We start from the raw sequence: 72,089 nt of genomic DNA, 5'->3' as shown, positions 1-72,089 counted from the left end.
TGATACTCATGATACTTTTGATACTCTTGATACTCATGATACTTTTGATATTCTTGATACCCTTGATACTCATAATACTCTTGATACTCATGATACTCATGATACTCATGATACTCATGATACTAATGATACTCTTGATACTCTTGATACTTATGATACTCATGATTCTCTTGATACTCGTGAAACTCATGATACTCATGATACTCTTGATACTCATAATACTAATTATACTCATGATACTCTTGATACTTTTGATACTCATGATACTCTTGATACTCATGATCCTCATGATACTCTTGATACTCGTGATACTCATGATACATATGATACAAATGATACTCTTGATACTCTTGATACTCATGATACTCATGATACACTTGATACTCTTGATACTTTTGAAACTCATGATACTCATGATAATCTTGATACTCTTGATACTCTTGATAATCATGATACTCATGATACTCATGATACTAATGATACTCTTGATACTCATGATACTCTTGATGCTCATGATACTTTTGATACTCTTGATACTCTTGATACTCCTGATACTCATGATACTCATGATACTTTTAATACTCCTGATACTCATGATACTCTTGATACTCTAATACTCTTGATACTCATGATACTCTTGATACTCTTGATACTCTTGATACTCATGATACTCTTGATACTCATGATACTCTTAATACTTATGATACTCTTGATACTCTTGATACTCCTGATACTCTTGATACTCATGATACTCTTGATGCTCATGATACTCCCGATACTCTTGATACTCTCGATACTCTTGATACTCTCGATACTCATGATACTCTGGATACTCATAATACTCTCGATACTCTTGATACTCATGATACTCATGATACTAATGATACTCTTGATACTCTTGATACTCATGATACTCTTGATACTCATGATACTTATGATACTCATGATACTCTTGATACTCTTGATACTCATGATACACATGATACTCATGATACACTTGATACTCTTGATACTCATGATACTAATGATACTCTTGATACTCACGATACTCATGATACTCATGATACTCTTGATACTTATAATACTAATGATACTTATGATACTCTTGATATTTATGATACTCATGATACTCTTGATACTCTTGATACTCTTGATACTAATGATACTTTCGATACTCTTGATACTCTTGATACTCCTGATACTCATGATACTTTTGATACTCTTGATACTCATGATACTCATGATACTCATGATACTAATGATACTCTTGATACTCTTGATACTCATGATACTCTTGATACTCTAATACTCTTGATACTCATGATACTCTTGATACTCTTGATACTCATGATACTCTTGATACTCATGATACTCTTAATACTCATGATACTCTTGATACTTTCGATACTCATGATACTCTCGATACTCTTGATACTTATAATACTAATGATACTTATGATACTCTTGATATTTATGATACTCATGATACTCTTGATACTCTTGATACTCTTGATACTCATGATACTTTCGATACTCCTGATACTCTTGATACTCATGATACTCTTGATGCTCATGATACTTTCGATACTCTTGATACTCTTGATACTCCTGATACTCATGATACTTTTAATACTCTTGATACTCATGATACTCTTGATACTCTAATACTCTTGATACTCATGATACTCTTGATACTCTTGATACTCATGATACTCTTGATACTCATGATACTCTTAATACTCATGATACTCTTGATACTTTCGATACTCATGATACTCTCGATACTCTTGATACTCATGATACTCTTGATACTAATGATACTCTTGATACTCATGATACTTTCGATACTCTTGATACTCTTGATACTCCTGATACTCATGATACTCATGATACTCTCGATACTCTTGATACTCGTGATACTCATGATACTTATGATACAAATGATACTCTTGATACTCTTGATACTCATGATACTCTTGATACTCGTGATACTCTTGATACTCTTGATACTAATGATACTCCTGATACTCATGATACTCATGATACTTTTGATACTCTTGATACTCATGATACTTTTGATATTCTTGATACCCTTGATACTCATAATACTCTTGATACTCATGATACTCATGATACTCATGATACTCATGATACTAATGATACTCTTGATACTCTTGATACTTATGATACAAATGATACTCTTGATACTCTTGATACTCATGATACTCTTGATACTCGTGATACTCTTGATACTCTTGATACTAATGATACTCCTGATACTCATGATACTCATGATACTTTTGATACTCTTGATACTCATGATACTTTTGATATTCTTGATACCCTTGATACTCATAATACTCTTGATACTCATGATACTCCTGATACTCATGATACTCATGATACTTTTGATACTCTTGATACTCATGATACTCTTGATACTCTAATACTCTTGATACTCATGATACTCTTGATACTCATGATACTCTTGATACTCTTGATACTCATGATACACTTGATATTCTTGATACTCTTGATACTCTTGATACTCTAATACTCTTGATACTCATGATACTCTTGATACTCATGATACTCATGATACTCATGATACTCATGATACTCATGATAATCATGATACTCATGATACTCATGATACTCTTGATGCTCATGATACTCATGATACCCATGATACTCTTGATACTCTTGATACTCTTGATACTCGTGATACTCTTGATACTCTTGATACTAATGATACTCCTGATACTCATGATACTCATGATACTTTTGATACTCTTGATACTCATGATACTTTTGATATTCTTGATACCCTTGATACTCATAATACTCTTGATACTCATGATACTCATGATACTCATGATACTCATGATACTAATGATACTCTTGATACTCTTGATACTTATGATACTCATGATTCTCTTGATACTCGTGAAACTCATGATACTCATGATACTCTTGATACTCATAATACTAATTATACTCATGATACTCTTGATACTTTTGATACTCATGATACTCTTGATACTCATGATCCTCATGATACTCTTGATACTCGTGATACTCATGATACATATGATACAAATGATACTCTTGATACTCTTGATACTCATGATACTCATGATACACTTGATACTCTTGATACTTTTGAAACTCATGATACTCATGATAATCTTGATACTCTTGATACTCTTGATAATCATGATACTCATGATACTCATGATACTAATGATACTCTTGATACTCATGATACTCTTGATGCTCATGATACTTTTGATACTCTTGATACTCTTGATACTCCTGATACTCATGATACTCATGATACTTTTAATACTCCTGATACTCATGATACTCTTGATACTCTAATACTCTTGATACTCATGATACTCTTGATACTCTTGATACTCTTGATACTCATGATACTCTTGATACTCATGATACTCTTAATACTTATGATACTCTTGATACTCTTGATACTCCTGATACTCTTGATACTCATGATACTCTTGATGCTCATGATACTCCCGATACTCTTGATACTCTCGATACTCTTGATACTCTCGATACTCATGATACTCTGGATACTCATAATACTCTCGATACTCTTGATACTCATGATACTCATGATACTAATGATACTCTTGATACTCTTGATACTCATGATACTCTTGATACTCATGATACTTATGATACTCATGATACTCTTGATACTCTTGATACTCATGATACACATGATACTCATGATACACTTGATACTCTTGATACTCATGATACTAATGATACTCTTGATACTCACGATACTCATGATACTCATGATACTCTTGATACTTATAATACTAATGATACTTATGATACTCTTGATATTTATGATACTCATGATACTCTTGATACTCTTGATACTCTTGATACTAATGATACTTTCGATACTCTTGATACTCTTGATACTCCTGATACTCATGATACTTTTGATACTCTTGATACTCATGATACTCATGATACTCATGATACTAATGATACTCTTGATACTCTTGATACTCATGATACTCTTGATACTCTAATACTCTTGATACTCATGATACTCTTGATACTCTTGATACTCATGATACTCTTGATACTCATGATACTCTTAATACTCATGATACTCTTGATACTTTCGATACTCATGATACTCTCGATACTCTTGATACTTATAATACTAATGATACTTATGATACTCTTGATATTTATGATACTCATGATACTCTTGATACTCTTGATACTCTTGATACTCATGATACTTTCGATACTCCTGATACTCTTGATACTCATGATACTCTTGATGCTCATGATACTTTCGATACTCTTGATACTCTTGATACTCCTGATACTCATGATACTTTTAATACTCTTGATACTCATGATACTCTTGATACTCTAATACTCTTGATACTCATGATACTCTTGATACTCTTGATACTCATGATACTCTTGATACTCATGATACTCTTAATACTCATGATACTCTTGATACTTTCGATACTCATGATACTCTCGATACTCTTGATACTCATGATACTCTTGATACTAATGATACTCTTGATACTCATGATACTTTCGATACTCTTGATACTCTTGATACTCCTGATACTCATGATACTCATGATACTCTCGATACTCTTGATACTCGTGATACTCATGATACTTATGATACAAATGATACTCTTGATACTCTTGATACTCATGATACTCATGATACTCATGGTACACTTGATACTCTTGATACTTTTGATACTCATGATACTCATGATACTCTTGATACTCTTGATACTCTTGATACTCATGATACTCATGATACTCATGATACTAATGATACTCTTGATACTCTTGATATTCCTGATACTCTTGATACTCTTGATACTCATGATACTCTTGATGCTCATGATACTTTCGATACTCTTGATACTCTTGATACTCCTGATACTCATGATACTCATGATACTCATGATACTTTTAATACTCATAATACTCATGACACTCTTGATACTCTAATACTCTTGATACTCATGATACTCTTGATACTCTTGATACTCATGATACTCTTGATACTCATGATACTCTTAATACTCATGATACTCTTGATACTTTCGATACTCATGATACTCTCGATACTCTTGATACTCATGATACTCTTGATACTAATGATACTCCTGATACTCATGATACCATGATACTTTTGATACTCTTGATACTCATGATACTTTTGATACTCTTGATACTCTTGATACTCTTGATACTCTTGATACTCTTGATACTCATGATACTTTCGATACTCTTGATACTCTTGATACTCCTGATACTCATGATACTCATGATACTTTTGATACTCTTGATACTCATGATACTCTTGATACTCTAATACTCTTGATACTCATGATACTCTTGATACTCATGATACTCTTGATACTCTTGATACTCATGATACACTTGATATTCTTGATACTCTTGATACTCTTGATACTCTAATACTCTTGATACTCATGATACTCTTGATACTCATGATACTCATGATACTCATGATACTCATGATACTCATGATAATCATGATACTCATGATACTCATGATACTCTTGATGCTCATGATACTCATGATACCCATGATACTCTTGATACTCTTGATACTCTTGATACTCGTGATACTCTTGATACTCTTGATACTAATGATACTCCTGATACTCATGATACTCATGATACTTTTGATACTCTTGATACTCATGATACTTTTGATACTCTTGATACCCTTGATACTCATAATACTCTTGATACTCTCGATACTCTTGATACTCATGATACTCTTGATACTCATGATACTCATGATACTCATGATACTAATGATACTCTTGATACTCTTGATACTTATGATACTCATGATTCTCTTGATACTCGTGAAACTCATGATACTTATGATACTCTTGATACTCATAATACTAATTATACTCATGATACTCTTGATACTTTTGATACTCATGATACTCTTGATACTCATGATCCTCATGATACTCTTGATACTCGTGATACTCATGATACATATGATACAAATGATACTCTTGATACTCTTGATACTCATGATACTCATGATACTCATGATACACTTGATACTCTTGATACTTTTGAAACTCATGATACTCATGATAATCTTGATACTCTTGATACTCTTGATAATCATGATACTCATGATACTCATGATACTAATGATACTCTTGATACTCTTGATACTCCTGATACTCTTGATACTCATGATACTCTTGATGCTCATGATACTTTTGATACTCTTGATACTCTTGATACTCCTGATACTCATGATACTCATGATACTTTTAATACTCTTGATACTCATGATACTCTTGATACTCTAATACTCTTGATACTCATGATACTCTTGATACTCTTGATACTCTTGATACTCATGATACTCTTGATACTCATGATACTCTTAATACTTATGATACTCTTGATACTCTTGATACTCCTGATACTCTTGATACTCATGATACTCTTGATGCTCATGATACTCCCGATACTCTTGATACTCTCGATACTCTTGATACTCTCGATACTCATGATACTCTCGATACTCATAATACTCTCGATACTCTTGATACTCATGATACTCATGATACTAATGATACTCTTGATACTCTTGATACTCATGATACTCTTGATACTCATGATACTTATGATACTCATGATACTCTTGATACTCTTGATACTCATGATACACATGATACTCATGATACACTTGATACTCTTGATACTCATGATACTAATGATACTCTTGATACTCACGATACTCATGATACTCATGATACTCTTGATACTTATAATACTAATGATACTTATGATACTCTTGATATTTATGATACTCATGATACTCTTGATACTCTTGATACTCTTGATACTCATGATACTTTCGATACTCTTGATACTCTTGATACTCCTGATACTCATGATACTTTTGATACTCTTGATACTCATGATACTCATGATACTCATGATACTAATGATACTCTTGATACTCTTGATACTCATGATACTCTTGATACTCTAATACTCTTGATACTCATGATACTCTTGATACTCTTGATACTCATGATACTCTTGATACTCATGATACTCTTAATACTCATGATACTCTTGATACTTTCGATACTCATGATACTCTCGATACTCTTGATACTTATAATACTAATGATACTTATGATACTCTTGATATTTATGATACTCATGATACTCTTGATACTCTTGATACTCTTGATACTCATGATACTTTCGATACTCCTGATACTCTTGATACTCATGATACTCTTAATGCTCATGATACTTTCGATACTCTTGATACTCTTGATACTCCTGATACTCATGATACTTTTAATACTCTTGATACTCATGATACTCTTGATACTCTAATACTCTTGATACTCATGGTACTCTTGATACTCTTGATACTCATGATACTCTTGATACTCATGATACTCTTAATACTCATGATACTCTTGATACTTTCGATACTCATGATACTCTCGATACTCTTGATACTCATGATACTCTTGATACTAATGATACTCTTGATACTCATGATACTTTCGATACTCTTGATACTCTTGATACTCCTGATACTCATGATACTCATGATACTTTTGATACTCTTAATACTCATGATACTCTTCATACTCTAATACTCTTGATACTCATGATACTCTTGATACTCTTGATACTCATGATACTCATGATACTCATGATACTCTTGATACTCTTGATACTCTAATACTCTTGATACTCATGATACTCTTGATACTCTTGATACTCATGATACTCATGATACTCATGATACACTTGATACTCTTGATACTCTTGATACTCTTGATACTCTTGATACTCTAATACTCTTGATACTCATGATACTCTTGATACTCATGATACTCATGATACTCATGATACTCATGATACTCATGATACTCTTGATGCTCATGATACTCATGATACTCATGATACTCTTGATACTCTTGATACTCTTGATACTCTTGATACTCGTGATACTCTTGATACTCTTGATACTAATGATACTCCTGATACTCATGATACTCATGATACTTTTGATACTCTTGATACTCATTATACTTTTGATACTCTTGATACCCTTGATACTCATAATACTCTTGATACTCTCGATACTCTTGAGTATCATGGGTATCATGAGTATCAAGAGTATCATGAGTATCAAACGTATCAAGAGTATCATGAGTATCATTAGTATCATGAGTATCAAGAGTATCATGAGTATCATGAGTATCAAGAGTATCATGAGTATCATTAGTATTATGAGTATCAAGAGTATCATGAGTATCATGAGTATCAAGAGTATCATGAGTATCAAGAGTATCGAGAGTATCATGAGTATCGAGAGTATCAAGAGTATCGAGAGTATCGAGAGTATCATGAGTATCAAGAGTATCAAGAGTATCATGAGTATCATGAGTATCAAGAGTATCATGATTATCAAGAGATTTAAGAGTATCAAGAGTATCATGAGTATCAAGAGTATCATTAGTATATTGAGTATCAAAAGTATCGAGAGTATCATGTGTATCGAGAGTATCAAGAGTATCATGAGTATCAAGAGTATCAGGAGTATCAAGAGTATCAAGAGTATCATTAGTATCATGAGTATCATGAGTATCAAGAGTATCGAGAGTATCATGAGTATCGAGAGTATCATGAGTATCGAGAGTATCAAGAGTATCATGAGTATCAAGAGTATCAAGAGTATCATGAGTATAATTAGTATTATGAGTATAAAGAGTATCATTAGTATCATGAGTATCAAAGGTATCGAGAGTATCATGAGTATCAAGAGTATCAAGAGTATCGAAAGTATCATGAGTATCATGAGTATCAAGAGTATCATGAGTATCATGAGTATCAAGAGTATCAAGAGTATCATGAGTATCAAGAGTATCAAGAGTATCATGAGTATCAAGAGTATCAGGAGTATCGAGAGTATCAAGAGTGTCGAGAGTATCATGAGTATCAAGAGTATCGAGAGTATCAAGAGTATCATGAGTATCATGAGTATCAAGAGTATCAAAAGTATCATGAGTATCAAGAGTATCAAGAGTATTCAGAGTATCAAGAGTATCATGAGTATCATGAGTATCATGAGTATCATGAGTATCATGAGTATCAAGAGTATCATGAGTATCAAGAGTATTAGAGTATCAAGAGTATCAAGAGTATCAAGAGTATCATGAGTATCATGAGTATCAAGAGTATCAAAAGTATCATGAGTATCAAGAGTATCAAAAGTATCATGAGTATCATGAGTATCAGGAGTATCATTAGTATCAAGAGTATCATGAGTATCAAGAGTATCAGGAGTATCATTAGTATCAAGAGTATCAAAAGTATCATGAGTATCATGAGTATCACGAGTATCAAGAGTATCGAGAGTATCATGAGTATCGAAAGTATCAAGAGTATCATGAGTATTAAGAGTATCATGAGTATCAAGAGTATCATGAGTATCATGAGTATTATGAGTATCAAGAGTATCATGAGTATCATGAGTATCAAGAGTATCATGAGTATCAAGAGTATCATGAGTATCATGAGTATCAAGAGTATCAAAAGTATCATGAGTATCAAGAGTATCAAAAGTATCATGAGTATCATGAGTATCAGGAGTATCATTAGTATCAAGAGTATCATTAGTATCAAGAGTATCATGAGTATCAAGAGTATCAAGAGTATCAAGTGTATCATGAGTATCATGAGTATCATGAGTATCAAGAGTATCAAGAGTATCATTTGTATCATAAGTATCATGAGTATCACGAGTATCAAGAGTATCGAGAGTATCATGAGTATCAAAAGTATCATGATTATCATGAGTATCAGGAGTATCAAGAGTATCAAGAGTATCGAAAGTATCATGAGTATCAAGAGTATCAAGAGTATCAAGAGTATCATGAGTACCATGAGTATCAAGAGTATCATGAGTATCATGAGTATCAAGAGTATCAAAATTATCATGAGTATCAAGAGTATCAAAAGTATCATGAGTATCGTGAGTATCAGGAGTATCATTAGTAGCAAGAGTATCATGAGTATCAAGATTATCATGAGTATCAAGAGTATCATGAGTATCATGAGTATCAAGAGTATCATTAATATCAAGACTATCAAGAGGATTAAGAGTATCATGGGTATCATGAGTATCAAGAGTATCATGAGTATCAAACGTATCAAGAGTATCATGAGTATGATTAGTATCATGAGTATCAAGAGTATCATTAGTATCATGAGTATTAAGAGTATCATGAGTATCATTAGTATCATGAGTATCAAGAGTATCATGAGTATCAAGAGTATCATGAGTATCAAGAGTATCAGGAGTATCAAGAGTATCAAGAGTATCATAAGTATCATGAGTATCATGAGTATCATTAGTATTATAAGTATCAAGAGTATCATGAGTATCATGAGTATCAAGAGTATCATTAGTATCATGAGTATCAAGAGTATCAAGTGTATCATGAGTATCATGTGTATCATGAGTATCAAGAGTATCAAGAGTATCATGAGTATCATTAGTATCATGAGTATTAAGAGTATCATGAGTATCAAGAGAATCGAGAGTATCATGAGTATCGAGAGTATCAAGAGTATCGAGAGTATCATGAGTATCATGAGTATCAAGAGTATCATGAGTATCATGAGTATCATGAGTATCATGAGTATCAAGAGTATCAAGAGTATCATTTGAATCATAAGTATCATGAGTATCACGAGTATCAAGAGTATCGAGAGTATCATGAGTATCAAAAGTATCATGAGTATCATGAGTATCAGGAGTATCAAGAGTATCAAGAGTATCGAAAGTATCATGAGTATCAAGAGTATCAAGAGTATCAAGAGTATCATGAGTATCAAGGGTATCAAGAGTATCATGAGTATCATGAGTATCAAGAGTATCAAGAGTATCATGAGTATCAAGAGTATCAAGAGTATCATGAGTATCAAGAGTATCGAGAGTATCAAGAGTATCATGAGTATCATGAGTATAAAGAGTATCAAGAGTATCAAAAGTATCATGAGTATCATGAGTATCAGGAGTATCATGAGTATCAGGAGTATCATTGGTATCAAGAGTATCAAGAGTATCATGAGTATCAAGAGTATCAAGAGTATCAAGAGTATCAAGAGTATCATGAGTATCATGAGTACCATGAGTATCAAGAGTATCATGAGTATCATGAGTATCAAGAGTATCAAAAGTATCATGAGTATCAAGAGTATCAAAAGTATCATGAGTATCATGAGTATCAGGAGTATCATTAGTATCAAGAGTATCATGAGTATCAAGAGTATCATGAGTATCAAGAGTATCATGAGTATCATGAGTATCAAGAGTATCATGAGTATCAAGAGTATCAAGAGGATCAAGAGTATCATGAGTATCATGAGTATCAAGAGTATCATGAGTATCATGAGTATCATTAGTATTATAAGTATCAAGAGTATCATGAGTATCATGAGTATCAAGAGTATCATTAGTATCATGAGTATCAAGAGTATCAAGTGTATCATGAGTATCATGTGTATCATGAGTATCAAGAGTATCGAGAGTATCATGAGTATCGAGAGTATCAAGAGTATCATGAGTATCAAGAGTATCAGGAGTCTCAAGAGTATCAAGAGTATCATAAGTATCATGAGTATCATGAGTATCATTATAATTATAAGTATCAAGAGTATCATGAGTATCATGAGTATCAAGAGTATCATTAGTATCATGAGTATCAAGATTATCAAGAGTATCATGAGTATCATTAGTATCATGAGTATCAAGAGTATCATGAGTATCAAGAGTATCAAGAGTATCATTAGTATCAAGAGTATCAAGAGTATCGAGAGTATCATGAGTATCAAGATTATCGAGAGTATCAAGAGTATCATGAGTATCATGAGTATCAAGAGTATCAAGAGTATCAAAAGTATCATGAGTATCATGAGTATCAGGAGTATCATTAGTATCAAGAGTATCGAGAGTATCATGAGTATCGAGAGTATCAAGAGTATCAAGTATCAAGAGTATCATGAGTATCATGAGTATCAAGAGTATCATTAGTATCATGAGTATCAAAAGTATCAAGTGTATCATGAGTATCATGTGTATCATGAGTATCAAGATTATCAAGAGTATCATGAGTATCATTAGTATCATGAGTATCAAGAGTATCATGAGTATCAAGAGTATCAAGAGTATCATTAGTATCAAGAGTATCAAGAGTATCGAGAGTATCATGAGTATCAAGATTATCGAGAGTATCAAGAGTATCATGAGTATCATGAGTATCAAGAGTATCAAGAGTATCAAAAGTATCATGAGTATCATGAGTATCAGGAGTATCATTAGTATCAAGAGTATCAAGAGTATCAAGAGTATCGAGAGTATCATGAGTATCGAGAGTATCAAGAGTATCGAGAGTATCATGAGTATCATGAGTATCAAAAGTATCATGAGTATCATGAGTATCAAGAGTATCAAGAGTATCATGAGTATCAAGAGTATCAAGAGTATCATGAGTATCAAGAGTATCAGGAGTATCAAGAGTATCAAGAGTATCGAGAGTATCATGAGTATCGAAAGTATCAAGAGTATCATGAGTATTAAGAGTATCAAGAGTATCAAGAGTATCATGAGTATCAAGAGTATTAAGAGTATCATGAGTATCATGAGTATCAAGAGTATTAGAGTATCAAGAGTATCATGAGTATCAAGAGTATCAAAAGTATCATGAGTATCATGAGTATCAGGAGTATCAAGAGTATCAAGAGTATCGAAAGTATCATGAGTATCAAGAGTATCAAGAGTATCAAGAGTATCAAGAGTATCAAGAGTATCAAGAGTATCAAGAGTATCAAGAGTATCAAGAGTATCAAGAGTATCATGAGTATCATGAGTATCAAGAGTATCATGAGTATCATGAGTATCAAGAGTATCATGAGTATCATGAGTATCAAGAGTATCATGAGTATCAAGAGTATCATGAGTATCAAGAGTATCAAAAGTATCATGAGTATCATGAGTATCAGGAGTATCATTAGTATCAAGAGTATCATTAGTATCAAGAGTATCATGATTATCAAGAGTATCAAGAGTATCAAGTGTATCATGAGTATCATGAGTATCATGAGTATCAAGAGTATCAAGAGTATCATTTGTATCATAAGTATCATGAGTATCACGAGTATCAAGAGTATCGAGAGTATCATGAGTATAAAAAGTATCATGAGTATCATGAGTATCAGGAGTATCAAGAGTATCAAGAGTATCGAAAGTATCATGAGTATCAAGAGTATCAAGAGTATCAAGAGTATCAACTGTATCATGAGTACCATGAGTATCAAGAGTATCATGAGTATTATGAGTATCAAGAGTATCAAAAGTATCATGAGTATCAAGAGTATCAAAAGTATCATGAGTATCGTGAGTATCAGGAGTATCATTAGTAGCAAGAGTATCATGAGTATCAAGAGTATCATGAGTATCAAGAGTATTATGAGTATCATGAGTATCAAGAGTATCATGAGTATCAAGTCTATCAAGAGGATTAAGAGTATCATGGGTATCATGAGTATCAAGAGTATCATGAGTATCAAACGTATCAAGAGTATCATGAGTATCATTAGTATCATGAGTATCAAGAGTATCATGAGTATCATGAGTATCAAGAGTATCATGAGTATCATTAGTATTATGAGTATCAAGAGTATCATGAGTATAATGAGTATCATGAGTATCATTAGTATTATGAGTATCAAGAGTATCATGAGTATAATGAGTATCAAGAGTATCATTAGTATCATGAGTATCAAGAGTATCAAGTGTATCATGAGTATCATGTGTATCATGAGTATCAAGAGTATCGAGAGTATCATGAGTATCGAGAGTATCAAGAGTATCATGAGTATCATTAGTATCATGAGTATCATGAGTATCATTAGTATTATGAGTATCAAGAGTATCATGAGTATAATGAGTATCAAGAGTATCATTAGTATCATGAGTATCAAGAGTATCAAGTGTATCATGAGTATCATGCGTATCATGAGTATCAAGAGTATCGAGAGTATCATGAGTATCGAGAGTATCAAGAGTATCAAGAGTATCAAGAGTATCAAGAGTATCAAGAGTATCAAGAGTATCAAGAGTATCATGAGTATCATGAGTATCAAGAGTATCATGAGTATCATGAGTATCAAGAGTATCATGAGTATCATGAGTATCAAGAGTATCATGAGTATCAAGAGTATCATGAGTATCAAGAGTATCAAAAGTATCATGAGTATCATGAGTATCAGGAGTATCATTAGTATCAAGAGTATCATTAGTATCAAGAGTATCATGAGTATCAAGAGTATCAAGAGTATCAAGTGTATCATGAGTATCATGAGTATCATGAGTATCAAGAGTATCAAGAGTATCATTTGTATCATAAGTATCATGAGTATCACGAGTATCAAGAGTATCGAGAGTATCATGAGTATAAAAAGTATCATGAGTATCATGAGTATCAGGAGTATCAAGAGTATCAAGAGTATCGAAAGTATCATGAGTATCAAGAGTATCAAGAGTATCAAGAGTATCAACTGTATCATGAGTACCATGAGTATCAAGAGTATCATGAGTATCATGAGTATCAAGAGTATCAAAAGTATCATGAGTATCAAGAGTATCAAAAGTATCATGAGTATCGTGAGTATCAGGAGTATCATTAGTAGCAAGAGTATCATGAGTATCAAGAGTATCATGAGTATCAAGAGTATTATGAGTATCATGAGTATCAAGAGTATCATGAGTATCAAGTCTATCAAGAGGATTAAGAGTATCATGGGTATCATGAGTATCAAGAGTATCATGAGTATCAAACGTATCAAGAGTATCATGAGTATCATTAGTATCATGAGTATCAAGAGTATCATGAGTATCATGAGTATCAAGAGTATCATGAGTATCATTAGTATTATGAGTATCAAGAGTATCATGAGTATAATGAGTATCATGAGTATCATTAGTATTATGAGTATCAAGAGTATCATGAGTATAATGAGTATCAAGAGTATCATTAGTATCATGAGTATCAAGAGTATCAAGTGTATCATGAGTATCATGTGTATCATGAGTATCAAGAGTATCGAGAGTATCATGAGTATCGAGAGTATCAAGAGTATCATGAGTATCATTAGTATCATGAGTATCATGAGTATCATTAGTATTATGAGTATCAAGAGTATCATGAGTATAATGAGTATCAAGAGTATCATTAGTATCATGAGTATCAAGAGTATCAAGTGTATCATGAGTATCATGCGTATCATGAGTATCAAGAGTATCGAGAGTATCATGAGTATCGAGAGTATCAAGAGTATCATGAGTATCAAGAGTATCATGAGTATCAAGAGTATCATGAGTATCATGAGTATCATGAGTATCATGAGTATCAAGAGTATCAAGAGTATCATTTGTATCATAAGTATCATGATTATCACGAGTATCAAGAGTATCGAGAGTATCATGAGTATCAAAAGTATCATGAGTATCATGAGTATCAGGAGTATCAAGAGTATCAAGAGTATCGAAAGTATCATGAGTATCAAGAGTATCAAGAGTATCAAGAGTATCATGAGTATCAAGAGTATCAAGAGTATCATGAGTATCATGAGTATCAAGAGTATCAAGAGTATCATGAGTATCAAGAGTATCAAGAGTATCATGAGTATCAAGATTATCAGGAGTATCAAGAGTATCAAGAGTATCGAGAGTATCGAGAGTATCATGAGTATCAAGAGTATCGAGAGTATCAAGAGTATCATGAGTATCATGAGTATCAAGAGTATCGAGAGTATCATGAGTATCATGAGTATCAAGAGTATCATGAGTATCATGAGTATCAAGAGTATCAAGAGTATCATGAGTATCAAGAGTATCAAGAGTATCATGAGTATCAAGAGTATCAGGAGTATCAAGAGTATCATGAGTATCATGAGTATCATTAGTATTATAAGTATCAAGAGTATCAAGAGTATCATGAGTATCAAGAGTATCAAGAGTATCATGAGTATCAAGAGTATCAGGAGTATCAAGAGTATCAAGAGTATCGAGAGTATCGAGAGTATCATGAGTATCAAGAGTATCGAGAGTATCAAGAGTATCATGAGTATCATGAGTATCAAGAGTATCGAGAGTATCATGAGTATCATGAGTATCATGAGTATCATGAGTATCAAGAGTATCATGAGTATCATGAGTATCAAGAGTATCAAGAGTATCAGGAGTATCAAGAGTATCAAGAGTATCATAAGTATCATGAGTATCATGAGTATCATTATAATTATAAGTATCAAGAGTATCATGAGTATCATGAGTATCAAGAGTATCATTAGTATCATGAGTATCAAGAGTATCAAGTGTATCATGAGTATCATGTGTATCATGAGTATCAAGATTATCAAGAGTATCATGAGTATCATTAGTATCATGAGTATCAAGAGTATCATGAGTATCAAGAGTATCAAGAGTATCATTAGTATCAAGAGTATCAAGAGTATCGAGAGTATCATGAGTATCAAGATTATCGAGAGTATCAAGAGTATCATGAGTATCATGAGTATCAAGAGTATCAAGAGTATCAAAAGTATCATGAGTATCATGAGTATCAGGAGTATCATTAGTATCAAGAGTATCGAGAGTATCATGAGTATCGAGAGTATCAAGAGTATCAAGAGTATCGAGAGTATCATGAGTATCAAAAGTATCATGAGTATCATGAGTATCAAGAGTATCAAGAGTATCATGAGTATCAAGAGTATCAAGAGTATCATGAGTATCAAGAGTATCAGGAGTATCAAGAGTATCGAGAGTATCATGAGTATCGAAAGTATCAAGAGTATCATGAGTATTAAGAGTATCATGAGTATCAAGAGTATCATGAGTATCAAGAGTATTAAGAGTATCATGAGTATCATGAGTATCAAGAGTATCAAAAGTATCATGAGTAACATGAGTATCAGGAGTATCAAGAGTATCAAGAGTATCGAAAGTATCATGAGTATCAAGAGTATCAAGAGTATCAAGAGTATCAAGAGTATCAAGAGTATCAAGAGTATCAAGAGTATCAAGAGTATCATGAGTATCATGAGTATCAAGAGTATCATGAGTATCATGAGTATCAAGAGTATCATGAGTATCAAGAGTATCGAGAGTATCATGAGTATCGAGAGTATCTAGAGTATCGAGAGTATCGAGAGTATCATGAGTATCAAGAGTATCAAGAGTATCATGAGTATCATGAGTATCAAGAGTATCATGATTATCAAGAGATTTAAGAGTATCAAGAGTATCATGAGTATCAAGAGTATCATTAGTATATTGAGTATCAAAAGTATCAAGAGTATCAAGAGTATCATGAGTATCAAGAGTATCAAGAGTATCATGAGTATCAAGAGTATCAGGAGTATCAAGAGTATCAAGAGTATCGAGAGTATCATGAGTATCAAGAGTATCGAGAGTATCAAGAGTATCATGAGTATCATGAGTATCAAGAGTATCAAAAGTATCATGAGTATCATGAGTATCAGGAGTATCATTAGTATCAAGAGTATCAAGAGTATCATGAGTATCAAGAGTATCAAGAGTATCAAGAGTATCATGAGTATCATGAGTATCATGAGTATCATGAGTATCATGAGTATCAAGAGTATCATGAGTATCGAGAGTATCAAGAGTATCGAGAGTATCAAGAGTATCGAGAGTATCAAGAGTATCAAGAGTATCATGAGTATCAAACGTATCAAGAGTATCATGAGTATCATTAGTATCATGAGTATCAAGAGTATCATGAGTATCATGAGTATCAAGAGTATCATGAGTATCATTAGTATTATGAGTATCAAGAGTATCATGAGTATAATGAGTATCATGAGTATCATTAGTATTATGAGTATCAAGAGTATCATGAGTATAATGAGTATCAAGAGTATCATTAGTATCATGAGTATCAAGAGTATCAAGTGTATCATGAGTATCATGTGTATCATGAGTATCAAGAGTATCGAGAGTATCATGAGTATCGAGAGTATCAAGAGTATCATGAGTATCATTAGTATCATGAGTATCATGAGTATCATTAGTATTATGAGTATCAAGAGTATCATGAGTATAATGAGTATCAAGAGTATCATTAGTATCATGAGTATCAAGAGTATCAAGTGTATCATGAGTATCATGCGTATCATGAGTATCAAGAGTATCGAGAGTATCATGAGTATCGAGAGTATCAAGAGTATCAAGAGTATCAAGAGTATCAAGAGTATCAAGAGTATCAAGAGTATCATGAGTATCATGAGTATCAAGAGTATCATGAGTATCATGAGTATCAAGAGTATCATGAGTATCATGAGTATCAAGAGTATCATGAGTATCAAGAGTATCATGAGTATCAAGAGTATCAAAAGTATCATGAGTATCATGAGTATCAGGAGTATCATTAGTATCAAGAGTATCATTAGTATCAAGAGTATCATGAGTATCAAGAGTATCAAGAGTATCAAGTGTATCATGAGTATCATGAGTATCATGAGTATCAAGAGTATCAAGAGTATCATTTGTATCATAAGTATCATGAGTATCACGAGTATCAAGAGTATCGAGAGTATCATGAGTATAAAAAGTATCATGAGTATCATGAGTATCAGGAGTATCAAGAGTATCAAGAGTATCGAATGTATCATGAGTATCAAGAGTATCAAGAGTATCAAGAGTATCAACTGTATCATGAGTACCATGAGTATCAAGAGTATCATGAGTATCATGAGTATCAAGAGTATCAAAAGTATCATGAGTATCAAGAGTATCAAAAGTATCATGAGTATCGTGAGTATCAGGAGTATCATTAGTAGCAAGAGTATCATGAGTATCAAGAGTATCATGAGTATCAAGAGTATTATGAGTATCATGAGTATCAAGAGTATCATGAGTATCAAGTCTATCAAGAGGATTAAGAGTATCATGGGTATCATGAGTATCAAGAGTATCATGAGTATCAAACGTATCAAGAGTATCATGAGTATCATTAGTATCATGAGTATCAAGAGTATCATGAGTATCATGAGTATCAAGAGTATCATGAGTATCATTAGTATTATGAGTATCAAGAGTATCATGAGTATAATGAGTATCATGAGTATCATTAGTATTATGAGTATCAAGAGTATCATGAGTATAATGAGTATCAAGAGTATCATTAGTATCATGAGTATCAAGAGTATCAAGTGTATCATGAGTATCATGTGTATCATGAGTATCAAGAGTATCGAGAGTATCATGAGTATCGAGAGTATCAAGAGTATCATGAGTATCATTAGTATCATGAGTATCATGAGTATCATTAGTATTATGAGTATCAAGAGTATCATGAGTATAATGAGTATCAAGAGTATCATTAGTATCATGAGTATCAAGAGTATCAAGTGTATCATGAGTATCATGCGTATCATGAGTATCAAGAGTATCGAGAGTATCATGAGTATCGAGAGTATCAAGAGTATCATGAGTATCAAGAGTATCATGAGTATCAAGAGTATCATGAGTATCATGAGTATCATGAGTATCATGAGTATCAAGAGTATCAAGAGTATCATTTGTATCATAAGTATCATGATTATCACGAGTATCAAGAGTATCGAGAGTATCATGAGTATCAAAAGTATCATGAGTATCATGAGTATCAGGAGTATCAAGAGTATCAAGAGTATCGAAAGTATCATGAGTATCAAGAGTATCAAGAGTATCAAGAGTATCATGAGTATCAAGAGTATCAAGAGTATCATGAGTATCATGAGTATCAAGAGTATCAAGAGTATCATGAGTATCAAGAGTATCAAGAGTATCATGAGTATCAAGAGTATCAGGAGTATCAAGAGTATCAAGAGTATCGAGAGTATCGAGAGTATCATGAGTATCAAGAGTATCGAGAGTATCAAGAGTATCATGAGTATCATGAGTATCAAGAGTATCGAGAGTATCATGAGTATCATGAGTATCAAGAGTATCATGAGTATCATGAGTATCAAGAGTATCAAGAGTATCATGAGTATCAAGAGTATCAAGAGTATCATGAGTATCAAGAGTATCAGGAGTATCAAGAGTATCATGAGTATCATGAGTATCATTAGTATTATAAGTATCAAGAGTATCATGAGTATCAAGAGTATCAAGAGTATCATGAGTATCAAGAGTATCAAGAGTATCATGAGTATCAAGAGTATCAGGAGTATCAAGAGTATCAAGAGTATCGAGAGTATCGAGAGTATCATGAGTATCAAGAGTATCGAGAGTATCAAGAGTATCATGAGTATCATGAGTATCAAGAGTATCGAGAGTATCATGAGTATCATGAGTATCAAGAGTATCATGAGTATCATGAGTATCAAGAGTATCAAGAGTATCAGGAGTATCAAGAGTATCAAGAGTATCATAAGTATCATGAGTATCATGAGTATCATTATAATTATAAGTATCAAGAGTATCATGAGTATCATGAGTATCAAGAGTATCATTAGTATCATGAGTATCAAGAGTATCAAGTGTATCATGAGTATCATGTGTATCATGAGTATCAAGATTATCAAGAGTATCATGAGTATCATTAGTATCATGAGTATCAAGAGTATCATGAGTATCAAGAGTATCAAGAGTATCATTAGTATCAAGAGTATCAAGAGTATCGAGAGTATCATGAGTATCAAGATTATCGAGAGTATCGAGAGTATCATGAGTATCAAGATTATCGAGAGTATCAAGAGTATCATGAGTATCATGAGTATCAAGAGTATCAAGAGTATCAAAAGTATCATGAGTATCATGAGTATCAGGAGTATCATTAGTATCAAGAGTATCGAGAGTATCATGAGTATCGAGAGTATCAAGAGTATCAAGAGTATCGAGAGTATCATGAGTATCAAAAGTATCATGAGTATCATGAGTATCAAGAGTATCAAGAGTATCATGAGTATCAAGAGTATCAAGAGTATCATGAGTATCAAGAGTATCAGGAGTATCAAGAGTATCGAGAGTATCATGAGTATCGAAAGTATCAAGAATATCATGAGTATTAAGAGTATCATGAGTATCAAGAGTATCATGAGTATCAAGAGTATTAAGAGTATCATGAGTATCATGAGTATCAAGAGTATCAAAAGTATCATGAGTAACATGAGTATCAGGAGTATCAAGAGTATCAAGAGTATCGAAAGTATCATGAGTATCAAGAGTATCAAGAGTATCAAGAGTATCAAGAGTATCAAGAGTATCAAGAGTATCAAGAGTATCAAGAGTATCATGAGTATCATGAGTATCAAGAGTATCATGAGTATCATGAGTATCAAGAGTATCATGAGTATCAAGAGTATCGAGAGTATCATGAGTATCGAGAGTATCTAGAGTATCGAGAGTATCGAGAGTATCATGAGTATTAAGAGTATCAAGAGTATCATGAGTATCATGAGTATCAAGAGTATCATGATTATCAAGAGATTTAAGAGTATCAAGAGTATCATGAGTATCAAGAGTATCATTAGTATATTGAGTATCAAAAGTATCAAGAGTATCAAGAGTATCATGAGTATCAAGAGTATCAAGAGTATCATGAGTATCAAGAGTATCAGGAGTATCAAGAGTATCAAGAGTATCGAGAGTATCATGAGTATCAAGAGTATCGAGAGTATCAAGAGTATCATGAGTATCATGAGTATCAAGAGTATCAAAAGTATCATGAGTATCATGAGTATCAGGAGTATCATTAGTATCAAGAGTATCAAGAGTATCATGAGTATCAAGAGTATCAAGAGTATCAAGAGTATCATGAGTATCATGAGTATCATGAGTATCATGAGTATCATGAGTATCAAGAGTATCATGAGTATCGAGAGTATCAAGAGTATCGAGAGTATCAAGAGTATCGAGAGTATCAAGAGTATCGAGAGTATCATGAGTATCATGAGTATTAAGAGTATCATGAGTATCATGAGTATCAAGAGTATCGAGAGTATCAAGAGTATCATGAGTATCATGAGTATCAAGAGTATCAAGAGTATCAAAAGTATCATGAGTATCATGAGTATCAGGAGTATCATTAGTATCAAGAGTATCAAGAGTATCATGAGTATCAAGAGTATCAAGAGTATCAAGAGTATCATGAGTATCATAAGTATCATGAGTATCATGAGTATCATGAGTATCAAGAGTATCATGAGTATCGAGAGTATCAAGAGTATCATGAGTATCAAGAGTATCAGGAGTATCAAGAGTATCAAGAGTATCGAGAGTATCATGAGTATCGAAAGTATCAAGAGTATCATGAGTATCAAGAGTATCATGAGTATCAAAAGTATCAAGAGTATCATGAGTATCATGAGTGTCAAGAGTATCATGAGTATCATGAGTATCAAAAGTATCATGAGTATCAAGAGATTTAAGAGTATCAAGAGTATCATGAGTATCAAGAGTATCATTAGTATATTGAGTATCAAGAGTATCAGGAGTATCAAGAGTATCAAGAGTATCGAGAGTATCATGAGTATCGAAAGTATCATGAGTATCATGAGTATCAAGAGTATCATGAGTATCAAGAGTATCATGAGTATCATGAGTATCAAGAGTATCAAAAGTATCATGAGTATCAAGAGTATCAAAAGTATCATGAGTATCATGAGTATCAGGAGTATCATTAGTATCAAGAGTATCAAGTGTATCATGAGTATCATGAGTATCATGAGTATCAAGAGTATCAAGAGTATCATTTGTATCATAAGTATCATGAGTATCACGAGTATCAAGAGTATCGAGAGTATCATGAGTATCAAAAGTATCATGAGTATCATGAGTATCAAGAGTATCATGAGTATCAAGAGTATCATGAGTATCATGAGTATCAAGAGTATCAAAAGTATCATGAGTATCAAGAGTATCATTAGTATCATGAGTATCAAGAGTATCAAGTGTATCATGAGTATCATGTGTATCATGAGTATCAAGAGTATCGAGAGTATCATGAGTATCGAGAGTATCAAGAGTATCATGAGTATCAAGAGTATCAGGAGTCTCAAGAGTATCAAGAGTATCATAAGTATCATGAGTATCATGAGTATCATTATAATTATAAGTATCAAGAGTATCATGAGTATCATGAGTATCAAGAGTATCATTAGTATCATGAGTATCAAGAGTATCAAGTGTATCATGAGTATCATGTGTATCATGAGTATCAAGATTATCAAGAGTATCATGAGTATCATTAGTATCATGAGTATCAAGAGTATCATGAGTATCAAGAGTATCAAGAGTATCATTAGTATCAAGAGTATCAAGAGTATCGAGAGTATCATGAGTATCAAGATTATCGAGAGTATCAAGAGTATCATGAGTATCATGAGTATCAAGAGTATCAAGAGTATCAAAAGTATCATGAGTATCATGAGTATCAGGAGTATCATTAGTATCAAGAGTATCATTAGTATCAAGAGTATCGAGAGTATCATGAGTATCGAGAGTATCAAGAGTATCGAGAGTATCATGAGTATCATGAGTATCAAAAGTATCATGAGTATCATGAGTATCAAGAGTATCAAGAGTATCATGAGTATCAAGAGTATCAAGAGTATCATGAGTACCAAGAGTATCAGGAGTATCAAGAGTATCAAGAGTATCGAGAGTATCATGAGTATCGAAAGTATCAAGAGTATCATGAGTATTAAGAGTATCATGAGTATCAAGAGTATCATGAGTATCAAGAGTATTAAGAGTATCATGAGTATCATGAGTATCAAGAGTATTAGAGTATCAAGAGTATCATGAGTATCAAGAGTATCAAAAGTACCATGAGTATCATGAGTATCAGGAGTATCAAGAGTATCAAGAGTATCGAAAGTATCATGAGTATCAAGAGTATCAAGAGTATCAAGAGTATCAAGAGTATCAAGAGTATCAAGAGTATCAAGAGTATCATGAGTATCATGAGTATCAAGAGTATCATGAGTATCATGAGTATCAAGAGTATCATGAGTATCAAGAGTATCGAGAGTATCATGAGTATCGAGAGTATCAAGAGTATCGAGAGTATCGAGAGTATCATGAGTATCAAGAGTATCAAGAGTATCATGAGTATCATGAGTATCAAGAGTATCATGATTATCAAGAGATTTAAGAGTATCAAGAGTATCATGAGTATCAAGAGTATCATTAGTATATTGAGTATCAAAAGTATCAAGAGTATCAAGAGTATCATGAGTATCAAGAGTATCAAGAGTATCATGAGTATCAAGAGTATCAGGAGTATCAAGAGTATCAAGAGTATCGAGAGTATCATGAGTTTTAAGAGTATCGAGAGTATCAAGAGTATCATGAGTATCATGAGTATCAAGAGTATCAAGAGTATCAAAAGTATCATGAGTATCATGAGTATCAGGAGTATCATTAGTATCAAGAGTATCAAGAGTATCATGAGTATCAAGAGTATCAAGAGTATCAAGAGTATCATGAGTATCATGAGTATCATGAGTATCAAGAGTATCATGAGTATCGAGAGTATCAAGAGTATCGAGAGTATCAAGAGTATCGAGAGTATCAAGAGTATCGAGAGTATCAAGAGTATCGAGAGTATCATGAGTATCATGAGTATCAAGAGTATCATGAGTATCATGAGTATCAAGAGTATCGAGAGTATCAAGAGTATCATGAGTATCATGAGTATCAAGTGTATCAAGAGTATCAAAAGTATCATGAGTATCATGAGTATCAGGAGTATCATTAGTATCAAGAGTATCAAGAGTATCATGAGTATCAAGAGTATCAAGAGTATCAAGAGTATCATGAGTATCATAAGTATCATAAGTATCATGAGTATCATGAGTATCAAGAGTATCATGAGTATCGAGAGTATCAAGAGTATCATGAGTATCAAGAGTATCAGGAGTATCAAGAGTATCAAGAGTATCGAGAGTATCATGAGTATCGAAAGTATCAAGAGTATCATGAGTATCAAGAGTATCATGAGTATCAAAAGTATCATGAGTATCATGAGTGTCAAGAGTATCATGAGTATCATTAGTATCAAGAGTATCATGAGTATCAAGAGATTAAAGAGTATCAAGAGTATCATTAGTATATATTGTATCAAGAGTATCAGGAGTATCAAGAGTATCAAGAGTATCGAGAGTATCATGAGTATCGAAAGTATCATGAGTATCATGAGTATCAAGAGTATCATGAGTATCAAGAGTATCATGAGTATCATGAGTATCAAGAGTATCAAAAGTATCATGAGTATCAAGAGTATCAAAAGTATCATGAGTATCATGAGTATCAGGAGTATCATTAGTATCAAGAGTATCATTAGTATCAAGAGTATCATAAGTATCAAGAGTATCAAGAGTATCAAGTGTATCATGAGTATCATGAGTATCATGAGTATCAAGAGTATCAAGAGTATCATTTGTACCATAAGTATCATGAGTATCACGAGTATCAAGAGTATCGAGAGTATCATGAGTATCAAAAGTATCATGAGTATCATGAGTATCAGGAGTATCAAGAGTATCAAGAGTATCGAAAGTATCATGAGTATCAAGAGTATCAAGAGTATCAAGAGTATCAAGAGTATCATGAGTACCATGAGTATCAAGAGTATCATGAGTATCATGAGTATCAAGAGTATCAAAAGTATCATGAGTATCAAGAGTATCAAAAGTATCATGAGTATCGTGAGTATCAGGAGTATCATTAGTAGCAAGAGTATCATGAGTATCAAGAGTATCATGAGTATCAAGAGTATTATGAGTATCATGAGTATCAAGAGTATCATGAGTATCAAGTCTATCAAGAGGATTAAAAGTATCATGGGTATCATGAGTATCAAGAGTATCATGAGTATCAAACGTATCAAGAGTATCATGAGTATCATTAGTATCATGAGTATCAAGAGTATCATGAGTATCATGAGTATCAAGAGTATCATGAGTATCATTAGTATTATGAGTATCAAGAGTATCATGAGTATAATGAGTATCAAGAGTATCATTAGTATCATGAGTATCAAGAGTATCAAGTGTATCATGAGTATCATGTGTATCATGAGTATCAAGAGTATCGAGAGTATCATGAGTATCGAGAGTATCAAGAGTATCATGAGTATCATTAGTATCATGAGTATCATGAGTATCATTAGTATTACGAGTATCAAGAGTATCATGAGTATAAAGAGTATCAAGAGTATCATTAGTATCATGATTATCAAGAGTATCAAGTGTATCATGAGTATCATGTGTATCATGAGTATCGAGAGTATCAAGAGTATCATGAGTATCATGAGTATCAAGAGTATCGAGAGTATCATGAGTATCATGAGTATCAAGAGTATCATGAGTATCATGAGTATCAAGAGTATCATGAGTATCAAGAGTATCATGAGTATCAAGAGTATCAAAAGTATCATGAGTATCATGAGTATCAGGAGTATCATTAGTATCAAGAGTATCATTAGTATCAAGAGTATCATGAGTATCAAGAGTATCAAGAGTATCAAGTGTATCATGAGTATCATGAGTATCATGAGTATCAAGAGTATCAAGAGTATCATTTTTATCATAAGTATCATGAGTATCACGAGTATCAAGAGTATCGAGAGTATCATGAGTATCAAAATTATCATGAGTATCATGAGTATCAGGAGTTTTAAGAGTATCAAGAGTATCGAAAGTATCATGAGTATCAAGAGTATCAAGAGTATCAAGAGTATCAACTGTATCATGAGTACCATGAGTATCAAGAGTATCATGAGTATCATGAGTATCAAGAGTATCAAAAGTATCATGAGTATCAAGAGTATCAAAAGTATCATGAGTATCGTGAGTATCAGGAGTATCATTAGTAGCAAGAGTATCATGAGTATCAAGAGTATCATGAGTATCAAGAGTATTATGAGTATCATGAGTATCAAGAGTATCAGGAGTATCATTAGTATCAAGAGTATCATTAGTATCAAGAGTATCATGAGTATCAAGAGTATCAAGAGTATCAAGTGTATCATGAGTATCATGAGTATCATGAGTATCAAGAGTATCAAGAGTATCATTTGTATCATAAGTATCATGAGTATCACGAGTATCAAGAGTATCGAGAGTATCATGAGTATCAAAAGTATCATGAGTATCATGAGTATCATTAGTATCAAGAGTATCATAAGTATCAAGAGTATCAAGAGTATCAAGTGTATCATGAGTATCATGAGAATCATGAGTATCAAGAGTATCAAGAGTATCATTTGTATTATAAGTATCATGAGTATCACGAGTATCAAGAGTATCGAGAGTATCATGAGTATCAAAAGTATCATGAGTATCATGAGTATCAGGAGTATCAAGAGTATCAGGAGTATCAAGAGTATCAAGAGTATCGAAAGTATCATGAGTATCAAGAGTATCAAGAGTATCAAGAGTATCAAGAGTATCATGAGTACCATGAGTATCAAGAGTATCATGAGTATCATGAGTATCAAGAGTATCAAAAGTATCATGAGTATCAAGAGTATCAAAAGTATCATGAGTATCGTGAGTATCAGGAGTATCATTAGTAGCAAGAGTATCATGAGTATCAAGAGTATCATGAGTATCAAGAGTATTATGAGTATCATGAGTATCAAGAGTATCATGAGTATCAAGTCTATCAAGAGGATTAAAAGTATCATGGGTATCATGAGTATCAAGAGTATCATGAGTATCAAACGTATCAAGAGTATCATGAGTATCATTAGTATCATGAGTATCAAGAGTATCATGAGTATCATGAGTATCAAGAGTATCATGAGTATCATTAGTATTATGAGTATCAAGAGTATCATGAGTATAATGAGTATCAAGAGTATCATTAGTATCATGAGTATCAAGAGTATCAAGTGTATCATGAGTATCATGTGTATCATGAGTATCAAGAGTATCGAGAGTATCATGAGTATCGAGAGTATCAAGAGTATCATGAGTATCATTAGTATCATGAGTATCATGAGTATCATTAGTATTATGAGTATCAAGAGTATCATGAGTATAAAGAGTATCAAGAGTATCATTAGTATCATGATTATCAAGAGTATCAAGTGTATCATGAGTATCATGTGTATCATGAGTATCGAGAGTATCAAGAGTATCATGAGTATCATGAGTATCAAGAGTATCGAGAGTATCATGAGTATCATGAGTATCAAGAGTATCATGAGTATCATGAGTATCAAGAGTATCATGAGTATCAAGAGTATCATGAGTATCAAGAGTATCAAAAGTATCATGAGTATCATGAGTATCAGGAGTATCATTAGTATCAAGAGTATCATTAGTATCAAGAGTATCATGAGTATCAAGAGTATCAAGAGTATCAAGTGTATCATGAGTATCATGAGTATCATGAGTATCAGGAGTATCAAGAGTATCAGGAGTATCAAGAGTATCAAGAGTATCGAAAGTATCATGAGTATCAAGAGTATCAAGAGTATCAAGAGTATCAAGAGTATCATGAGTACCATGAGTATCAAGAGTATCATGAGTATCATGAGTATCAAGAGTATCAAAAGTATCATGAGTATCAAGAGTATCAAAAGTATCATGAGTATCGTGAGTATCAGGAGTATCATTAGTAGCAAGAGTATCATGAGTATCAAGAGTATCATGAGTATCAAGAGTATTATGAGTATCATGAGTATCAAGAGTATCATGAGTATCAAGTCTATCAAGAGGATTAAAAGTATCATGGGTATCATGAGTATCAAGAGTATCATGAGTATCAAACGTATCAAGAGTATCATGAGTATCATTAGTATCATGAGTATCAAGAGTATCATGAGTATCATGAGTATCAAGAGTATCATGAGTATCATTAGTATTATGAGTATCAAGAGTATCATGAGTATAATGAGTATCAAGAGTATCATTAGTATCATGAGTATCAAGAGTATCAAGTGTATCATGAGTATCATGTGTATCATGAGTATCAAGAGTATCGAGAGTATCATGAGTATCGAGAGTATCAAGAGTATCATGAGTATCATTAGTATCATGAGTATCATGAGTATCATTAGTATTATGAGTATCAAGAGTATCATGAGTATAAAGAGTATCAAGAGTATCATTAGTATCATGATTATCAAGAGTATCAAGTGTATCATGAGTATCATGTGTATCATGAGTATCGAGAGTATCAAGAGTATCATGAGTATCATGAGTATCAAGAGTATCGAGAGTATCATGAGTATCATGAGTATCAAGAGTATCATGAGTATCAAGAGTATCAAGTGTATCATGAGTATCATGTGTATCATGAGTATCAAGAGTATCGAGAGTATCATGAGTATCGAGAGTATCAAGAGTATCATGAGTATCATTAGTATCATGAGTATCATGAGTATCATTAGTATTACGAGTATCAAGAGTATCATGAGTATAAAGAGTATCAAGAGTATCATTAGTATCATGATTATCAAGAGTATCAAGTGTATCATGAGTATCATGTGTATCATGAGTATCGAGAGTATCAAGAGTATCATGAGTATCATGAGTATCAAGAGTATCGAGAGTATCATGAGTATCATGAGTATCAAGAGTATCATGAGTATCATGAGTATCAAGAGTATCATGAGTATCAAGAGTATCATGAGTATCAAGAGTATCAAAAGTATCATGAGTATCATGAGTATCAGGAGTATCATTAGTATCAAGAGTATCATTAGTATCAAGAGTATCATGAGTATCAAGAGTATCAAGAGTATCAAGTGTATCATGAGTATCATGAGTATCATGAGTATCAAGAGTATCAAGAGTATCATTTTTATCATAAGTATCATGAGTATCACGAGTATCAAGAGTATCGAGAGTATCATGAGTATCAAAATTATCATGAGTATCATGAGTATCAGGAGTATCAAGAGTATCAAGAGTATCGAAAGTATCATGAGTATCAAGATTATCAAGAGTATCAAGAGTATCAACTGTATCATGAGTACCATGAGTATCAAGAGTATCATGAGTATCATGAGTATCAAGAGTATCAAAAGTATCATGAGTATCAAGAGTATCAAAAGTATCATGAGTATCGTGAGTATCAGGAGTATCATTAGTAGCAAGAGTATCATGAGTATCAAGAGTATCATGAGTATCAAGAGTATTATGAGTATCATGAGTATCAAGAGTATCAGGAGTATCATTAGTATCAAGAGTATCATTAGTATCAAGAGTATCATGAGTATCAAGAGTATCAAGAGTATCAAGTGTATCATGAGTATCATGAGTATCATGAGTATCAAGAGTATCAAGAGTATCATTTGTATCATAAGTATCATGAGTATCACGAGTATCAAGAGTATCGAGAGTATCATGAGTATCAAAAGTATCATGAGTATCATGAGTATCATTAGTATCAAGAGTATCATAAGTATCAAGAGTATCAAGAGTATCAAGTGTATCATGAGTATCATGAGAATCATGAGTATCAAGAGTATCAAGAGTATCATTTGTATTATAAGTATCATGAGTATCACGAGTATCAAGAGTATCGAGAGTATCATGAGTATCAAAAGTATCATGAGTATCATGAGTATCAGGAGTATCAAGAGTGTCAGGAGTATCAAGAGTATCAAGAGTATCGAAAGTATCATGAGTATCAAGAGTATCAAGAGTATCAAGAGTATCAAGAGTATCATGAGTACCATGAGTATCAAGAGTATCATGAGTATCATGAGTATCAAGAGTATCAAAAGTATCATGAGTATCAAGAGTATCAAAAGTATCATGAGTATCGTGAGTATCAGGAGTATCATTAGTAGCAAGAGTATCATGAGTATCAAGAGTATCATGAGTATCAAGAGTATTATGAGTATCATGAGTATCAAGAGTATCATGAGTATCAAGTCTATCAAGAGGATTAAAAGTATCATGGGTATCATGAGTATCAAGAGTATCATGAGTATCAAACGTATCAAGAGTATCATGAGTATCATTAGTATCATGAGTATCAAGAGTATCATGAGTATCATGAGTATCAAGAGTATCATGAGTATCATTAGTATTATGAGTATCAAGAGTATCATGAGTATAATGAGTATCAAGAGTATCATTAGTATCATGAGTATCAAGAGTATCAAGTGTATCATGAGTATCATGTGTATCATGAGTATCAAGAGTATCGAGAGTATCATGAGTATCGAGAGTATCAAGAGTATCATGAGTATCATTAGTATCATGAGTATCATGAGTATCATTAGTATTATGAGTATCAAGAGTATCATGAGTATAAAGAGTATCAAGAGTATCATTAGTATCATGATTATCAAGAGTATCAAGTGTATCATGAGTATCATGTGTATCATGAGTATCGAGAGTATCAAGAGTATCATGAGTATCATGAGTATCAAGAGTATCGAGAGTATCATGAGTATCATGAGTATCAAGAGTATCATGAGTATCATGAGTATCAAGAGTATCATGAGTATCAAGAGTATCATGAGTATCAAGAGTATCAAAAGTATCATGAGTATCATGAGTATCAGGAGTATCATTAGTATCAAGAGTATCATTAGTATCAAGAGTATCATGAGTATCAAGAGTATCAAGAGTATCAAGTGTATCATGAGTATCATGAGTATCATGAGTATCAAGAGTATCAAGAGTATCATTTGTATCATAAGTATCATGAGTATCACGAGTATCAAGAGTATCGAGAGTATCATGAGTATCAAAAGTATCATGAGTATCATGAGTATCAGGAGTATCAAGAGTATCAAGAGTATCGAAAGTATCATGAGTATCAAGAGTATCAAGAGTATCAAGAGTATCAACTGTATCATGAGTACCATGAGTATCAAGAGTATCATGAGTATCATGAGTATCAAGAGTATCAAAAGTATCATGAGTATCAAGAGTATCAAAAGTATCATGAGTATCGTGAGTATCAGGAGTATCATTAGTAGCAAGAGTATCATGAGTATCAAGAGTATCATGAGTATCAAGAGTATTATGAGTATCATGAGTATCAAGAGTATCATGAGTATCAAGTCTATCAAGAGGATTAAGAGTATCATGGGTATCATGAGTATCAAGAGTATCATGAGTATCAAACGTATCAAGAGTATCATGAGTATCATTAGTATCATGAGTATCAAGAGTATCATGAGTATCATGAGTATCAAGAGTATCATGAGTATCATTAGTATTATGAGTATCAAGAGTATCATGAGTATAATGAGTATCATGAGTATCATTAGTATTATGAGTATCAAGAGTATCATGAGTATAATGAGTATCAAGAGTATCATTAGTATCATGAGTATCAAGAGTATCAAGTGTATCATGAGTATCATGTGTATCATGAGTATCAAGAGTATCGAGAGTATCATGAGTATCGAGAGTATCAAGAGTATCATGAGTATCATTAGTATCATGAGTATCATGAGTATCATTAGTATTATGAGTATCAAGAGTATCATGAGTATAATGAGTATCAAGAGTATCATTAGTATCATGAGTATCAAGAGTATCAAGTGTATCATGAGTATCATGTGTATCATGAGTATCAAGAGTATCGAGAGTATCATGAGTATCGAGAGTATCAAGAGTATCATGAGTATCAAGAGTATCATGAGTATCAAGAGTATCATGAGTATCATGAGTATCATGAGTATCATGAGTATCAAGAGTATCAAGAGTATCATTTGTATCATAAGTATCATGAGTATCACGAGTATCAAGAGTATCGAGAGTATCATGAGTATCAAAAGTATCATGAGTATCATGAGTATCAGGAGTATCAAGAGTATCAAGAGTATCGAAAGTATTATGAGTATCAAGAGTATCAAGAGTATCAAGAGTATCATGAGTATCAAGAGTATCAAGAGTATCATGAGTATCATGAGTATCAAGAGTATCAAGAGTATCATGAGTATCAAGAGTATCAAGAGTATCATGAGTATCAAGAGTATCAGGAGTATCAAGAGTATCAAGAGTATCGAGAGTATCGAGAGTATCATGAGTATCAAGAGTATCGAGAGTATCAAGAGTATCATGAGTATCATGAGTATCAAGAGTATCGAGAGTATCATGAGTATCATGAGTATCAAGAGTATCATGAGTATCATGAGTATCAAGAGTATCAAGAGTATCATGAGTATCAAGAGTATCAAGAGTATCATGAGTATCAAGAGTATCAGGAGTATCAAGAGTATCATGAGTATCATGAGTATCAAGAGTATCATGAGTATCAAGAGTATCGAGAGTATCATGAGTATCGAGAGTATCAAGAGTATCGAGAGTATCGAGAGTATCATGAGTATCAAGAGTATCAAGAGTATCATGAGTATCATGAGTATCAAGAGTATCATGATTATCAAGAGATTTAAGAGTATCAAGAGTATCATGAGTATCAAGAGTATCATTAGTATATTGAGTATCAAAAGTATCGAGAGTATCATGTGTATCGAGAGTATCAAGAGTATCATGAGTATCAAGAGTATCAGGAGTATCAAGAGTATCAAGAGTATCATTAGTATCATGAGTATCATGAGTATCAAGAGTATCGAGAGTATCATGAGTATCGAGAGTATCATGAGTATCGAGAGTATAAAGAGTATCATGAGTATCAAGAGTATCAAGAGTATCATGAGTATAATTAGTATTATGAGTATAAAGAGTATCATTAGTATAATGAGTATCAAAGGTATCGAGAGTATCATGAGTATCGAGAGTATCAAGAGTATCGAAAGTATCATGAGTATCATGACTATCAAGAGTATCATGAGTATCATGAGTATCAAGAGTATCAAGAGTATCATGAGTATCAAGAGTATCAAGAGTATCATGAGTATCAAGAGTATCAGGAGTATCGAGAGTATCAAGAGTGTCGAGAGTATCATGAGTATCAAGAGTATCGAGAGTATCAAGAGTATCATGAGTATCATGAGTATCAAGAGTATCAAGAGTATCAAAAGTATCATGAGTATCAAGAGTATCAAGAGTATTCAGAGTATCAAGAGTATCATGAGTATCATGAGTATCATGAGTATCATGAGTATCAAGAGTATCATGAGTATCAAGAGTATTAGAGTATCAAGAGTATCAAGAGTATCAAGAGTATCATGAGTATCATGAGTATCAAGAGTATCAAAAGTATCATGAGTATCAAGAGTATCAAAAGTATCATGAGTATCATCATGAGTATCAGGAGTATCATTAGTATCAAGAGTATCATGAGTATCAAGAGTATCAGGAGTATCATTAGTATCAAGAGTATCAAAAGTATCATGAGTATCATAAGTATCACGAGTATCAAGAGTATCGAGAGTATCATGAGTATCTAAAGTATCAAGAGTATCATGAGTATTAAGAGTATCATGAGTATCAAGAGTATCATGAGTATCATGAGTATTATGAGTATCAAGAGTATCATGAGTATCATGAGTATCAAGAGTATCATGAGTATCAAGAGTATCATGAGTATCATAAGTATCAAGAGTATCAAAAGTATCATGAGTATCAAGAGTATCAAAAGTATCATGAGTATCATGAGTATCAGGAGTATCATTAGTATCAAGAGTATCATTAGTATCAAGAGTATCATGAGTATCAAGAGTATCGAGAGTATCATGAGTATCAAAAGTATCATGATTATCATGAGTATCAGGAGTATCAAGAGTATCAAGAGTATCGAAAGTATCATGACTATCAAGAGTATCAAGAGTATCAAGAGTATCAAGAGTATCATTAGTATATTGAGTATCAAGAGTATCAGGAGTATCAAGAGTATCAAGAGTATCGAGAGTATCATGAGTATCGAAAGTATCATGAGTATCATGAGTATCAAGAGTATCATGAGTATCAAGAGTATCATGAGTATCATGAGTATCAAGAGTATCATAAGTATCATGAGTATCAAGAGTATCAAAAGTATCATGAGTATCATGAGTATCAGGAGTATCATTAGTATCAAGAGTATCATTAGTATCAAGAGTATCATGAGTATCAAGAGTATCAAGAGTATCAAGTGTATCATGAGTATCATGAGTATCATGAGTATCAAGAGTATCAAGAGTATCATTTGTATCATAAGTATCATGAGTATCACGATTATCAAGAGTATCGAGAGTATCATGAGTATTAAAAGTATCATGAGTATCATGAGTATCAGGAGTATCAAGAGTATCAAGAGTATCGAAAGTATCATGAGTATCAAGAGTATCAAGAGTATCAAGAGTATCAAGAGTATCAAGAGTATCATGAGTACCATGAGTATCAAGAGTATCATGAGTATCATGAGTATCAAGAGTATCAAAAGTATCATGAGTATCAAGAGTATCAAAAGTATCATGAGTATCGTGAGTATCAGGAGTATCATTAGTAGCAAGAGTATCATGAGTATCAAGAGTATCATGAGTATCAAGAGTATTATGAGTATCATGAGTATCAAGAGTATCATGAGTATCAAGTCTATCAAGAGGATTAAGAGTATCATGGGTATCATGAGTATCAAGAGTATCATGAGTATCAAACGTATCAAGAGTATCATGAGTATCATTAGTATCATGAGTATCAAGAGTATCATGAGTATCATGAGTATCAAGAGTATCATGAGTATCATTAGTATTATGAGTATCAAGAGTATCATGAGTATAATGAGTATCAAGAGTATCATAAGTATCATGAGTATCAAGAGTATCAAGTGTATCATGAGTATCATGTGTATCAAGAGTATCAAGAGTATTCAGAGTATCAAGAGTATCATGAGTATCATGAGTATCATGAGTATCATGAGTATCATGAGTATCATGAGTATCAAGAGTATCATGAGTATCAAGAGTATTAGAGTATCAAGAGTATCAAGAGTATCAAGAGTATCATGAGTATCATGAGTATCAAGAGTATCAAAAGTATCATGAGTATCAAGAGTATCAAAAGTATCATGAGTATCATCATGAGTATCAGGAGTATCATTAGTATCAAGAGTATCATGAGTATCAAGAGTATCAGGAGTATCATTAGTATCAAGAGTATCAAAAGTATCATGAGTATCATAAGTATCACGAGTATCAAGAGTATCGAGAGTATCATGAGTATCGAAAGTATCAAGAGTATCATGAGTATTAAGAGTATCATGAGTATCAAGAGTATCATGAGTATCATGAGTATTATGAGTATCAAAAGTATCATGAGTATCATGAGTATCAGGAGTATCAAGAGTATCAAGAGTATCGAAAGTATCATGAGTATCAAGAGTATCAAGAGTATCAAGAGTATCAACTGTATCATGAGTACCATGAGTATCAAGAGTATCATGAGTATCATGAGTATCAAGAGTATCAAAAGTATCATGAGTATCAAGAGTATCAAAAGTATCATGAGTATCGTGAGTATCAGGAGTATCATTAGTAGCAAGAGTATCATGAGTATCAAGAGTATCATGAGTATCAAGAGTATTATGAGTATCATGAGTATCAAGAGTATCAGGAGTATCATTAGTATCAAGAGTATCATTAGTATCAAGAGTATCATGAGTATCAAGAGTATCAAGAGTATCAAGTGTATCATGAGTATCATGAGTATCATGAGTATCAAGAGTATCAAGAGTATCATTTGTATCATAAGTATCATGAGTATCACGAGTATCAAGAGTATCGAGAGTATCATGAGTATCAAAAGTATCATGAGTATCATGAGTATCATTAGTATCAAGAGTATCATAAGTATCAAGAGTATCAAGAGTATCAAGTGTATCATGAGTATCATGAGTATCATGAGTATCAAGAGTATCAAGAGTATCATTTGTATTATAAGTATCATGAGTATCACGAGTATCAAGAGTATCGAGAGTATCATGAGTATCAAAAGTATCATGAGTATCATGAGTATCAGGAGTATCAAGAGTATCAAGAGTATCGAAAGTATCATGAGTATCAAGAGTATCAAGAGTATCAAGAGTATCAAGAGTATCATGAGTACCATGAGTATCAAGAGTATCATGAGTATCATGAGTATCAAGAGTATCAAAAGTATCATGAGTATCAAGAGTATCAAAAGTATCATGAGTATCGTGAGTATCAGGAGTATCATTAGTAGCAAGAGTATCATGAGTATCAAGAGTATCATGAGTATCAAGAGTATTATGAGTATCATGAGTATCAAGAGTATCATGAGTATCAAGTCTATCAAGAGGATTAAAAGTATCATGGGTATCATGAGTATCAAGAGTATCATGAGTATCAAACGTATCAAGAGTATCATGAGTATCATTAGTATCATGAGTATCAAGAGTATCATGAGTATCATGAGTATCAAGAGTATCATGAGTATCATTAGTATTATGAGTATCAAGAGTATCATGAGTATAATGAGTATCAAGAGTATCATTAGTATCATGAGTATCAAGAGTATCAAGTGTATCATGAGTATCATGTGTATCATGAGTATCAAGAGTATCGAGAGTATCATGAGTATCGAGAGTATCAAGAGTATCATGAGTATCATTAGTATCATGAGTATCATGAGTATCATTAGTATTATGAGTATCAAGAGTATCATGAGTATAAAGAGTATCAAGAGTATCATTAGTATCATGATTATCAAGAGTATCAAGTGTATCATGAGTATCATGTGTATCATGAGTATCGAGAGTATCAAGAGTATCATGAGTATCATGAGTATCAAGAGTATCGAGAGTATCATGAGTATCATGAGTATCAAGAGTATCATGAGTATCATGAGTATCAAGAGTATCATGAGTATCAAGAGTATCATGAGTATCAAGAGTATCAAAAGTATCATGAGTATCATGAGTATCAGGAGTATCATTAGTATCAAGAGTATCATTAGTATCAAGAGTATCATGAGTATCAAGAGTATCAAGAGTATCAAGTGTATCATGAGTATCATGAGTATCATGAGTATCAAGAGTATCAAGAGTATCATTTGTATCATAAGTATCATGAGTATCACGAGTATCAAGAGTATCGAGAGTATCATGAGTATCAAAAGTATCATGAGTATCATGAGTATCAGGAGTATCAAGAGTATCAAGAGTATCGAAAGTATCATGAGTATCAAGAGTATCAAGAGTATCAAGAGTATCAACTGTATCATGAGTACCATGAGTATCAAGAGTATCATTAGAATCATGAGTATCAAGAGTATCAAAAGTATCATGAGTATCAAGAGTATCAAAAGTATCATGAGTATCGTGAGTATCAGGAGTATCATTAGTAGCAAGAGTATCATGAGTATCAAGAGTATCATGAGTATCAAGAGTATTATGAGTATCATGAGTATCAAGAGTATCATGAGTATCAAGTCTATCAAGAGGATTAAGAGTATCATGGGTATCATGAGTATCAAGAGTATCATGAGTATCAAACGTATCAAGAGTATCATGAGTATCATTAGTATCATGAGTATCAAGAGTATCATGAGTATCATGAGTATCAAGAGTATCATGAGTATCATTAGTATTATGAGTATCAAGAGTATCATGAGTATAATGAGTATCATGAGTATCATTAGTATTATGAGTATCAAGAGTATCATGAGTATAATGAGTATCAAGAGTATCATTAGTATCATGAGTATCAAGAGTATCAAGTGTATCATGAGTATCATGTGTATCATGAGTATCAAGAGTATCGAGAGTATCATGATTATCGAGAGTATCAAGAGTATCATGAGTATCATTAGTATCATGAGTATCATGAGTATCATTAGTATTATGAGTATCAAGAGTATCATGAGTATAATGAGTATCAAGAGTATCATTAGTATCATGAGTATCAAGAGTATCAAGTGTATCATGAGTATCATGTGTATCATGAGTATCAAGAGTATCGAGAGTATCATGAGTATCGAGATTATCAAGAGTATCATGAGTATCAAGAGTATCATGAGTATCAAGAGTATCATGAGTATCAAGAGTATCATTTGTATCATAAGTATCATGAGTATCACGAGTATCAAGTGTATCGAGAGTATCATGAGTATCAAAAGTATCATGAGTATCATGAGTATCAGGAGTATCAAGAGTATCAAGAGTATCGAAAGTATCATGAGTATCAAGAGTATCAAGAGTATCAAGAGTATCAAAAGTATCATGAGTATCAAGAGTATCAAGAGTATCATTTTTATCATAAGTATCATGAGTATCACGAGTATCAAGAGTATCGAGAGTATCATGAGTATCAAAAGTATCATGAGTATCATGAGTATCAGGAGTATCAAGAGTATCAAGAGTATCGAAAGTATCATGAGTATCAAGAGTATCAAGAGTATCAAGAGTATCAACTGTATCATGAGTACCATGAGTATCAAGAGTATCATGAGTATCATGAGTATCAAGAGTATCAAAAGTATCATGAGTATCAAGAGTATCAAAAGTATCATGAGTATCGTGAGTATCAGGAGTATCATTAGTAGCAAGAGTATCATGAGTATCAAGAGTATCATGAGTATCAAGAGTATTATGAGTATCATGAGTATCAAGAGTATCAGGAGTATCATTAGTATCAAGAGTATCATTAGTATCAAGAGTATCATGAGTATCAAGAGTATCAAGAGTATCAAGTGTATCATGAGTATCATGAGTATCATGAGTATCAAGAGTATCAAGAGTATCATTTGTATCATAAGTATCATGAGTATCACGAGTATCAAGAGTATCGAGAGTATCATGAGTATCAAAAGTATCATGAGTATCATGAGTATCATTAGTATCAAGAGTATCATAAGTATCAAGAGTATCAAGAGTATCAAGTGTATCATGAGTATCATGAGAATCATGAGTATCAAGAGTATCAAGAGTATCATTTGTATTATAAGTATCATGAGTATCACGAGTATCAAGAGTATCGAGAGTATCATGAGTATCAAAAGTATCATGAGTATCATGAGTATCAGGAGTATCAAGAGTATCAAGAGTATCGAAAGTATCATGAGTATCAAGAGTATCAAGAGTATCAAGAGTATCAAGAGTATCATGAGTACCATGAGTATCAAGAGTATCATGAGTATCATGAGTATCAAGAGTATCAAAAGTATCATGAGTATCAAGAGTATCAAAAGTATCATGAGTATCGTGAGTATCAGGAGTATCATTAGTAGCAAGAGTATCATGAGTATCAAGAGTATCATGAGTATCAAGAGTATTATGAGTATCATGAGTATCAAGAGTATCATGAGTATCAAGTCTATCAAGAGGATTAAAAGTATCATGGGTATCATGAGTATCAAGAGTATCATGAGTATCAAACGTATCAAGAGTATCATGAGTATCATTAGTATCATGAGTATCAAGAGTATCATGAGTATCATGAGTATCAAGAGTATCATGAGTATCATTAGTATTATGAGTATCAAGAGTATCATGAGTATAATGAGTATCAAGAGTATCATTAGTATCATGAGTATCAAGAGTATCAAGTGTATCATGAGTATCATGTGTATCATGAGTATCAAGAGTATCGAGAGTATCATGAGTATCGAGAGTATCAAGAGTATCATGAGTATCATTAGTATCATGAGTATCATGAGTATCATGAGTATCATTAGTATTATGAGTATCAAGAGTATCATGAGTATAAAGAGTATCAAGAGTATCATTAGTATCATGATTATCAAGAGTATCAAGTGTATCATGAGTATCATGTGTATCATGAGTATCGAGAGTATCAAGAGTATCATGAGTATCATGAGTATCAAGAGTATCGAGAGTATCATGAGTATCATGAGTATCAAGAGTATCATGAGTATCATGAGTATCAAGAGTATCATGAGTATCAAGAGTATCATGAGTATCAAGAGTATCAAAAGTATCATGAGTATCATGAGTATCAGGAGTATCATTAGTATCAAGAGTATCATTAGTATCAAGAGTATCATGAGTATCAAGAGTATCAAGAGTATCAAGTGTATCATGAGTATCATGAGTATCATGAGTATCAAGAGTATCAAGAGTATCATTTGTATCATAAGTATCATGAGTATCACGAGTATCAAGAGTATCGAGAGTATCATGAGTATCAAAAGTATCATGAGTATCATGAGTATCAGGAGTATCAAGAGTATCAAGAGTATCGAAAGTATCATGAGTATCAAGAGTATCAAGAGTATCAAGAGTATCAACTGTATCATGAGTACCATGAGTATCAAGAGTATCATGAGTATCATGAGTATCAAGAGTATCAAAAGTATCATGAGTATCAAGAGTATCAAAAGTATCATGAGTATCGTGAGTATCAGGAGTATCATTAGTAGCAAGAGTATCATGAGTATCAAGAGTATCATGAGTATCAAGAGTATTATGAGTATCATGAGTATCAAGAGTATCATGAGTATCAAGTCTATCAAGAGGATTAAGAGTATCATGGGTATCATGAGTATCAAGAGTATCATGAGTATCAAACGTATCAAGAGTATCATGAGTATCATTAGTATCATGAGTATCAAGAGTATCATGAGTATCATGAGTATCAAGAGTATCATGAGTATCATTAGTATTATGAGTATCAAGAGTATCATGAGTATAATGAGTATCATGAGTATCATTAGTATTATGAGTATCAAGAGTATCATGAGTATAATGAGTATCAAGAGTATCATTAGTATCATGAGTATCAAGAGTATCAAGTGTATCATGAGTATCATGTGTATCATGAGTATCAAGAGTATCGAGAGTATCATGAGTATCGAGAGTATCAAGAGTATCATGAGTATCATTAGTATCATGAGTATCATGAGTATCATTAGTATTATGAGTATCAAGAGTATCATGAGTATAATGAGTATCAAGAGTATCATTAGTATCATGAGTATCAAGAGTATCAAGTGTATCATGAGTATCATGTGTATCATGAGTATCAAGAGTATCGAGAGTATCATGAGTATCGAGAGTATCAAGAGTATCATGAGTATCAAGAGTATCATGAGTATCAAGAGTATCATGAGTATCATGAGTATCATGAGTATCATGAGTATCAAGAGTATCAAGAGTATCATTTGTATCATAAGTATCATGAGTATCACGAGTATCAAGAGTATCGAGAGTATCATGAGTATCAAAAGTATCATGAGTATCATGAGTATCAGGAGTATCAAGAGTATCAAGAGTATCGAAAGTATCATGAGTATCAAGAGTATCAAGAGTATCAAGAGTATCATGAGTATCAAGAGTATCAAGAGTATCATGAGTATCATGAGTATCAAGAGTATCAAGAGTATCATGAGTATCAAGAGTATCAAGAGTATCATGAGTATCAAGAGTATCAGGAGTATCAAGAGTATCAAGAGTATCGAGAGTATCGAGAGTATCATGAGTATCAAGAGTATCGAGAGTATCAAGAGTATCATGAGTATCATGAGTATCAAGAGTATCGAGAGTATCATGAGTATCATGAGTATCAAGAGTATCATGAGTATCATGAGTATCAAGAGTATCAAGAGTATCATGAGTATCAAGAGTATCAAGAGTATCATGAGTATCAAGAGTATCAGGAGTATCAAGAGTATCATGAGTATCATGAGTATCAAGAGTATCATGAGTATCAAGAGTATCGAGAGTATCATGAGTATCGAGAGTATCAAGAGTATCGAGAGTATCGAGAGTATCATGAGTATCAAGAGTATCAAGAGTATCATGAGTATCATGAGTATCAAGAGTATCATGATTATCAAGAGATTTAAGAGTATCAAGAGTATCATGAGTATCAAGAGTATCATTAGTATATTGAGTATCAAAAGTATCGAGAGTATCATGTGTATCGAGAGTATCAAGAGTATCATGAGTATCAAGAGTATCAGGAGTATCAAGAGTATCAAGAGTATCATTAGTATCATGAGTATCATGAGTATCAAGAGTATCGAGAGTATCATGAGTATCGAGAGTATCATGAGTATCGAGAGTATAAAGAGTATCATGAGTATCAAGAGTATCAAGAGTATCATGAGTATAATTAGTATTATGAGTATAAAGAGTATCATTAGTATAATGAGTATCAAAGGTATCGAGAGTATCATGAGTATCGAGAGTATCAAGAGTATCGAAAGTATCATGAGTATCATGACTATCAAGAGTATCATGAGTATCATGAGTATCAAGAGTATCAAGAGTATCATGAGTATCAAGAGTATCAAGAGTATCATGAGTATCAAGAGTATCAGGAGTATCGAGAGTATCAAGAGTGTCGAGAGTATCATGAGTATCAAGAGTATCGAGAGTATCAAGAGTATCATGAGTATCATGAGTATCAAGAGTATCAAGAGTATCAAAAGTATCATGAGTATCAAGAGTATCAAGAGTATTCAGAGTATCAAGAGTATCATGAGTATCATGAGTATCATGAGTATCATGAGTATCATGAGTATCATGAGTATCAAGAGTATCATGAGTATCAAGAGTATTAGAGTATCAAGAGTATCAAGAGTATCAAGAGTATCATGAGTATCATGAGTATCAAGAGTATCAAAAGTATCATGAGTATCAAGAGTATCAAAAGTATCATGAGTATCATCATGAGTATCAGGAGTATCATTAGTATCAAGAGTATCATGAGTATCAAGAGTATCAGGAGTATCATTAGTATCAAGAGTATCAAAAGTATCATGAGTATCATAAGTATCACGAGTATCAAGAGTATCGAGAGTATCATGAGTATCTAAAGTATCAAGAGTATCATGAGTATTAAGAGTATCATGAGTATCAAGAGTATCATGAGTATCATGAGTATTATGAGTATCAAGAGTATCATGAGTATCATGAGTATCAAGAGTATCATGAGTATCAAGAGTATCATGAGTATCATAAGTATCAAGAGTATCAAAAGTATCATGAGTATCAAGAGTATCAAAAGTATCATGAGTATCATGAGTATCAGGAGTATCATTAGTATCAAGAGTATCATTAGTATCAAGAGTATCATGAGTATCAAGAGTATCGAGAGTATCATGAGTATCAAAAGTATCATGATTATCATGAGTATCAGGAGTATTAAGAGTATCAAGAGTATCGAAAGTATCATGAGTATCAAGAGTATCAAGAGTATCAAGAGTATCAAGAGTATCATTAGTATATTGAGTATCAAGAGTATCAGGAGTATCAAGAGTATCAAGAGTATCGAGAGTATCATGAGTATCGAAAGTATCATGAGTATCATGAGTATCAAGAGTATCATGAGTATCAAGAGTATCATGAGTATCATGAGTATCAAGAGTATCATAAGTATCATGAGTATCAAGAGTATCAAAAGTATCATGAGTATCATGAGTATCAGGAGTATCATTAGTATCAAGAGTATCATTAGTATCAAGAGTATCATGAGTATCAAGAGTATCAAGAGTATCAAGTGTATCATGAGTATCATGAGTATCATGAGTATCAAGAGTATCAAGAGTATCATTTGTATCATAAGTATCATGAGTATCACGATTATCAAGAGTATCGAGAGTATCATGAGTATTAAAAGTATCATGAGTATCATGAGTATCAGGAGTATCAAGAGTATCAAGAGTATCGAAAGTATCATGAGTATCAAGAGTATCAAGAGTATCAAGAGTATCAAGAGTATCAAGAGTATCATGAGTACCATGAGTATCAAGAGTATCATGAGTATCATGAGTATCAAGAGTATCAAAAGTATCATGAGTATCAAGAGTATCAAAAGTATCATGAGTATCGTGAGTATCAGGAGTATCATTAGTAGCAAGAGTTTCATGAGTATCAAGAGTATCATGAGTATCAAGAGTATTATGAGTATCATGAGTATCAAGAGTATCATGAGTATCAAGTCTATCAAGAGGATTAAGAGTATCATGGGTATCATGAGTATCAAGAGTATCATGAGTATCAAACGTATCAAGAGTATCATGAGTATCATTAGTATCATGAGTATCAAGAGTATCATGAGTATCATGAGTATCAAGAGTATCATGAGTATCATTAGTATTATGAGTATCAAGAGTATCATGAGTATAATGAGTATCAAGAGTATCATAAGTATCATGAGTATCAAGAGTATCAAGTGTATCATGAGTATCATGTGTATCAAGAGTATCAAGAGTATTCAGAGTATCAAGAGTATCATGAGTATCATGAGTATCATGAGTATCATGAGTATCATGAGTATCATGAGTATCAAGAGTATCATGAGTATCAAGAGTATTAGAGTATCAAGAGTATCAAGAGTATCAAGAGTATCATGAGTATCATGAGTATCAAGAGTATCAAAAGTATCATGAGTATCAAGAGTATCAAAAGTATCATGAGTATCATCATGAGTATCAGGAGTATCATTAGTATCAAGAGTATCATGAGTATCAAGAGTATCAGGAGTATCATTAGTATCAAGAGTATCAAAAGTATCATGAGTATCATAAGTATCACGAGTATCAAGAGTATCGAGAGTATCATGAGTATCGAAAGTATCAAGAGTATCATGAGTATTAAGAGTATCATGAGTATCAAGAGTATCATGAGTATCATGAGTATTATGAGTATCAAAAGTATCATGAGTATCATGAGTATCAGGAGTATCAAGAGTATCAAGAGTATCGAAAGTATCATGAGTATCAAGAGTATCAAGAGTATCAAGAGTATCAACTGTATCATGAGTACCATGAGTATCAAGAGTATCATGAGTATCATGAGTATCAAGAGTATCAAAAGTATCATGAGTATCAAGAGTATCAAAAGTATCATGAGTATCGTGAGTATCAGGAGTATCATTAGTAGCAAGAGTATCATGAGTATCAAGAGTATCATGAGTATCAAGAGTATTATGAGTATCATGAGTATCAAGAGTATCAGGAGTATCATTAGTATCAAGAGTATCATTAGTATCAAGAGTATCATGAGTATCAAGAGTATCAAGAGTATCAAGTGTATCATGAGTATCATGAGTATCAAGAGTATCAAGAGTATCAAGTGTATCATGAGTATCATGAGTATCATGAGTATCAAGAGTATCAAGAGTATCATTTGTATTATAAGTATCATGAGTATCACGAGTATCAAGAGTATCGAGAGTATCATGAGTATCAAAAGTATCATGAGTATCATGAGTATCAGGAGTATCAAGAGTATCAAGAGTATCGAAAGTATCATGAGTATCAAGAGTATCAAGAGTATCAAGAGTATCAAGAGTATCATGAGTACCATGAGTATCAAGAGTATCATGAGTATCATGAGTATCAAGAGTATCAAAAGTATCATGAGTATCAAGAGTATCAAAAGTATCATGAGTATCGTGAGTATCAGGAGTATCATTAGTAGCAAGAGTATCATGAGTATCAAGAGTATCATGAGTATCAAGAGTATTATGAGTATCATGAGTATCAAGAGTATCATGAGTATCAAGTCTATCAAGAGGATTAAAAGTATCATGGGTATCATGAGTATCAAGAGTATCATGAGTATCAAACGTATCAAGAGTATCATGAGTATCATTAGTATCATGAGTATCAAGAGTATCATGAGTATCATGAGTATCAAGAGTATCATGAGTATCATTAGTATTATGAGTATCAAGAGTATCATGAGTATAATGAGTATCAAGAGTATCATTAGTATCATGAGTATCAAGAGTATCAAGTGTATCATGAGTATCATGTGTATCATGAGTATCAAGAGTATCGAGAGTATCATGAGTATCGAGAGTATCAAGAGTATCATGAGTATCATTAGTATCATGAGTATCATGAGTATCATTAGTATTATGAGTATCAAGAGTATCATGAGTATAAAGAGTATCAAGAGTATCATTAGTATCATGATTATCAAGAGTATCAAGTGTATCATGAGTATCATGTGTATCATGAGTATCGAGAGTATCAAGAGTATCATGAGTATCATGAGTACCAAGAGTATCGAGAGTATCATGAGTATCATGAGTATCAAGAGTATCATGAGTATCATGAGTATCAAGAGTATCATGAGTATCAAGAGTATCATGAGTATCAAGAGTATCAAAAGTATCATGAGTATCATGAGTATCAGGAGTATCATTAGTATCAAGAGTATCATTAGTATCAAGAGTATCATGAGTATCAAGAGTATCAAGAGTATCAAGTGTATCATGAGTATCATGAGTATCATGAGTATCAAGAGTATCAAGAGTATCATTTGTATCATAAGTATCATGAGTATCACGAGTATCAAGAGTATCGAGAGTATCATGAGTATCAAAAGTATCATGAGTATCATGAGTATCAGGAGTATCAAGAGTATCAAGAGTATCGAAAGTATCATGAGTATCAAGAGTATCAAGAGTATCAAGAGTATCAACTGTATCATGAGTACCATGAGTATCAAGAGTATCATGAGTATCATGAGTATCAAGAGTATCAAAAGTATCATGAGTATCAAGAGTATCAAAAGTATCATGAGTATCGTGAGTATCAGGAGTATCATTAGTAGCAAGAGTATCATGAGTATCAAGAGTATCATGAGTATCAAGAGTATTATGAGTATCATGAGTATCAAGAGTATCATGAGTATCAAGTCTATCAAGAGGATTAAGAGTATCATGGGTATCATGAGTATCAAGAGTATCATGAGTATCAAACGTATCAAGAGTATCATGAGTATCATTAGTATCATGATTATTAAGAGTATCATGAGTATCATGAGTATCAAGAGTATCATGAGTATCATTAGTATTATGAGTATCAAGAGTATCATGAGTATAATGAGTATCATGAGTATCATTAGTATTATGAGTATCAAGAGTATCATGAGTATAATGAGTATCAAGAGTATCATTAGTATCATGAGTATCAAGAGTATCAAGTGTATCATGAGTATCATGTGTATCATGAGTATCAAGAGTATCGAGAGTATCATGAGTATCGAGAGTATCAAGAGTATCATGAGTATCATTAGTATCATGAGTATCATGAGTATCATTAGTATTATGAGTATCAAGAGTATCATGAGTATAATGAGTATCAAGAGTATCATTAGTATCATGAGTATCAAGAGTATCAAGTGTATCATGAGTATCATGTGTATCATGAGTATCAAGAGTATCGAGAGTATCATGAGTATCGAGAGTATCAAGAGTATCATGAGTATCAAGAGTATCATGAGTATCAAGAGTATCATGAGTATCATGAGTATCATGAGTATCATGAGTATCAAGAGTATCAAGAGTATCATTTGTATCATAAGTATCATGAGTATCACGAGTATCAAGAGTATCGAGAGTATCATGAGTATCAAAAGTATCATGAGTATCATGAGTATCAGGAGTATCAAGAGTATCAAGAGTATCGAAAGTATCATGAGTATCAAGAGTATCAAGAGTATCAAGAGTATCATGAGTATCAAGAGTATCAAGAGTATCATGAGTATCATGAGTATCAAGAGTATCAAGAGTATCATGAGTATCAAGAGTATCAAGAGTATCATGAGTATCAAGAGTATCAGGAGTATCAAGAGTATCAAGAGTATCGAGAGTATCGAGAGTATCATGAGTATCAAGAGTATCGAGAGTATCAAGAGTATCATGAGTATCATGAGTATCAAGAGTATCGAGAGTATCATGAGTATCATGAGTATCAAGAGTATCATGAGTATCATGAGTATCAAGAGTATCAAGAGTATCATGAGTATCAAGAGTATCAAGAGTATCATGAGTATCAAGAGTATCAGGAGTATCAAGAGTATCATTAGTATCATGAGTATCAAGAGTATCATGAGTATCAAGAGTATCGAGAGTATCATGAGTATCGAGAGTATCAAGAGTATCGAGAGTATCGAGAGTATCATGAGTATCAAGAGTATCAAGAGTATCATGAGTATCATGAGTATCAAGAGTATCATGATTATCAAGAGATTTAAGAGTATCAAGAGTATCATGAGTATCAAGAGTATCATTAGTATATTGAGTATCAAAAGTATCGAGAGTATCATGTGTATCGAGAGTATCAAGAGTATCATGAGTATCAAGAGTATCAGGAGTATCAAGAGTATCAAGAGTATCATTAGTATCATGAGTATCATGAGTATCAAGAGTATCGAGAGTATCATGAGTATCGAGAGTATCATGAGTATCGAGAGTATAAAGAGTATCATGAGTATCAAGAGTATCAAGAGTATCATGAGTATAATTAGTATTATGAGTATAAAGAGTATCATTAGTATCATGAGTATCAAAGGTATCGAGAGTATCATGAGTATCGAGAGTATCAAGAGTATCGAAAGTATCATGAGTATCATGACTATCAAGAGTATCATGAGTATCATGAGTATCAAGAGTATCAAGAGTATCATGAGTATCAAGAGTATCAAGAGTATCATGAGTATCAAGAGTATCAGGAGTATCGAGAGTATCAAGAGTGTCGAGAGTATCATGAGTATCAAGAGTATCGAGAGTATCAAGAGTATCATGAGTATCATGAGTATCAAGAGTATCAAGAGTATCAAAAGTATCATGAGTATCAAGAGTATCAAGAGTATTCAGAGTATCAAGAGTATCATGAGTATCATGAGTATCATGAGTATCATGAGTATCAAGAGTATCATGAGTATCAAGAGTATTAGAGTATCAAGAGTATCAAGAGTATCAAGAGTATCATGAGTATCATGAGTATCAAGAGTATCAAAAGTATCATGAGTATCAAGAGTATCAAAAGTATCATGAGTATCATCATGAGTATCAGGAGTATCATTAGTATCAAGAGTATCATGAGTATCAAGAGTATCAGGAGTATCATTAGTATCAAGAGTATCAAAAGTATCATGAGTATCATAAGTATCACGAGTATCAAGAGTATCGAGAGTATCATGAGTATCTAAAGTATCAAGAGTATCATGAGTATTAAGAGTATCATGAGTATCAAGAGTATCATGAGTATCATGAGTATTATGAGTATCAAGAGTATCATGAGTATCATGAGTATCAAGAGTATCATGAGTATCAAGAGTATCATGAGTATCATAAGTATCAAGAGTATCAAAAGTATCATGAGTATCAAGAGTATCAAAAGTATCATGAGTATCATGAGTATCAGGAGTATCATTAGTATCAAGAGTATCATTAGTATCAAGAGTATCATGAGTATCAAGAGTATCGAGAGTATCATGAGTATCAAAAGTATCATGATTATCATGAGTATCAGGAGTATCAAGAGTATCAAGAGTATCGAAAGTATCATGAGTATCAAGAGTATCAAGAGTATCAAGAGTATCATTAGTATATTGAGTATCAAGAGTATCAGGAGTATCAAGAGTATCAAGAGTATCGAGAGTATCATGAGTATCGAAAGTATCATGAGTATCATGAGTATCAAGAGTATCATGAGTATCAAGAGTATCATGAGTATCATGAGTATCAAGAGTATCATAAGTATCATGAGTATCAAGAGTATCAAAAGTATCATGAGTATCATGAGTATCAGGAGTATCATTAGTATCAAGAGTATCATTAGTATCAAGAGTATCATGAGTATCAAGAGTATCAAGAGTATCAAGTGTATCATGAGTATCATGAGTATCATGAGTATCAAGAGTATCAAGAGTATCATTTGTATCATAAGTATCATGAGTATCACGAGTATCAAGAGTATCGAGAGTATCATGAGTATCAAAAGTATCATGAGTATCATGAGTATCAGGAGTATCAAGAGTATCAAGAGTATCGAAAGTATCATGAGTATCAAGAGTATCAAGAGTATCAAGAGTATCAAGAGTATCAAGAGTATCAAGAGTATCATGAGTACCATGAGTATCAAGAGTATCATGAGTATCATGAGTATCAAGAGTATCAAAAGTATCATGAGTATCAAGAGTATCAAAAGTATCATGAGTATCGTGAGTATCAGGAGTATCATTAGTAGCAAGAGTATCATGAGTATCAAGAGTATCATGAGTATCAAGAGTATTATGAGTATCATGAGTATCAAGAGTATCATGAGTATCAAGTCTATCAAGAGGATTAAGAGTATCATGGGTATCATGAGTATCAAGAGTATCATGAGTATCAAACGTATCAAGAGTATCATGAGTATCATTAGTATCATGAGTATCAAGATTATCATGAGTATCATGAGTATCAAGAGTATCATGAGTATCATTAGTATTATGAGTATCAAGAGTATCATGAGTATAATGAGTATCAAGAGTATCATAAGTATCATGAGTATCAAGAGTATCAAGTGTATCATGAGTATCATGTGTATCAAGAGTATCAAGAGTATTCAGAGTATCAAGAGTATCATGAGTATCATGAGTATCATGAGTATCATGAGTATCATGAGTATCATGAGTATCAAGAGTATCATGAGTATCAAGAGTATTAGAGTATCAAGAGTATCAAGAGTATCAAGAGTATCATGAGTATCACGAGTATCAAGAGTATCAAAAGTATCATGAGTATCAAGAGTATCAAAAGTATCATGAGTATCATCATGAGTATCAGGAGTATCATTAGTATCAAGAGTATCATGAGTATCAAGAGTATCAGGAGTATCATTAGTATCAAGAGTATCAAAAGTATCATGAGTATCATAAGTATCACGAGTATCAAGAGTATCGAGAGTATCATGAGTATCGAAAGTATCAAGAGTATCATGAGTATTAAGAGTATCATGAGTATCAAGAGTATCATGAGTATCATGAGTATTATGAGTATCAAGAGTATCATGAGTATCATGAGTATCAAGAGTATCATGAGTATCAAGAGTATCATGAGTATCATGAGTATCAAGAGTATCAAAAGTATCATGAGTATCAAGAGTATCAAAAGTATCATGAGTATCATGAGTATCAGGAGTATCATTAGTATCAAGAGTATCATTAGTATCAAGAGTATCATGAGTATCAAGAGTATCGAGAGTATCATGAGTATCAAAAGTATCATGATTATCATGAGTATCAGGAGTATCAAGAGTATCAAGAGTATCGAAAGTATCATGAGTATCAAGAGTATCAAGAGTATCAAGAGTATCATGAGTACCATGAGTATCAAGAGTATCATGAGTATCATGAGTATCAAGAGTATCAAAAGTATCATGAGTATCAAGAGTATCAAAAGTATCATGAGTATCGTGAGTATCAGGAGTATCATTAGTAGCAAGAGTATCATGAGTATCAAGATTATCATGAGTATCAAGAGTATCATGAGTATCGTGAGTATCAAGAGTATCATGAGTATCAAGACTATCAAGAGGATTAAGAGTATCATGGGTATCATGAGTATCAAGAGTATCATGAGTATCAAACGTATCAAGAGTATCATGAGTATCATTAGTATCATGAGTATCAAGAGTATCATGAGTATCATGAGTATCAAGAGTATCATGAGTATCATTAGTATCATGAGTATCAAGAGTATCATGAGTATCAAGAGTATCATGAGTATCAAGAGTATCAGGAGTATCAAGAGTATCAAGAGTATCATAAGTATCATGAGTATCATGAGTATCATTAGTATTATAAGTATCAAGAGTATCATGAGTATCATGAGTATCAAGAGTATCATTAGTATCATGAGTATCAAGAGTATCAAGTGTATCATGAGTATCATGTGTATCATGAGTATCAAGATTATCAAGAGTATCATGAGTATCATTAGTATCATGAGTATCAAGAGTATCATGAGTATCAAGAGTATCAAGAGTATCATTAGTATCATGAGTATCATTAGTATCAAGAGTATCGAGAGTATCATGAGTATCGAGAGTATCAAGAGTATCAAGAGTATCATTAGTATAATGAGTATCAAGAGTATCAAGTGTATCATGAGTATCATGTGTATCATGAGTATCAAGAGTATCAAGAGTATCATGAGTATCATTAGTATCATGAGTATTAAGAGTATCATGAGTATCAAGAGAATCGAGAGTATCATGAGTATCGAGAGTATCAAGAGTATCGAGAGTATCAAGAGTATCATGAGTATCAAGAGTATCATGAGTATCATGAGTATCATGAGTATCAAGAGTATCAAGAGTATCATTTGAATCATAAGTATCATGAGTATCACGAGTATCAAGAGTATCGAGAGTATCATGAGTATCAAAAGTATCATGAGTATCATGAGTATCAGGAGTATCAAGAGTATCGAAAGTATCATGAGTATCAAGAGTATCAAGAGTATCATGAGTATCAAGGGTATCAAGAGTATCATGAGTATCATGAGTATCAAGAGTATCAAGAGTATCATGAGTATCAAGAGTATCAAGAGTATCATGAGTATCAAGAGTATCAGGAGTATCAAGAGTATCAAGAGTATCGAGAGTATCATGAGTATCAAGAGTATCGATAGTATCAAGAGTATCATGAGTATCATGAGTATCAAGAGTATCGAGAGTATCATGAGTATCATGAATATCAAGAGTATCATGAGTATCATGAGTATCAAGAGTATCAAGAGTATCGAGAGTATCATGAGTATCAAAAGTATCATGAGTATCATGAGTATCAGGAGTATCAAGAGTATCAAGAGTATCGAAAGTATCATGAGTATCAAGAGTATCAAGAGTATCATGAGTATCAAGGGTATCAAGAGTATCATGAGTATCATGAGTATCAAGAGTATCAAGAGTATCATGAGTATCAAGAGTATCAAGAGTATCATGAGTATCAAGAGTATCAGGAGTATCAAGAGTATCAAGAGTATCGAGAGTATCATGAGTATCAAGAGTATCGATAGTATCAAGAGTATCATGAGTATCATGAGTATCAAGAGTATCGAGAGTATCATGAGTATCATGAATATCAAGAGTATCATGAGTATCATGAGTATCAAGAGTATCAAGAGTATCATGAGTATCATGAGTATAAAGAGTATCAAGAGTATCAAAAGTATCATGAGTATCATGAGTATCAGGAGTATCATGAGTATCAGGAGTATCATTAGTATCAAGAGTATCAAGAGTATCATGAGTATCAAGAGTATCAAGAGTATCAAGAGTATCAAGAGTATTAAGAGTATCATGAGTATCATGAGTACCATGAGTATCAAGAGTATCATGAGTATCATGAGTATCAAGAGTATCAAAAGTATCATGAGTATCAAGAGTATCAAAAGTATCATGAGTATCATGAGTATCAGGAGTATCATTATTATCAAGAGTATCATGAGTATCAAGAGTATCATGAGTATCAAGAGTATCATGAGTATCATGAGTATCAAGAGTATCATGAGTATCAAGAGTATCAAGAGGATCAAGAGTATCATGAGTATCATGAGTATCAAGAGTATCATGAGTATCATGAGTATCATTAGTATTATAAGTATCAAGAGTATCATGAGTATCATGAGTATCAAGAGTATCATTAGTATCATGAGTATCAAGAGTATCAAGTGTATCATGAGTATCATGTGTATCATGAGTATCAAGAGTATCGAGAGTATCATGAGTATCGAGAGTATCAAGAGTATCATGAGTATCAAGAGTATCAGGAGTCTCAAGAGTATCAAGAGTATCATAAGTATCATGAGTATCATGAGTATCATTATAATTATAAGTATCAAGAGTATCATGAGTATCATGAGTATCAAGAGTATCATTAGTATCATGAGTATCAAGAGTATCAAGTGTATCATGAGTATCATGTGTATCATGAGTATCAAGATTATCAAGAGTATCATGAGTATCATTAGTATCATGAGTATCAAGAGTATCATGAGTATCAAGAGTATCAAGAGTATCATTAGTATCAAGAGTATCAAGAGTATCGAGAGTATCATGAGTATCAAGATTATCGAGAGTATCAAGAGTATCATGAGTATCATGAGTATCAAGAGTATCAAGAGTATCAAAAGTATCATGAGTATCATGAGTATCAGGAGTATCATTAGTATCAAGAGTATCGAGAGTATCATGAGTATCGAGAGTATCAAGAGTATCGAGAGTATCATGAGTATCATGAGTATCAAAAGTATCATGAGTATCATGAGTATCAAGAGTATCAAGAGTATCATGAGTATCAAGAGTATCAAGAGTATCATGAGTATCAAGAGTATCAGGAGTATCAAGAGTATCAAGAGTATCGAGAGTATCATGAGTATCGAAAGTATCAAGAGTATCATGAGTATTAAGAGTATCATGAGTATCAAGAGTATCATGAGTATCAAGAGTATCAAGAGTATCATTTGTATCATAAGTATCATGAGTATCACGAGTATCAAGAGTATCGAGAGTATCATGAGTATCAAAAGTATCATGAGTATCATGAGTATCAGGAGTATCAAGAGTATCAAGAGTATCGAAAGTATCATGAGTATCAAGAGTATCAAGAGTATCAAGAGTATCAAGAGTATCAAGAGTATCATGAGTACCATGAGTATCAAGAGTATTATGAGTATCATGAGTATCAAGAGTATCAAAAGTATCATGAGTATCAAGAGTATCAAAAGTATCATGAGTATCGTGAGTATCAGGAGTATCATTAGTAGCAAGAGTATCATGAGTATCAAGAGTATCATGAGTATCAAGAGTATTATGAGTATCATGAGTATCAAGAGTATCATGAGTATCAAGTCTATCAAGAGGATTAAGAGTATCATGGGTATCATGAGTATCAAGAGTATCATGAGTATCAAACGTATCAAGAGTATCATGAGTATCATTAGTATCATGAGTATCAAGAGTATCATGAGTATCATGAGTATCAAGAGTATCATGAGTATCATTAGTATTATGAGTATCAAGAGTATCATGAGTATAATGAGTATCAAGAGTATCATTAGTATCATGAGTATCAAGAGTATCAAGTGTATCATGAGTATCATGTGTATCAAGAGTATCAAGAGTATTCAGAGTATCAAGAGTATCATGAGTATCATGAGTATCATGAGTATCATGAGTATCATGAGTATCAAGAGTATCATGAGTATCAAGAGTATTAGAGTATCAAGAGTATCAAGAGTATCAAGAGTATCATGAGTATCATGAGTATCAAGAGTATCAAAAGTATCATGAGTATCAAGAGTATCAAAAGTATCATGAGTATCATCATGAGTATCAGGAGTATCATTAGTATCAAGAGTATCATGAGTATCAAGAGTATCAGGAGTATCATTAGTATCAAGAGTATCAAAAGTATCATGAGTATCATAAGTATCACGAGTATCAAGAGTATCGAGAGTATCATGAGTATCGAAAGTATCAAGAGTATCATGAGTATTGAGAGTATCATGAGTATCAAGAGTATCATGAGTATCATGAGTATTATGAGTATCAAGAGTATCATGAGTATCATGAGTATCAAAAGTATCATGAGTATCAAGAGTATCATGAGTATCATGAGTATCAAGAGTATCAAAAGTATCATGAGTATCAAGAGTATCAAAAGTATCATGAGTATTATGAGTATCAGGAGTATCATTAGTATCAAGAGTATCATTAGTATCAAGAGTATCATGAGTATCAAGAGTATCAAGAGTATCAAGTGTATCATGAGTATCATGAGTATCATGAGTATCAAGAGTATCAAGAGTATCATTTGTATCATAAGTATCATGAGTATCACGATTATCAAGAGTATCGAGAGTATCATGAGTATTAAAAGTATCATGAGTATCATGAGTATCAGGAGTATCAAGAGTATCAAGAGTATCGAAAGTATCATGAGTATCAAGAGTATCAAGAGTATCAAGAGTATCAAGAGTATCAAGAGTATCATGAGTACCATGAGTATCAAGAGTATCATGAGTATCATGAGTATCAAGAGTATCAAAAGTATCATGAGTATCAAGAGTATCAAAAGTATCATGAGTATCGTGAGTATCAGGAGTATCATTAGTAGCAAGAGTATCATGAGTATCAAGAGTATCATGAGTATCAAGAGTATTATGAGTATCATGAGTATCAAGAGTATCATGAGTATCAAGTCTATCAAGAGGATTAAGAGTATCATGGGTATCATGAGTATCAAGAGTATCATGAGTATCAAACGTATCAAGAGTATCATGAGTATCATTAGTATCATGAGTATCAAGAGTATCATGAGTATCATGAGTATCAAGAGTATCATGAGTATCATTAGTATTATGAGTATCAAGAGTATCATGAGTATAATGAGTATCAAGAGTATCATAAGTATCATGAGTATCAAGAGTATCAAGTGTATCATGAGTATCATGTGTATCAAGAGTATCAAGAGTATTCAGAGTATCAAGAGTATCATGAGTATCATGAGTATCATGAGTATCATGAGTATCATGAGTATCATGAGTATCAAGAGTATCATGAGTATCAAGAGTATTAGAGTATCAAGAGTATCAAGAGTATCAAGAGTATCATGAGTATCATGAGTATCAAGAGTATCAAAAGTATCATGAGTATCAAGAGTATCAAAAGTATCATGAGTATCATCATGAGTATCAGGAGTATCATTAGTATCAAGAGTATCATGAGTATCAAGAGTATCAGGAGTATCATTAGTATCAAGAGTATCAAAAGTATCATGAGTATCATAAGTATCACGAGTATCAAGAGTATCGAGAGTATCATGAGTATCGAAAGTATCAAGAGTATCATGAGTATTAAGAGTATCATGAGTATCAAGAGTATCATGAGTATCATGAGTATTATGAGTATCAAAAGTATCATGAGTATCATGAGTATCAGGAGTATCAAGAGTATCAAGAGTATCGAAAGTATCATGAGTATCAAGAGTATCAAGAGTATCAAGAGTATCAACTGTATCATGAGTACCATGAGTATCAAGAGTATCATGAGTATCATGAGTATCAAGAGTATCAAAAGTATCATAAGTATCAAGAGTATCAAAAGTATCATGAGTATCGTGAGTATCAGGAGTATCATTAGTAGCAAGAGTATCATGAGTATCAAGAGTATCATGAGTATCAAGAGTATTATGAGTATCATGAGTATCAAGAGTATCAGGAGTATCATTAGTATCAAGAGTATCATTAGTATCAAGAGTATCATGAGTATCAAGAGTATCAAGAGTATCAAGTGTATCATGAGTATCATGAGTATCAAGAGTATCAAGAGTATCAAGTGTATCATGAGTATCATGAGTATCATGAGTATCAAGAGTATCAAGAGTATCATTTGTATTATAAGTATCATGAGTATCACGAGTATCAAGAGTATCGAGAGTATCATGAGTATCAAAAGTATCATGAGTATCATGAGTATCAGGAGTATCAAGAGTATCAAGAGTATCGAAAGTATCATGAGTATCAAGAGTATCAAGAGTATCAAGAGTATCAAGAGTATCATGAGTACCATGAGTATCAAGAGTATCATGAGTATCATGAGTATCAAGAGTATCAAAAGTATCATGAGTATCAAGAGTATCAAAAGTATCATGAGTATCGTGAGTATCAGGAGTATCATTAGTAGCAAGAGTATCATGAGTATCAAGAGTATCATGAGTATCAAGAGTATTATGAGTATCATGAGTATCAAGAGTATCATGAGTATCAAGTCTATCAAGAGGATTAAAAGTATCATGGGTATCATGAGTATCAAGAGTATCATGAGTATCAAACGTATCAAGAGTATCATGAGTATCATTAGTATCATGAGTATCAAGAGTATCATGAGTATCATGAGTATCAAGAGTATCATGAGTATCATTAGTATTATGAGTATCAAGAGTATCATGAGTATAATGAGTATCAAGAGTATCATTAGTATCATGAGTATCAAGAGTATCAAGTGTATCATGAGTATCATGTGTATCATGAGTATCAAGAGTATCGAGAGTATCATGAGTATCGAGAGTATCAAGAGTATCATGAGTATCATTAGTATCATGAGTATCATGAGTATCATTAGTATTATGAGTATCAAGAGTATCATGAGTATAAAGAGTATCAAGAGTATCATTAGTATCATGATTATCAAGAGTATCAAGTGTATCATGAGTATCATGTGTATCATGAGTATCGAGAGTATCAAGAGTATCATGAGTATCATGAGTATCAAGAGTATCGAGAGTATCATGAGTATCATGAGTATCAAGAGTATCATGAGTATCATGAGTATCAAGAGTATCATGAGTATCAAGAGTATCTAAGTATCAAGAGTATCAAAAGTATCATGAGTATCATGAGTATCAGGAGTATCATTAGTATCAAGAGTATCATTAGTATCAAGAGTATCATGAGTATCAAGAGTATCAAGAGTATCAAGTGTATCATGAGTATCATGAGTATCATGAGTATCAAGAGTATCAAGAGTATCATTTGTATCATAAGTATCATGAGTATCACGAGTATCAAGAGTATCGAGAGTATCATGAGTATCAAAAGTATCATGAGTATCATGAGTATCAGGAGTATCAAGAGTATCGAAAGTATCATGAGTATCAAGAGTATCAAGAGTATCAAGAGTATCAACTGTATCATGAGTACCATGAGTATCAAGAGTATCATGAGTATCATGAGTATCAAGAGTATCAAAAGTATCATGAGTATCAAGAGTATCAAAAGTATCATGAGTATCGTGAGTATCAGGAGTATCATTAGTAGCAAGAGTATCATGAGTATCAAGAGTATCATGAGTATCAAGAGTATTATGAGTATCATGAGTATCAAGAGTATCATGAGTATCAAGTCTATCAAGAGGATTAAGAGTATCATGGGTATCATGAGTATCAAGAGTATCATGAGTATCAAACGTATCAAGAGTATCATGAGTATCATTAGTATCATGAGTATCAAGAGTATCATGAGTATCATGAGTATCAAGAGTATCATGAGTATCATTAGTATTATGAGTATCAAGAGTATCATGAGTATAATGAGTATCATGAGTATCATTAGTATTATGAGTATCAAGAGTATCATGAGTATAATGAGTATCAAGAGTATCATTAGTATCATGAGTATCAAGAGTATCAAGTGTATCATGAGTATCATGTGTATCATGAGTATCAAGAGTATCGAGAGTATCATGAGTATCGAGAGTATCAAGAGTATCATGAGTATCATTAGTATCATGAGTATCATGAGTATCATTAGTATTATGAGTATCAAGAGTATCATGAGTATAATGAGTATCAAGAGTATCATTAGTATCATGAGTATCAAGAGTATCAAGTGTATCATGAGTATCATGTGTATCATGAGTATCAAGAGTATCGAGAGTATCATGAGTATCGAGAGTATCAAGAGTATCATGAGTATCAAGAGTATCATGAGTATCAAGAGTATCATGAGTATCATGAGTATCATGAGTATCATGAGTATCAAGAGTATCAAGAGTATCATTTGTATCATAAGTATCATGAGTATCACGAGTATCAAGAGTATCGAGAGTATCATGAGTATCAAAAGTATCATGAGTATCATGAGTATCAGGAGTATCAAGAGTATCAAGAGTATCGAAAGTATCATGAGTATCAAGAGTATCAAGAGTATCAAGAGTATCATGAGTATCAAGAGTATCAAGAGTATCATGAGTATCATGAGTATCAAGAGTATCAAGAGTATCATGAGTATCAAGAGTATCAAGAGTATCATGAGTATCAAGAGTATCAGGAGTATCAAGAGTATCAAGAGTATCGAGAGTATCGAGAGTATCATGAGTATCAAGAGTATCGAGAGTATCAAGAGTATCATGAGTATCATGAGTATCAAGAGTATCGAGAGTATCATGAGTATCATGAGTATCAAGAGTATCATGAGTATCATGAGTATCAAGAGTATCAAGAGTATCATGAGTATCAAGAGTATCAAGAGTATCATGAGTATCAAGAGTATCAGGAGTATCAAGAGTATCATGAGTATCATGAGTATCAAGAGTATCATGAGTATCAAGAGTATCGAGAGTATCATGAGTATCGAGAGTATCAAGAGTATCGAGAGTATCGAGAGTATCATGAGTATCAAGAGTATCAAGAGTATCATGAGTATCATGAGTATCAAGAGTATCATGATTATCAAGAGATTTAAGAGTATCAAGAGTATCATGAGTATCAAGAGTATCATTAGTATATTGAGTATCAAAAGTATCGAGAGTATTATGTGTATCGAGAGTATCAAGAGTATCATGAGTATCAAGAGTATCAGGAGTATCAAGAGTATCAAGAGTATCATTAGTATCATGAGTATCATGAGTATCAAGAGTATCGAGAGTATCATGAGTATCGAGAGTATCATGAGTATCGAGAGTATAAAGAGTATCATGAGTATCAAGAGTATCAAGAGTATCATGAGTATAATTAGTATTATGAGTATAAAGAGTATCATTAGTATCATGAGTATCAAAGGTATCGAGAGTATCATGAGTATCGAGAGTATCAAGAGTATCGAAAGTATCATGAGTATCATGACTATCAAGAGTATCATGAGTATCATGAGTATCAAGAGTATCAAGAGTATCATGAGTATCAAGAGTATCAAGAGTATCATGAGTATCAAGAGTATCAGGAGTATCGAGAGTATCAAGAGTGTCGAAAGTATCATGAGTATCAAGAGTATCGAGAGTATCAAGAGTATCATGAGTATCATGAGTATCAAGAGTATCAAGAGTATCAAAAGTATCATGAGTATCAAGAGTATCAAGAGTATTCAGAGTATCAAGAGTATCATGAGTATCATGAGTATCATGAGTATCATGAGTATCAAGAGTATCATGAGTATCAAGAGTATTAGAGTATCAAGAGTATCAAGAGTATCAAGAGTATCATGAGTATCATGAGTATCAAGAGTATCAAAAGTATCATGAGTATCAAGAGTATCAAAAGTATCATGAGTATCATCATGAGTATCAGGAGTATCATTAGTATCAAGAGTATCATGAGTATCAAGAGTATCAGGAGTATCATTAGTATCAAGAGTATCAAAAGTATCATGAGTATCATAAGTATCACGAGTATCAAGAGTATCGAGAGTATCATGAGTATCTAAAGTATCAAGAGTATCATGAGTATTAAGAGTATCATGAGTATCAAGAGTATCATGAGTATCATGAGTATTATGAGTATCAAGAGTATCATGAGTATCATGAGTATCAAGAGTATCATGAGTATCAAGAGTATCATGAGTATCATAAGTATCAAGAGTATCAAAAGTATCATGAGTATCAAGAGTATCAAAAGTATCATGAGTATCATGAGTATCAGGAGTATCATTAGTATCAAGAGTATCATTAGTATCAAGAGTATCATGAGTATCAAGAGTATCGAGAGTATCATGAGTATCAAAAGTATCATGATTATCATGAGTATCAGGAGTATCAAGAGTATCAAGAGTATCGAAAGTATCATGAGTATCAAGAGTATCAAGAGTATCAAGAGTATCATTAGTATATTGAGTATCAAGAGTATCAGGAGTATCAAGAGTATCAAGAGTATCGAGAGTATCATGAGTATCGAAAGTATCATGAGTATCATGAGTATCAAGAGTATCATGAGTATCAAGAGTATCATGAGTATCATGAGTATCAAGAGTATCATAAGTATCATGAGTATCAAGAGTATCAAAAGTATCATGAGTATCATGAGTATCAGGAGTATCATTAGTATCAAGAGTATCATTAGTATCAAGAGTATCATGAGTATCAAGATTATCAAGAGTATCAAGTGTATCATGAGTATCATGAGTATCATGAGTATCAAGAGTATCAAGAGTATCATTTGTATCATAAGTATCATGAGTATCACGAGTATCAAGAGTATCGAGAGTATCATGAGTATCAAAAGTATCATGAGTATCATGAGTATCAGGAGTATCAAGAGTATCAAGAGTATCGAAAGTATCATGAGTATCAAGAGTATCAAGAGTATCAAGAGTATCAAGAGTATCAAGAGTATCAAGAGTATCATGAGTACCATGAGTATCAAGAGTATCATGAGTATCATGAGTATCAAGAGTATCAAAAGTATCATGAGTATCAAGAGTATCAAAAGTATCATGAGTATCGTGAGTATCAGGAGTATCATTAGTAGCAAGAGTATCATGAGTATCAAGAGTATCATGAGTATCAAGAGTATTATGAGTATCATGAGTATCAAGAGTATCATGAGTATCAAGTCTATCAAGAGGATTAAGAGTATCATGGGTATCATGAGTATCAAGAGTATCATGAGTATCAAACGTATCAAGAGTATCATGAGTATCATTAGTATCATGAGTATCAAGAGTATCATGAGTATCATGAGTATCAAGAGTATCATGAGTATCATTAGTATTATGAGTATCAAGAGTATCATGAGTATAATGAGTATCAAGAGTATCATAAGTATCATGAGTATCAAGAGTATCAAGTGTATCATGAGTATCATGTGTATCAAGAGTATCAAGAGTATTCAGAGTATCAAGAGTATCATGAGTATCATGAGTATCATGAGTATCATGAGTATCATGAGTATCATGAGTATCAAGAGTATCATGAGTATCAAGAGTATTAGAGTATCAAGAGTATCAAGAGTATCAAGAGTATCATGAGTATCACGAGTATCAAGAGTATCAAAAGTATCATGAGTATCAAGAGTATCAAAAGTATCATGAGTATCATCATGAGTATCAGGAGTATCATTAGTATCAAGAGTATCATGAGTATCAAGAGTATCAGGAGTATCATTAGTATCAAGAGTATCAAAAGTATCATGAGTATCATAAGTATCACGAGTATCAAGAGTATCGAGAGTATCATGAGTATCGAAAGTATCAAGAGTATCATGAGTATTAAGAGTATCATGAGTATCAAGAGTATCATGAGTATCATGAGTATTATGAGTATCAAGAGTATCATGAGTATCATGAGTATCAAGAGTATCATGAGTATCAAGAGTATCATGAGTATCATGAGTATCAAGAGTATCAAAAGTATTATGAGTATCAAGAGTATCAAAAGTATCATGAGTATCATGAGTATCAGGAGTATCATTAGTATCAAGAGTATCATTAGTATCAAGAGTATCATGAGTATCAAGAGTATCGAGAGTATCATGAGTATCAAAAGTATCATGATTATCATGAGTATCAGGAGTATCAAGAGTATCAAGAGTATCGAAAGTATCATGAGTATCAAGAGTATCAAGAGTATCAAGAGTATCATGAGTACCATGAGTATCAAGAGTATCATGAGTATCATGAGTATCAAGAGTATCAAAAGTATCATGAGTATCAAGAGTATCAAAAGTATCATGAGTATCGTGAGTATCAGGAGTATCATTAGTAGCAAGAGTATCATGAGTATCAAGATTATCATGAGTATCAAGAGTATCATGAGTATCGTGAGTATCAAGAGTATCATGAGTATCAAGACTATCAAGAGGATTAAGAGTATCATGGGTATCATGAGTATCAAGAGTATCATGAGTATAAAACGTATCAAGAGTATCATGAGTATCATTAGTATCATGAGTATCAAGAGTATCATGAGTATCATGAGTATCAAGAGTATCATGAGTATCATTAGTATCATGAGTATCAAGAGTATCATGAGTATCAAGAGTATCATGAGTATCAAGAGTATCAGGAGTATCAAGAGTATCAAGAGTATCATAAGTATCATGAGTATCATGAGTATCATTAGTATTATAAGTATCAAGAGTATCATGAGTATCATGAGTATCAAGAGTATCATTAGTATCATGAGTATCAAGAGTATCAAGTGTATCATGAGTATCATGTGTATCATGAGTATCAAGATTATCAAGAGTATCATGAGTATCATTAGTATCATGAGTATCAAGAGTATCATGAGTATCAAGAGTATCAAGAGTATCATTAGTATCATGAGTATCATTAGTATCAAGAGTATCGAGAGTATCATGAGTATCGAGAGTATCAAGAGTATCAAGAGTATCATTAGTATAATGAGTATCAAGAGTATCAAGTGTATCATGAGTATCATGTGTATCATGAGTATCAAGAGTATCAAGAGTATCATGAGTATCATTAGTATCATGAGTATTAAGAGTATCATGAGTATCAAGAGAATCGAGAGTATCATGAGTATCGAGAGTATCAAGAGTATCGAGAGTATCAAGAGTATCATGAGTATCAAGAGTATCATGAGTATCATGAGTATCATGAGTATCAAGAGTATCAAGAGTATCATTTGAATCATAAGTATCATGAGTATCACGAGTATCAAGAGTATCGAGAGTATCATGAGTATCAAAAGTATCATGAGTATCATGAGTATCAGGAGTATCAAGAGTATCGAAAGTATCATGAGTATCAAGAGTATCAAGAGTATCATGAGTATCAAGGGTATCAAGAGTATCATGAGTATCATGAGTATCAAGAGTATCAAGAGTATCATGAGTATCAAGAGTATCAAGAGTATCATGAGTATCAAGAGTATCAGGAGTATCAAGAGTATCAAGAGTATCGAGAGTATCATGAGTATCAAGAGTATCGATAGTATCAAGAGTATCATGAGTATCATGAGTATCAAGAGTATCGAGAGTATCATGAGTATCATGAATATCAAGAGTATCATGAGTATCATGAGTATCAAGAGTATCAAGAGTATCGAGAGTATCATGAGTATCAAAAGTATCATGAGTATCATGAGTATCAGGAGTATCAAGAGTATCAAGAGTATCGAAAGTATCATGAGTATCAAGAGTATCAAGAGTATCATGAGTATCAAGGGTATCAAGAGTATCATGAGTATCATGAGTATCAAGAGTATCAAGAGTATCATGAGTATCAAGAGTATCAAGAGTATCATGAGTATCAAGAGTATCAGGAGTATCAAGAGTATCAAGAGTATCGAGAGTATCATGAGTATCAAGAGTATCGATAGTATCAAGAGTATCATGAGTATCATGAGTATCAAGAGTATCGAGAGTATCATGAGTATCATGAATATCAAGAGTATCATGAGTATCATGAGTATCAAGAGTATCAAGAGTATCATGAGTATCATGAGTATAAAGAGTATCAAGAGTATCAAAAGTATCATGAGTATCATGAGTATCAGGAGTATCATGAGTATCAGGAGTATCATTAGTATCAAGAGTATCAAGAGTATCATGAGTATCAAGAGTATCAAGAGTATCAAGAGTATCAAGAGTATTAAGAGTATCATGAGTATCATGAGTACCATGAGTATCAAGAGTATCATGAGTATCATGAGTATCAAGAGTATCAAAAGTATCATGAGTATCAAGAGTATCAAAAGTATCATGAGTATCATGAGTATCAGGAGTATCATTATTATCAAGAGTATCATGAGTATCAAGAGTATCATGAGTATCAAGAGTATCATGAGTATCATGAGTATCAAGAGTATCATGAGTATCAAGAGTATCAAGAGGATCAAGAGTATCATGAGTATCATGAGTATCAAGAGTATCATGAGTATCATGAGTATCATTAGTATTATAAGTATCAAGAGTATCATGAGTATCATGAGTATCAAGAGTATCATTAGTATCATGAGTATCAAGAGTATCAAGTGTATCATGAGTATCATGTGTATCATGAGTATCAAGAGTATCGAGAGTATCATGAGTATCGAGAGTATCAAGAGTATCATGAGTATCAAGAGTATCAGGAGTCTCAAGAGTATCAAGAGTATCATAAGTATCATGAGTATCATGAGTATCATTATAATTATAAGTATCAAGAGTATCATGAGTATCATGAGTATCAAGAGTATCATTAGTATCATGAGTATCAAGAGTATCAAGTGTATCATGAGTATCATGTGTATCATGAGTATCAAGATTATCAAGAGTATCATGAGTATCATTAGTATCATGAGTATCAAGAGTATCATGAGTATCAAGAGTATCAAGAGTATCATTAGTATCAAGAGTATCAAGAGTATCGAGAGTATCATGAGTATCAAGATTATCGAGAGTATCAAGAGTATCATGAGTATCATGAGTATCAAGAGTATCAAGAGTATCAAAAGTATCATGAGTATCATGAGTATCAGGAGTATCATTAGTATCAAGAGTATCGAGAGTATCATGAGTATCGAGAGTATCAAGAGTATCGAGAGTATCATGAGTATCATGAGTATCAAAAGTATCATGAGTATCATGAGTATCAAGAGTATCAAGAGTATCATGAGTATCAAGAGTATCAAGAGTATCATGAGTATCAAGAGTATCAGGAGTATCAAGAGTATCAAGAGTATCGAGAGTATCATGAGTATCGAAAGTATCAAGAGTATCATGAGTATTAAGAGTATCATGAGTATCAAGAGTATCATGAGTATCAAGAGTATCAAGAGTATCATTTGTATCATAAGTATCATGAGTATCACGAGTATCAAGAGTATCGAGAGTATCATGAGTATCAAAAGTATCATGAGTATCATGAGTATCAGGAGTATCAAGAGTATCAAGAGTATCGAAAGTATCATGAGTATCAAGAGTATCAAGAGTATCAAGAGTATCAAGAGTATCAAGAGTATCATGAGTACCATGAGTATCAAGAGTATCATGAGTATCATGAGTATCAAGAGTATCAAAAGTATCATGAGTATCAAGAGTATCAAAAGTATCATGAGTATCGTGAGTATCAGGAGTATCATTAGTAGCAAGAGTATCATGAGTATCAAGAGTATCATGAGTATCAAGAGTATTATGAGTATCATGAGTATCAAGAGTATCATGAGTATCAAGTCTATCAAGAGGATTAAGAGTATCATGGGTATCATGAGTATCAAGAGTATCATGAGTATCAAACGTATCAAGAGTATCATGAGTATCATTAGTATCATGAGTATCAAGAGTATCATGAGTATCATGAGTATCAAGAGTATCATGAGTATCATTAGTATTATGAGTATCAAGAGTATCATGAGTATAATGAGTATCAAGAGTATCATTAGTATCATGAGTATCAAGAGTATCAAGTGTATCATGAGTATCATGTGTATCAAGAGTATCAAGAGTATTCAGAGTATCAAGAGTATCATGAGTATCATGAGTATCATGAGTATCATGAGTATCATGAGTATCAAGAGTATCATGAGTATCAAGAGTATTAGAGTATCAAGAGTATCAAGAGTATCAAGAGTATCATGAGTATCATGAGTATCAAGAGTATCAAAAGTATCATGAGTATCAAGAGTATCAAAAGTATCATGAGTATCATCATGAGTATCAGGAGTATCATTAGTATCAAGAGTATCATGAGTATCAAGAGTATCAGGAGTATCATTAGTATCAAGAGTATCAAAAGTATCATGAGTATCATAAGTATCACGAGTATCAACAGTATCGAGAGTATCATGAGTATCGAAAGTATCAAGAGTATCATGAGTATTAAGAGTATCATGAGTATCAAGAGTATCATGAGTATCATGAGTATTATGAGTATCAAGAGTATCATGAGTATCATGAGTATCAAGAGTATCATGAGTATCAAGAGTATCATGAGTATCATGAGTATCAAGAGTATCAAAAGTATCATGAGTATCAAGAGTATCAAAAGTATCATGAGTATTATGAGTATCAGGAGTATCATTAGTATCAAGAGTATCATTAGTATCAAGAGTATCATGAGTATCAAGAGTATCGAGAGTATCATGAGTATCAAAAGTATCATGATTATCATGAGTATCAGGAGTATCAAGAGTATCAAGAGTATCGAAAGTATCATGAGTATCAAGAGTATCAAGAGTATCAAGAGTATCATGAGTACCATGAGTATCAAGAGTATCATGAGTATCATGAGTATCAAGAGTATCAAAAGTATCATGAGTATCAAGAGTATCAAAAGTATGATGAGTATCGTGAGTATCAAGAGTATCGAGAGTATCATGAGTATCAAAAGTATCATGAGTATCATGAGTATCAGGAGTATCAAGAGTATCAAGAGTATCGAAAGTATCATGAGTATCAAGAGTATCAAGAGTATCATGAGTATCAAGGGTATCAAGAGTATCATGAGTATCAAGAGTATCAAGAGTATCATGAGTATCAAGAGTATCAAGAGTATCATGAGTATCAAGAGTATCAGGAGTATCAAGAGTATCAAGAGTATCGAGAGTATCATGAGTATCAAGAGTATCGATAGTATCAAGAGTATCATGAGTATCATGAGTATCAAGAGTATCGAGAGTATCATGAGTATCATGAATATCAAGAGTATCATGAGTATCATGAGTATCAAGAGTATCAAGAGTATCGAGAGTATCATGAGTATCAAAAGTATCATGAGTATCATGAGTATCAGGAGTATCAAGAGTATCAAGAGTATCGAAAGTATCATGAGTATCAAGAGTATCAAGAGTATCATGAGTATCAAGGGTATCAAGAGTATCATGAGTATCATGAGTATCAAGAGTATCATGAGTATCAAGAGTATCAGGAGTATCAAGAGTATCAAGAGTATCGAGAGTATCATGAGTATCAAGAGTATCGATAGTATCAAGAGTATCATGAGTATCATGAGTATCAAGAGTATCGAGAGTATCATGAGTATCATGAATATCAAGAGTATCATGAGTATCATGAGTATCAAGAGTATCAAGAGTATCATGAGTATCATGAGTATAAAGAGTATCAAGAGTATCAAAAGTATCATGAGTATCATGAGTATCAGGAGTATCATGAGTATCAGAAGTATCATTAGTATCAAGAGTATCAAGAGTATCATGAGTATCAAGAGTATCAAGAGTATCAAGAGTATCAAGAGTATCATGAGTATCATGAGTACCATGAGTATCAAGAGTATCATGAGTATCATGAGTATCAAGAGTATCAAAAGTATCATGAGTATCAAGAGTATCAAAAGTATCATGAGTATCATGAGTATCAGGAGTATCATTATTATCAAGAGTATCATGAGTATCAAGAGTATCATGAGTATCAAGAGTATCATGAGTATCATGAGTATCAAGAGTATCATGAGTATCAAGAGTATCAAGAGGATCAAGAGTATCATGAGTATCATGAGTATCAAGAGTATCATGAGTATCATGAGTATCATTAGTATTATAAGTATCAAGAGTATCATGAGTATCATGAGTATCAAGAGTATCATTAGTATCATGAGTATCAAGAGTATCAAGTGTATCATGAGTATCATGTGTATCATGAGTATCAAGAGTATCGAGAGTATCATGAGTATCGAGAGTATCAAGAGTATCATGAGTATCAAGAGTATCAGGAGTCTCAAGAGTATCAAGAGTATCATAAGTATCATGAGTATCATGAGTATCATTATAATTATAAGTATCAAGAGTATCATGAGTATCATGAGTATCAAGAGTATCATTAGTATCATGAGTATCAAGAGTATCAAGTGTATCATGAGTATCATGTGTATCATGAGTATCAAGATTATCAAGAGTATCATGAGTATCATTAGTATCATGAGTATCAAGAGTATCATGAGTATCAAGAGTATCAAGAGTATCATTAGTATCAAGAGTATCAAGAGTATCGAGAGTATCATGAGTATCAAGATTATCGAGAGTATCAAGAGTATCATGAGTATCATGAGTATCAAGAGTATCAAGAGTATCAAAAGTATCATGAGTATCATGAGTATCAGGAGTATCATTAGTATCAAGAGTATCGAGAGTATCATGAGTATCGAGAGTATCAAGAGTATCGAGAGTATCATGAGTATCATGAGTATCAAAAGTATCATGAGTATCATGAGTATCAAGAGTATCAAGAGTATCATGAGTATCAAGAGTATCAAGAGTATCATGAGTATCAAGAGTATCAGGAGTATCAAGAGTATCAAGAGTATCGAGAGTATCATGAGTATCGAAAGTATCAAGAGTATCATGAGTATTAAGAGTATCATGAGTATCAAGAGTATCATGAGTATCAAGAGTATCAAGAGTATCATTTGTATCATAAGTATCATGAGTATCACGAGTATCAAGAGTATCGAGAGTATCATGAGTATCAAAAGTATCATGAGTATCACGAGTATCAAGAGTATCGAGAGTATCATGAGTATCAAAAGTATCATGAGTATCATGAGTATCAGGAGTATCAAGAGTATCAAGAGTATCGAAAGTATCATGAGTATCAAGAGTATCAAGAGTATCAAGAGTATCAAGAGTATCAAGAGTATCAAGAGTATCATGAGTACCATGAGTATCAAGAGTATCATGAGTATCATGAGTATCAAGAGTATCAAAAGTATCATGAGTATCAAGAGTATCAAAAGTATCATGAGTATCGTGAGTATCAGGAGTATCATTAGTAGCAAGAGTATCATGAGTATCAAGAGTATCATGAGTATCAAGAGTATTATGAGTATCATGAGTATCAAGAGTATCATGAGTATCAAGTCTATCAAGAGGATTAAGAGTATCATGGGTATCATGAGTATCAAGAGTATCATGAGTATCAAACGTATCAAGAGTATCATGAGTATCATTAGTATCATGAGTATCAAGAGTATCATGAGTATCATGAGTATCAAGAGTATCATGAGTATCATTAGTATTATGAGTATCAAGAGTATCATGAGTATAATGAGTATCATGAGTATCATTAGTATCATGAGTATCAAGAGTATCAAGTGTATCATGAGTATCATGTGTATCAAGAGTATCAAGAGTATTCAGAGTATCAAGAGTATCATGAGTATCATGAGTATCATGAGTATCATGAGTATCATGAGTATCATGAGTATCAAGAGTATCATGAGTATCAAGAGTATTAGAGTATCAAGAGTATCAAGAGTATCAAGAGTATCATGAGTATCATGAGTATCAAGAGTATCAAAAGTATCATGAGTATCAAGAGTATCAAAAGTATCATGAGTATCATCATGAGTATCAGGAGTATCATTAGTATCAAGAGTATCATGAGTATCAAGAGTATCAGGAGTATCATTAGTATCAAGAGTATCAAAAGTATCATGAGTATCATAAGTATCACGAGTATCAAGAGTATCGAGAGTATCATGAGTATCGAAAGTATCAAGAGTATCATGAGTATTAAGAGTATCATGAGTATCAAGAGTATCATGAGTATCATGAGTATTATGAGTATCAAGAGTATCATGAGTATCATGAGTATCAAGAGTATCATGAGTATCAAGAGTATC

This window comes from Macrosteles quadrilineatus, unplaced genomic scaffold (genome assembly GCF_028750875.1).
Source record: "Macrosteles quadrilineatus isolate MER2022 unplaced genomic scaffold, UCM_ALF_1.0 Scaffold_1__1_contigs__length_201487025, whole genome shotgun sequence".
Taxonomy (NCBI): Eukaryota; Metazoa; Arthropoda; class Insecta; order Hemiptera; family Cicadellidae; genus Macrosteles; species Macrosteles quadrilineatus.
The sequence above is the reverse complement of the archived record's forward strand: the minus strand, read 5'-3'. Positions refer to the sequence as shown.